The 70,718-nt window shown below is 33.6% G+C and overlaps 7 protein-coding genes across 10 annotated transcripts in view; 4 read left to right on the top strand and 3 right to left on the bottom strand.

The window, feature by feature from the left end:
* Positions 1-4,789, top strand: part of LOC126669600 (RNA-binding protein 208-like) — a 5,683-nt gene extending 894 nt beyond the window's left edge. The window contains exons 2-12 of the mRNA XM_050363102.2: positions 440-501; positions 638-740; positions 862-938; positions 1,458-1,519; positions 1,607-1,694; positions 2,004-2,079; positions 2,220-2,250; positions 2,353-2,472; positions 3,039-3,124; positions 3,791-3,964; positions 4,259-4,789. Of these exons, the coding sequence (XP_050219059.1) occupies positions 440-501; positions 638-740; positions 862-938; positions 1,458-1,519; positions 1,607-1,694; positions 2,004-2,079; positions 2,220-2,250; positions 2,353-2,472; positions 3,039-3,124; positions 3,791-3,964; positions 4,259-4,573 (1,194 nt within the window). The 3' untranslated portion in view covers positions 4,574-4,789. The remainder of the gene's footprint in view (positions 1-439; positions 502-637; positions 741-861; positions 939-1,457; positions 1,520-1,606; positions 1,695-2,003; positions 2,080-2,219; positions 2,251-2,352; positions 2,473-3,038; positions 3,125-3,790; positions 3,965-4,258) is intronic.
* Positions 4,790-13,025: 8,236 nt separating this feature from the next.
* LOC126670777 (U-box domain-containing protein 52) lies at positions 13,026-17,608 on the bottom strand. Its single transcript, XM_050364599.2, has 9 exons — positions 17,324-17,608; positions 17,149-17,255; positions 16,947-17,068; positions 15,542-15,771; positions 15,093-15,472; positions 14,920-15,021; positions 14,411-14,839; positions 13,566-14,324; positions 13,026-13,485 (listed from the first exon to the last, which is right to left on the bottom strand). Exons 1-9 carry the CDS (start codon positions 17,538-17,540, stop codon positions 13,435-13,437), a joined length of 2,397 nt encoding a protein of 798 aa, XP_050220556.1. The 5' UTR covers positions 17,541-17,608; the 3' UTR covers positions 13,026-13,434.
* Positions 17,609-25,132: 7,524 nt separating this feature from the next.
* Positions 25,133-27,476, top strand: LOC126668660 (E3 ubiquitin-protein ligase SINA-like 10). The gene is made up of 3 exons (XM_050361848.1): positions 25,133-25,219; positions 25,294-25,813; positions 27,304-27,476. Exons 1-3 carry the CDS (start codon positions 25,133-25,135, stop codon positions 27,474-27,476), a joined length of 780 nt encoding a protein of 259 aa, XP_050217805.1.
* Positions 27,477-38,621: 11,145 nt separating this feature from the next.
* Positions 38,622-41,511, bottom strand: LOC126666711 (probable nucleoredoxin 3). 2 transcript variants are annotated; one of them, XM_050359560.2, is made up of 4 exons: positions 41,400-41,511; positions 40,238-40,394; positions 39,607-40,086; positions 38,622-39,533 (listed from the first exon to the last, which is right to left on the bottom strand). In XM_050359560.2, the coding sequence occupies exons 2-4, from the start codon at positions 40,325-40,327 to the stop codon at positions 38,949-38,951; spliced, it is 1,155 nt and encodes a 384-aa protein (XP_050215517.1). In that variant the 5' UTR covers positions 40,328-40,394; positions 41,400-41,511; the 3' UTR covers positions 38,622-38,948. The 2 variants fall into 2 exon arrangements, with proteins under 2 accessions (XP_050215517.1, XP_050215519.1); XM_050359562.2 differs by having other exon boundaries at positions 40,238-40,389.
* Positions 41,512-47,891: 6,380 nt separating this feature from the next.
* On the bottom strand, positions 47,892-51,477 carry LOC126667333 (probable LRR receptor-like serine/threonine-protein kinase At4g31250). The gene is made up of 2 exons (XM_050360291.2): positions 50,644-51,477; positions 47,892-49,283 (listed from the first exon to the last, which is right to left on the bottom strand). Exons 1-2 carry the CDS (start codon positions 51,311-51,313, stop codon positions 48,058-48,060), a joined length of 1,896 nt encoding a protein of 631 aa, XP_050216248.1. The 5' UTR covers positions 51,314-51,477; the 3' UTR covers positions 47,892-48,057.
* Positions 51,478-54,963: 3,486 nt separating this feature from the next.
* LOC126667186 (uncharacterized) lies at positions 54,964-59,021 on the top strand. Of its 3 annotated transcripts, none has more exons than XM_050360147.2 (4): positions 54,964-55,927; positions 56,011-56,236; positions 56,319-56,459; positions 58,858-59,021. In XM_050360147.2, the coding sequence occupies exons 1-3, from the start codon at positions 55,061-55,063 to the stop codon at positions 56,453-56,455; spliced, it is 1,230 nt and encodes a 409-aa protein (XP_050216104.1). In that variant the 5' UTR covers positions 54,964-55,060; the 3' UTR covers positions 56,456-56,459; positions 58,858-59,021. The 3 variants fall into 3 exon arrangements, with proteins under 3 accessions (XP_050216104.1, XP_050216103.1, XP_050216102.1); XM_050360146.2 differs by lacking the exon at positions 58,858-59,021 and adding an exon at positions 56,994-57,027; XM_050360145.2 differs by lacking the exon at positions 58,858-59,021 and adding an exon at positions 58,573-58,720 and having other exon boundaries at positions 54,965-55,927.
* Positions 59,022-64,559: 5,538 nt separating this feature from the next.
* Positions 64,560-67,064, top strand: LOC126670460 (gamma-glutamylcyclotransferase 2-1). The gene is made up of 9 exons (XM_050364198.2): positions 64,560-64,746; positions 65,080-65,213; positions 65,297-65,373; positions 65,768-65,824; positions 66,087-66,143; positions 66,276-66,316; positions 66,440-66,511; positions 66,614-66,693; positions 66,809-67,064. The coding sequence occupies exons 2-9, from the start codon at positions 65,105-65,107 to the stop codon at positions 66,985-66,987; spliced, it is 672 nt and encodes a 223-aa protein (XP_050220155.1). The 5' UTR covers positions 64,560-64,746; positions 65,080-65,104; the 3' UTR covers positions 66,988-67,064.
* Positions 67,065-70,718: the final 3,654 nt, after the last annotated feature.

Below are 70,718 nucleotides of genomic sequence, written 5' to 3'. Positions count from 1 at the left end.
ATATCATGTTCATTTCCGACTTGCTACGTCAGTTTTTGCTGATTCTGGTATGGTGCATAATATTACAGCCACTAAAAAGAACATCTATGGCATTGTAAAATTGAAAAGATATAACTAAATCGCAAATTTTGTTGAAGGCCAGATATTTTTCAATAATTAGCCCTTATTTTACTATTTTTTCCCTTGGTTTTTATTAAGCAATGTGCTTATAAATATTTATTTCTGCTTAATGCATTGAATTGTTTATTAAAGTTACCTACAATTTCATTCATATACTGAGTTTTCTCTCTCTCTCTCCTTTTTATCCCTTCAAAATAGATATAACTAATAGTAACTGGATTCAAAAATAAAACTAGCAGTAACTAATTTACTTGCTTCTCTTCTTTCAAAACCCTTCAACTGTGTTGACATTCTCTCTTTCAACTTGTTTTTTCCTCAGATGGATCCAATGCCTAGTGGCAATCTGCCTCCTGGTTTCGATTCTTCTGCATGTCGTAGTGTGTAAGCAACCCCCAGGCCCAGTCTCTTTTCCTAATTTTTCATTCTGCCCAGAAACTTAACATCATCTTCGCTTCCATATTATTAATTTTTGATATTGCACATGCTTTATCTGATTGCTCCACGGCCTTTCTTTTAGTTATGTAGGAAATATTCATGGGAATGTCACTGAGAAACTTCTTGCTGAAGTTTTTCAGACTTCGGGTCCTCTTGCTGGATACAAGCTCATCAGAAAGGATAAGGTTTTATTCTCATCCTATTACTTCTACTAGCTTCCCTCCAATGCCTCTTCATGACACTAAACTAAACTCTTCCCTACTCCTTTTTCTTTCTTATGGCATATTCCTGTGATTGTAATTGCAGTCGTCTTATGGGTTTGTTGAATACCTTGATCGATCATCTGCAGCCCTTGCAATTATGACCCTCCATGGTCGGCAACTGTAAGTTAAGCTTTAATCTTTTTCGTTTAATCTTTTGGGACCTGGAAATTGTTTGACTTCAACTCATGGAAACCACCTCTCTACTGAAAAGTTGGGGGGAAAGCTGCATTCAATTTCCTTACCCACTCTAGGGACACTCTTTCAATTGTTTTTTTTTTGGGACACAGCTAGATTAAAAGTTTAACTGTGAGAAAGAAATGTTTGTAGTAGTTATTGTTTGCTTGATCTGTCTTTACCTTTCTGCAAGCATTCTTCTTTGGCAGACTAATTCACTTCAACTTTGTTAGGAAGTAGTTGCTGAAATGTTCCCACCGTTTAATTTTTAGGTTTCAGGAAAACTATTTCTCCTTTCCTATGTAACTTAATCGTGGGAATTATGAGCTTTTCAACATAACTCGTCTTTATTATTTAGTTCTGTAACATTTTGTATTATTATGATGATGCATGATAATTATCTTGTCAGTTTCCCAGTGCCTTGAGTGTCTGTTCTGTTAGTTATGTGTTTATATATTCTTCCAGTTATGGGCAGCCGCTTAAGGTGAATTGGGCATATGCTAATAGCCAAAGGGAGGATACATCAGGTTACTTGCAGTTTCCCATTTTCTTGATGTGCTTTGATTGGGTTGCTTTATGTTGCATTTAATGAGCTCATCCTTTGGTCTTGTCAGGGCACTTCCATATATTTGTTGGTGATCTGAGCCCAGAGGTTACTGATGCAACTTTATTTGCACATTTTTCAGTCTATAGTAGTTGCTCGTAAGTTCCTTGAATATTTCTTGATTGCTATGTTTCAAATGAATACACATTTTTGTGGATTGATGGGGGAGAGTTGGACAATGTAAATGTTGTTGTTGACATGGTCACCCCTTATACGTGCCAAGGAAAGTAACCAATGAAGTTTTTTTATTACTTGTGCTCTATTTTTGTGTCAAGTTGTTAATTGTTGGTCGCGTTCTTGCTCGTGAATTTGTTGAATCATTTTTACAAAATATAGGGGTTATAATTATGCTCCTTTTATGAAGGTCATGCTGTTTCTTTTTCTAAGTTTTTCTTTCGATCCTCCAGTGATGCTAGGGTTATGTGGGATCACAAAACTGACCGCTCAAAAGGATATGGTTTTGTTTCCTTCCGCAATCAGCAGGTAATTGTTATCTTGTTACTAATGGCAATAAAGTGGAGTTAATCCTTTTGCACAAGTAGAAGCCTGAGCAACCTGTTTCATTTTGAGAATATGCTGTAGTAATAAACTGATTTCAGTGCCTTATGATATTTTTTCTTCAGGAAGCACAGAGTGCTATCAACGATTTGAGTGGTTTGCTTTTAAGAACTTACCTTCTTTGCTTGGTTTCATATTCCACATTTTCTAGAAAGCTTTTTCACAGAATGTTTAATATATATGGCACCTGATTTGTAGGTAAATGGCTTGGTAATAGGCAATTAAGATGCAACTGGGCTACTAAAGGTACCGGATCCAATGAAGACAAGCAGATTTGTGACAACCAAAATGCAGTTATACTTACTAGTGGATCTTCAGGTAGCATGAATCTTCTTTTCGAGATCAGCTTGCATCTTATGTTATGCAAAATCTGCTGTGACAGGATGCCTGCATAGACTTTCATGTAGCCAATCTGGCATTTCCCTCCCTGCTTCTGAAAGAAGAAAAGCACTCTCATTGTTCAGCATAGTGTGCTGACATGATAATTGTGCTATCCATTATAGTTAAATTATTGGGTATCCTTTTCCAATTTTATGGACTAATCAGATGTAAATTTTCTTTTGCTGATTTCAGAAGGTTCGAATGAACACTAATATTTTATTAGCTGTTTTCTGAAAGTATTATGCTGCTTATACCTGGCTAACACGTATATGTATTGAGAAAGGTTCATGCATGCCTAGTTTTCTGGTTATTTGTCTCTTTGGTTGTATGGGCTTGTTTAGTTTTATTTGCTTTACCCTTTTGGCTTCATCTTGTTTGACTTACAGTTAAGTGCAATCCAAAGTTCTGGAATTTATTTCTACCATTGTCTGCTATCTTTTGTGAGAGGCCTGTTGGAAAATGGGATGTTGACAAAATATTCATTATGCATCTTTTTCGTGCAGAAGGAGGTCAGGAAAATATTAATGATGATGCTCCTGAAAATAATCCTGCATACACTACTGTCTATGTTGGTAATCTTTCTCACGAGGTAAATGAAGGATGTAGAATAGAGGCATTAAAATGAATGTTGCTGCAGGTTTTATCTATATGAGATTATTGATTTTCAATTTCACTTCTGAGATGAATGAGAGCTTCTTGATTGGCTGTATTGTTATGATGTCTAGTATTGGATATTTTCACTTTTTCAGATTTTGCCTTAGGAGTGAATAGTAAATATTTTCTCATTTATGGTTGGTTTTTCTCCGAGCACATCTATTTATAAGAGAGAGCGAGAGCGAGAAAAGTATTGTCCTGGTCTTTTTGCCATCGAATTTCACTATTGGTGAGCCACGACTCAGCTTTTATTGGTGTACCTTGCTTAAGAAATTGGGAGTCTGAGCTGCAGACTAGGTCAAGAAATACTCTTGGGAGCTTTGATTGAAGTTTCGTTTTAAAGCATGCTACACTACATGTTACCAATCAATGATTTATGTTAGTTCTATTTACTTAGGAACATATTATATTTATGATAGGCTGATTAGTCATCATCTTAACTTGGGATCTCATATGTTTAATTGAATTTACTATTCTGTTTTCATGCTGTATAGTCATTCATATGATTCACTGTAGCTGTGTTTACCATTTCATTGCTATTGAAACAACTGCATTTTTTTATGTTTTTAATTTCCCTTAAAAATTTGGTTTGTTCAATAAGGCCACTCAAGCTGAGCTCCATTGTCAATTTCACTCTCTTGGGGCTGGGGTAATTGAGGAGGTGCGTGTACAGAGGGATAAAGGTTTTGGATTTGTAAGATATAATACTCATGAAGAAGCAGCCTCTGCCATTCAGATGGCCAATGGGAAGATAATTCTCGGGAAACCCATGAAGGTCAGGGACTACACTTGATAGAGGCCTTAATTTTTTTGTTTCAATTCTTTGGAGGTTATTGATTTTTAGGTCTGAATTATGTTATTCAAAGAAAATGTCATCATGCTGCCTTGAAGAGAGGAGTTTGCAAGGCCATGTATACTACCAGTTTTATTTTCACCCCGTCACCAAACTGCAAATAATTAATGTGCTATAGTAGTAGCTGAAAGATCACTTGATAATGAACATCTTAATTTCCGTCATCACAAACTCACCTGCAGTGAATTGTTTGTCTTTGCGTGTGAACTTATGCAGTGTTCATGGGGTAGCAAGCCAACACCTCCTGGGACAGCTTCAAATCCTTTGCCACCTCCAGTGCAACCATATCATATCCTTCCATCTTCTGGGATGAACCAAGGCTACTCTGCTGCTGATTTATTGGTGTATCAACGACAACTTGCATTGAGCCAAGCTGCTGCATCTGGCTTATCAGGTCAAGCTCTTGTACAGCTGACCGGACAACATGGCCTAGCTGCTGCTTCCATGGGGTTGAATTCTGGGGGGTCTCAAACTCTTTATGATGGATATCCTAACAATTCTGCAGGTCAGCAGCTCATATATTATTGTTGATGCCAGGATCATTTAACTTATTCTGCGCAGGATCATTTAACTTATTCTTTCTTTTATTTTTGTTTGGTTCCCTTTTCTTTTGTTATGTTATTAGAGTTGCAAGTTCGTCTGATGAGTCCAGTGAGATCTGGAAACACTGTAACATGCTACGTGTGATAAATATTTCTCGGTTTCCTTATTATGTAGTTAAATGAGGCTTTTGCTATTCTATTAGAAGTATCTCCACTGTTGGTGTCAGATAATCTTGCTTACATAGTCCTCTCTAAGTCATGGAGGGTTGATGGCATACGAGAAACTAACATCGTGCATAGAGATTAATTAGACGCCAATCCCCTAATTTTGAATATGTGCTTATGTTCCTATAAAATTTCTTGGTTAAAAGAACCATCAGAACGAGAGAATTGGAAGAAATGAAATATGCCAAGTATCTGTTTGGATAGAAATGGAACGAAGGACTCTAATTGCTTATCCGTTTGCGGAGCACTGACGAAAATAAGTCGGTTTTCAGCTGTAGCTTAAGTTGGCAAAAGAAAACATTGAGACGTTCAGACTCTTTTTCACTGCATAGATATAAAAGGAGAATGCTCTAATTCCCTACAGCCCTAATTCCCTTATTTCTCTTCTATAAACGGTAATGTGGGCGAAACATTTTTTAGGGGGCCGCCGCCGCTGCATCCGACGGATAATTAGCCAATTGTTTTGTAATCGTTAACATTTTTTTTTTTAAAACAGACCGACCATGAGGAACAACTTTAGTAAGCTGATGATCCTCCCCTCGAATTTGATGACCGCCCAGCTAGCTGAGCTAATGGCTGCTGCTGGTGGTTTAATTTCATGGTTGGATTTGATGTTTTCCTTACTCATCTGAGTTTGTCCTTTTTTGGCTTTTGTTTATTCTTTGATTTGGTGTGTTAGTGTACATAAATGGGGAGATTGGAAATGATGAATGAAGCAGGTATTTATGATACAAATTTGGCATATCCGTATGCCTCCTGGTGTAGCTTTTTGCTGTGCCGAGCTTCTGTCATGTGTCTGCCACAAAATGACAGACTCACCGCCGGTGGATTTGGGGTCAATTTAAAAAAAATTAAAAAAAATTGTTTATTTAATATTTTAAAATCAAAAGATATATATTTATTATTTGGAATTTTTTTTCCGGCGATGGGAGGTGGTAACCGGAAAAAATTGGCGGCGGTAGATGGCGGTTTCTAGTTGAGTGGTTTGATTTAAGGGCTTTTTATATAAAATACAGGATTTGAGCTAGACTTTATTTTTATACGGCGCAATCCATATTTTTACTTTTCACACCATCAATTTTATGAAACTTAACCTTTTCTTTTGGATTTCTTTCTTTTTTTCCGTTTTTTTATTTTCCTTCTCAATTGGCGGTTTTTTCATTCTTCTCCGCCATTTTCGCTTCTCTTCTCCACGATTTTGCTGTACGTTATCTCCATTACTGCACGACTCCTCTCGCTTCTCTCATTTTCATCTCCATTTCATCATTATCTCAACCGTTCTTACTTATATAACAGTAAATTCTTTTGAGTTGTGAAAAAAAAATTCACGATTTCTACTCCTTCGCTTCTGCCGTTTCCGCCTCCGCCGTTCCGCCTTTGTCTCGCCGCGCCATCTTTCTTTTATCTTTTTAATTTTAGATCTGAAAATTTTTGTTCTTTTTTTTATTTTCAGATCTGTAATTTGTTTATCTTTTACTGTTGATTCACCATTAAACATGTATAAAGAGTATCTTTAAAAAATCTTATACTTATTTCATGTTATATAGAATAATTTTGTGATTTTATATAATAAAATTCTGTTATTTCTGCATTTTTTTGTGTTTTGTTGTATTTCTGCGTTTTTTTTATTCTGCAGAACGATTTGTTGATGATGATTGACTGCTGAATTATTGTAATATTACAGTGTTGTTGATTTTATGTTGACTTTATGTTGATATCAAAAATTAATGCTAATTCAGTCAAAATGTTTGTAAAATGAGAACATCGATTGATTTAAGCCAAAAACAATCAACATATTATCAAAAACATGTCAACAACTCATCAATACAGTAATTTAAGACTAACTTTATTTTTCTTTTAATGATTGAAAAATCAACATGTTATCAACAGTATATCAACAACATGTCAACATAAAATCAAAAATCAAAAAAAGTTGAAATACATATTAACATAAACAATAAATCAACAACGAATCAACAATTAATGCTAATTTAGTCAAAATGTTTGTAAAATGAGAACATTGATTGATTTAAGTAAAAAACAATTAACATATTATTAAAAACATATCAATAGTTCATTAATACATCAATTTAAAACTAACTTTATTTTTCTTTCAATGATTGAAAAATCAACATGTTATCAACAGTATATCAACAACATGTCAACATAAAATTGAAAATCAAAAAAAGTTGAAATACATATCGACATAATGTCAACAATAAATCAACAACGAATCAACATAAGGAATAAAATAAAACATAATTTTTTGAAAATTTGTGATAATCGATAAAATATCAACAAGAAATCAACAACATGTCAACATGATAATGCTAACATATCCTTATCTAATCTCATTTAAATTTTGTTTTTTTAGTTTATTTCACGCACAAAATTATCTAATTTGCTAATGTTTTTTTTAGAATAAATTTTTTCAATGTTAAAATTAAGGAAATACCAACTGATTATCAACACAAAATCAACATAAAATCAACAACACTGTAATATTATAATATTTCAGCAATCAACCATCATCAATAAATCGAACTGCAGAATAAAAAACACAGAAATACAACCAAACACAAAGAAATGCAGAAATAACAAAAATTTATTCCATATAACCATAAATTTATATTACATAACATGAGATTAGCATTATATTCTTAAAATATAATCTCTATACATGTTTAATGGTGAAAAAACAGTAAAAAAATTGTAGATCTGAAAATAAAAAAAAGAAGAACAATTAATAAATTATTGATCTGAAATCAAATAGATGACGACGATGAGCAGAGGAGATGATGGCGTTGACGAAGATGACAACAAAGACGATGATGAGAACGATGACGGAGGAGCGAAAGAACAGAGGACGGCTCAGTGGAAGACGGCGAACGGTAAAAAAAAAAGAGGAAGATGAACTGAGAGGAAAGAGAATTTAATGATGAGTAGAGAGAAAATAAATGAAATTATGATTTGTATGCTGTTAGGGTTTAATATATAGAGTCCGTATAAAAGTTATAATTCAGTCCGCACATGCTAGTTTAGAAAACTCAAACCTGCATCCGTATAAAAGTTAAAAATTTGGCAAAACAGGTTGTTTGTGTAAAAAGCCCTTGATTTAATTGGGTGGATTGGTGATTTAGGTATGATTTGGTTGGATATATGGATTATATTCGATTTGGTTGGGTGACTGACTTTAAATTTGGTTAGATTGGGTTGTTTTGGCCTTTTTATTAACTTTAGGGGTATTTTGAGAATATTTGAGAAAATAAGGGACTTAGGACGGCTTTGGGATAAAATGACTTTAGTCGATTATTAAGTAAAGTTTAGACGGTTTAGCGGAATAAAAATTAGTTCATGAATTTGGTGATTATTAGCCGTTTTTATTACATAGTTTGATGGTGCTGCTTTCATTGTATTCAGACTAGTTCAAATTAGTTTCTCAAAGTAGAACGATAACAACCTAAAGAGCTAGAATAACCTAAAATAAAGAGCAAGAAAATCTGTTTCTACTAGTTTGATCCAATTTTACCTATTTTTTTTATTTTCATATCCAACCGGACCAGACATTTAATTGATTCTCAGTCTGATTTATCAAATATTGGATGTCTTATGATTGATTAAAAATTGAATTTCATTCGTTGCTTTGGATAAAATGATATAATAAAATTGTTAATTAAGACTTATTATTGATTACTATCAATTAAGATATTATTTATAGTTAAATTAGGTAAAGTCAACTACAATTGGATTTATATTAAAAGTTAATTATGATTATTTGAAATTATTAAATGTAATTAAATATTTATATCGAGACTGTGGTCTTTATATTCTCACTTTAAGTAAATATAGAGTTAAATAATTTAAATTTATACAATTTTGACATTTCATCAAAATATTGTAATTTTTTTTTCGATATTTTATGTAAAGTTATGGCGTAAAATGACCATTTATTTTAAGTTCATTAGTTTTGTAATGTGAAATCTAAAGTTGATTTGATAAGACACTTATTTGTCATTTTTAACTTGTCCAAACAATAAATTGATATAAATATTTGTTTAAACATTAAATTGTCATATTTGAACAGTTCCATATAATAGATTTATAATTATCTCAAACAAGGTTACTTTTAAAGGCTATAATAACAAAAATATAGATTGTCTTTTTATAATCACCTATGATCCCAACTTTTGAATCCCTTTACAGCAAATCTTTCAAGTTTCAATTTCAGTTAGTAAACTTTGTGAGTTTTAATTTGAGGCTAGCAAACTGCCTACCATCCATTTTAAACTAACACCGTTAAACTTTAATGTGATGATAATTAAAAAAATAAATAAAAATATTACACACAGACACAACCAACTTCACATAATCAAACCCAAAAATACCCTTACAAACTTGAAAATATAAATTACGAATTAAAAAAAAAATCATAATGTTCTACCCTTCCCTCCACTTAATGCCACTACCCACTCTGTCGCCGCCACCCTCCCACCTATCGCCACCCATTTCCCGGCCCCCTCACATCCGCCGCCACTCTCTCCGGCGACCTGTCGTCCTCAAGAGGACGTACACATCTTAAGGACGACAGGTCACCAAAGAGGGTGGTGGTGTATGTGGGAAGGGGGCGGTTGCGGCAGGTGGAAAGGTAGCGACCAGAGTGGGTGGTAAGATTTTTTAATTTTAATATTTTTATTTTTAAATTTTGAAGGGTATTTTAGAAATTTTTAATGATGTATTAGGTGACGTGGTGCTGATTGTGTGTTATTTTTTTTATTTTTATTAAGTGCCACATCAATAATGTTTAACGGCGTTAGATTTAAATGATTGGAAATCACAGACCTCAAAATCAAAACTCAGAAGGTTTATTGAACGGAATTAAAATTTAGAAGTTTTGTTGCAAGAGAGTTTAAAAGCCAGGACCATATGTGATTATTAGCTATTTGGCTACAACAAATTCATACAAAAAGAAATGAGGAATTTGCACAAAATACTCTGTTTTTAAATTTATTTGTTTGAAATACCTCAATTTTAAAAATTTATATTTTTACTCTCTTTTTATAATGTTTCTATCTTTACTCCAATTATAATTTTAACTTATTAGCATTTTTACTCCACTCATGTAAGACACATGTGCACTATTATTTTTTTTATCTTTTTATCTTTCTTTCTTTTTTCTTTCCCCTTTTTCTCTCTCTTTCTTCTCTTCTCTCTCTCTTTCTTCTTATTGTTCTTTCCTTTCTGCAGAACTCTTTTTTTTTTTACGTTTTTTTTTCATTTTAGTGAAATTTCTTAACAAATTCTATCTAAAAATTCAAGATAAAAAAGAATTCATATGAAAAATTCGACCTAATTCGTCTCAAAAAATAACGAAGTTTTCCGCCATCGGCATCATTGATCTTTTTTTTTCTTCTATGTTGTTTTAATTATAGTATCATTTTTTGATATTTTTTGAAAAAATCGTATTTTTCTTCATTAATGATGTTTTGACATAATTTTCAAACGTTTTTAAATTAATTTTAAAAATTGTTGGAAACTATTTTTTCGAAACTGTTTTATACTGTTTGAAACCTTTGTAAACGGTTTGAAACTGTTTTGCTGAAACTGTTTGAAACTGTTATTTTTTAAACTGTTTGAAAGTGTTTTTTAGAAATTGTTTTAGACTGTTTAAAACCTTTGTAAACGGTTTGAAACTTTTATTTTTGAGACTGTTTTAAAGTGTTTTTAGAAACCGTTCTAAACTGTTTGAAACATTTTTAAATTGTTTGAAACTGTTTTTAGATAAAGGTTGCAAATTGTGTTTTATGAAACTGTTTGAAACCTTTATAAACTGTTTGAAACTTTTGTAAACTGTTTAAAGCTGTTCTTTTAGAAACTGTTTGATACGCTTATAAACTGTTTGAAACCATTGTATAATTTTTTTTAAATGATAATATATATGTCTTTTAAAAATTGTATTAAAACCGTTTGAAACTACATTTGAAACTGCATTTAAAACTGTGTTTGAAACTATTAGAAACCGTTTTTTATAGAACAAATAAATAAAAAAATTACACTTTTTTTTTATTTTTGGAGTAAGTTATGATCGTTGGATTTGAATTCCAAGCGAATTTGAAGCGATTTGATTACAAATCAAAAATTCAAGCAGATCGGAAATAGATTTGAAACTAGCAATAAAACTTTAAGAAATAATAATACAATCACAAAAATTAATTTCTTAAAATGATACGAGTTGAAGATTAGACTTGATTTGTTATTTAAAAAAAAAATAAACTGAAAAAGATGAAGAAAAGAAGAAGAAAAGGAAGAAGATGACATTAAAAATAAGTGGAGTAATTTTTAGGTATAGAAACAAATAGATCAGGAAATAAAAATAATTGGCTGACACGGATAGGTAGGTAAGTCAAGTCTAAAAATTGTGGTAGGTAATTGCTAATTTTTTTTATTCAGGTCTTTCCCTAATTTTCTCAAAAGAAATTACAGCCCTCATGAACTATTCCATTTTCTACTCCACCAACTAAATAACAAAAAATGAAAGCTAATAGGCTGAAAGAACCCTGACCATTGTTTTGACTTTCAATTCCATCCTGACGTTGCAATTTTTTCAATTTTATCATATTTTGAATTTTTAGTTTTCAGTTGCATCCTGAAACATTCAATTGAATTTTTAGCTGTTCCTCGTTGAGGAGCAACATGCTCCTCAACGGAGGAGCAGATCTGCTCCTCCGTTGGAGCAGATCTGCTCTTCCGTTGGAGCAGATATTCTCGTCAGGCGAGGAGCAGATCTGCTTCTCAGGCGGAGGAGCAGATGCTCCTCTTCCGAGGAGCTGTTGCTCCTCGGAAGAGGAGGGGTAGAGGTGGCCATGGGCCGGGTCAGCCCGTGAACCGGCCCGGTCAAACTCGGCCCGGAACCGGTCAAACTCGGCCCGGAACCGGTCAAACCCGGACCAGGACTAAAACCGGCCCGGAACCGTACAAAGGGCGGTTCCGGGCCGGTTCCATATTTGTTGAATCGTGAACCGGCGGTTTCGCGTCGGAACCGGCGGTTCAAGGGTCGAAACTCGTTGATAAAAATATATATTATATATTTAAAATATATATTATATCTTTATCATATAATTTATTTATTTTTGCAATAAAATATATGTTATATTTGTTTTAGTTAAATTTTTGGTTAATATTTTAATTTTTTTTAATAAAAAATCTTTGTTTTCTTATAATACTATCTCCGTGAGTTATTTTATTATTAAATTATATTATTTAGTAATTAAATTTTAATTTTATTTTTAATTTTTTTAAACCGTCCTAAACCGGAACCGTCCGGTTCCGAACAGTCATGAAACCGTTTCTTAGGCGGTTCCGGGCCGGTTCCACTTTTTCTTATACCGTGACCCGGCGGTTCCGAACCGGAATCGCCGGGTTATGAACCGTGGCCACCTATAAGGAGGGGCTTTGACGTCAAAAATAAAAAAAATAATTTTTTTTCCGGTGGTTTTCGAAGGTGATAAGCGGAGTTCGGTCGAATTGTCTGGTGATGGTAGGTCTGATAAAAGCGGAGTGAGGTGTATTAAAAATTAATAATGAATTATAATTAAGATTTTATTATGGATTTATTTGAAACTTTTTTAAGTTTAAAGATTTAGTGAATTTTTTCAATATGAAAAAAAGTATGAAATGATCCTTCAATATAATTGTTTTATATATTTTAATCCTTATGATAATAAAATTATTTAATTTTTTTTTATTTCTGGGTGCAATTGAAAACCAAAAATGCGAAATAGGGTAAAATTAAAAAAATTGCAACGTCAGGATGGAATTGAAAATTAAAAGAAAGGTCAGGATTTTTTCAACCTATTAGCCAAAAATGAAAACATATCCACTTAGACCGCTAATATCCATATCATTCTCTTGGTTATTTTCACAAACATCTTGTGTGCACACCATTTTTATAGACAATTAATTTGATCCACGCCATGTGTTAACAATCAAAACCTTTGTATTTCTTTTGAATATGTGCACCTCAATTGTTTTCATATTTAATTGTTTTTTAGCACTTTCAACAATAATTCTTTCAGATTTCGTCATCTCAAAAAATAGTGTACAACTTTTGACACGAGTAGAAATCACAATTTTCCTTTAAAAGTTGGACTTGATTTATCGAGTTTTATAGTAATAATAAATGTTGCATATAATCACGAACATATATAAAGAGAAGAGAATGGAACCACAAAAATGATTATTATACTTTGGTCTACAATTTCTCTTCAAAAAATTGGGTGTGGAATACCCCTACATTACACAAGGCTTGTATGCATGAATTATACCTTATAAATTTAGATTTCTTGCAAGCGTTTCGCGATCTGGTACCGAAACAGATAGCAGAACCTGTCTGTATGCTCCTCTTATCTGCCAGATTATCTGCGCGTCCTGTGCGGTTGCTACTACCTATTACTTTTAAATAAGTGCAAGAATATGTTTTTGTTAATTTACAAATTTGACTTCATCTACACACTTTATGTTCTTCAGTCTTGGTGGAGACAAGATGAGAGTGGCAAGTCCAAAAAGAGACAACAATTTAACTCTTCAACTCCCATTTAAAACAAGAAAGTTTTTGTATAAATTGTTATTCTAGGACGTTGACGATCTTCTTGAGCTAACGTCGGATATATTGGAATCAGTCTGCCAAGAAAACAGCACTCATTAGTTTGGTTGAACATACTTTCTGATAACATATATCGAAGGACATTACGTCAACTTACTAGTTGTACAGAAACTTGGCTAGGAGTGGGCGAGTGGCTAGGAGTTGGATGGGGAATTGCGCCATGCATGCTTTCTTCAGCAAGTGACCTCAATCTGTTAAGTTCTGGCAAAATTACAGTCCCGAGATCCGGTCTGTCTTTCCGCCTTAGCTCTGAGCACTCGAGTGCAAGCCTTGCAAAGCACTTGGCTTCTTCAACTGGCCAGTCATGGATGGCTGGATCCAGCATCTGCTCAAATGTACCTTTTTCCAGGGAGCGATCAACATGGTGAGTTAATCCCATTGGCGGTTTTGCTGTTAACATCTGTAGGAACATTATGCCAAGTGAATATATGTCTGACTTGATACCCAACATTCCTGTTTGCTGATACTCTGGATCTATATAGCAGAATGTTCCTGCTGTCGACGTCATCCTATACTGCGTCACAGTGTCTGCAACGGATGGTGGGACTAGCCTTGCCAGCCCAACATCACTAATCTTGCTCACGAAGTTGCGATCTAGCAAGATGTTGGCTGGCTTTAGATCACGGTGCACCAGTGGCTCTGGTTTCGTTTGGTGCAGGAACAGCAAACCTGTCCCTATTTCTGCTGCAATTCGAAACCTTAGCTGCCAGGAGAGAATTGGAGTACTTCCCCGTCGGAACAAATTATCTTCTAAGCTTCCATTCGCCATGTACTCGTATACTAAGCAACCATATTCTGGACAAGCTCCCAGGAGAAGAACCATATTAGGATGTCTTATGCAACTTAGCACCTCGACCTGCAAGATAAATTAATCACAATCATCTCACCATATCAGGTTAATCAAAATATCTGTCTTAAGTTATGTTAAGTTAGATAGCAAACCTCTTGCTGAAATTGTGACCTTCCTTGAGCTGCATCTGGACGTAAGACCTTAATTGCGACTGATGTATGGTCTAAATAGCACTTATATACGGGTCCATAACCCCCTTCACCAATCTTGCGAGATTCTGCAAAGAACTCTGTTGCAGATTCAATCTCCTCTATGCTGTACTTTCTGTATCTGATATCTGAGTGTGCCAGAGCATCAAGTGCTTTTTTCTTCTCTTCTGATTCTCTGAGTGCTTTCATTTCTGCATTCACTCTTTTCTGTGCTTCGAGTTCTGCAATTCTCTGAGATGCCTCAGCAGCCTCCATGGCTGCTCTGGACTTGGCCTTCTCCTTTTCTGCAATTGCCAAAGCAGTTTCCTCAGCTGATCGCGCGTCTTCTAATCTCCGTTCTTCTTCCATTTTCCAGAGCTGGAGCTCTCTTGTCTGCAGGAGTGCTTGTCATTGTCTCATAAATTATATGTGCTCTCAAGGCTAAACGGTATGATATTTCTAATAAATTATACCTTTTGTTTTGCAGAAAGAGCTTCTTTGCAGGCTGTACTATACATTTCCATGGTTTGCTTGAGCTCAAGCTTTAGCCTTCTCATTTCAGATTCCACATCATCCTGAATTGTTGAGATGAGCAATTGTAATAAGCTAGAAAAAAATGTTAAAAGCTTAAAGTGTAATATGTTACCATTGACTGGGAAGCAGTGGAGAGCCTGTCGCTGTCGTAAGACATTGAGGAGAATTCAGGTGGAGAGTCAAAGTTGAGGTCAATGGATCTCCTTCCATATTGCATTGTATCAAAGCTCTGGGCGCTGTCTAGCCTGTCCATTTCGGAGATGTTGGAGAGGCGTTGATTACGAGTACCCATTTCTAAGACATCATAAAAGCCTGGAAACATGCGGTCAATGCTGGGTCTGCCTGAACTGACAAAGGATATGTCTGAATCTGGGACAGAGAGGTCCCCGTAGGATTTCGCGTTCATCCCTCTTCTAGAGAAGGGTGACCTGAACGAGTCTGAGAAGTCTTCGTTTGATCTACGCGGCTGCTCCAGTGGTGGCCTTTCCATAACTGAGTCGTATGATCAATCAAAATCAGAATCAAATATATTTATTATTAGCAGCAGAAATGGTTGATTACCTCTTCTGTTAAGTTTCGGAGTAGAACAAAGTGGAGGGGGAACAAAGGGTGGGTCGAGCGTTCTGATACCGGAGGATTGATTAACAAGTTGGCAGTGGGACTGGGAGAGACATGGGGCAGGACGAGAGGCTGATCTGGTGGATTGAATCTTCCCTTTGGAGATGACATACACAGTACAAAAATCAGGGGCTCCCTTCATGATGCTGCCAGGCACATCTGAGGCTTTGAATCTTCAAAGCAGAGAGTTTAGCAAAATTCGAACGAAATGAATCAGAAAGAATCTATTTATATATATATATATATATATATATATATATATATATATATATATATATATATATATATATATATATTATAATCTTGAACTCCAAATGAGTTTGCACACAATTTCGCCAAGTGTTTTCCTATATTTCATCCAAGTGTACAACTATATTCAAATTTATTTTAATTTTTATTCATATAATTTAATTAACTTTTTCTTAAACACACAATAAATTTATAGTTATAAAATTCAAAGAGTTTAATATAAGTTATGGAATTTGAAAAGTTTTGTTTTATTATTTACTTTTATTAATTATGACATAAAATATATTTTAAAAAAGTAATTTTAAATTTAATAAATGAAGGTTTAAATACATTGCATTTAAAAAAATTAATTATGAAATTAAAATTCAAATAGTCTAATTTATTTCTAATATTTAGTATATTGTATATTTGAATATTTCGTTTAATATATTTTATTAATGTTTAAAAGTTATAAATTTAAAGAGTTTTTGCATACATCATTAATGTTATAAATTATAAAATCAATTATTATTTCAAATTAATTATAAATTTTTAAAGTCATGTAATACAAAATCTTAAAAGTCTTTTATATTTTTAATATTTGTAAGTTATGAAATATTAAAAGACTATTCTTCTAATATATAAATGAGAAACATCAACAAGATTTAATATATATAATTTCTTATCTTATATACATATATGCACTTAGACACTAAAAGTAAGGTATGTATTTTTTATCTTTTCAAATGACAAAATATATTTATATTTCACAAAAAATAAAATTACTTAAAGTTGATTTCTGTTCAATTGATATGTTTTTATTGTAAAAAAAAAAATACATGCAAACTATTAATCTATAGTTAGAACTCATGTTCGAATGATATTATTTTTCTTCATTTGTTTGATGGTGATATGCATGAATCATATTATATGTATGTTCTTAATTTTACAACTTTATATGATCATGCTATTATGAAAGAAAATCATTTAACATTCTTACTTTTTAATTTTTTCATGTATTAAATAAGATAATATAAAAAAATTGTTTGTTTTAGATTTTATTATCAAACCCGCGCGGGCATCGGCCTAGTGAGGTAAAAAGACCAAAAAAGAAAAATACCTGAGAAATCCTGTTTTATTGGAGGCACCCACAACTAAAATCTCAACTGCAGTATGAGTACAATATTCAACCAACGCTTTAGCAATGTCTGTGTCCTCAAGCACCACATCCTTGGACTGAATCTGAAGCATAGAAGATGACGGCTATTGAACATAGAATACATATAAAAGAGAATGGAATTGAAGATAGAAGAGATACATACATCTTTACGAGTACAGAAGCAGCGAAAAGGCAGGAACAACTCCTTGGTGAGGGAATCAGGATCTCTGCAAACCAAGGTGCTCTCTCCGTTGCTATCACCCGCGCCCCCTGGCGAAGAATATGGTCAGCAAAAAGAGGAATGTACATGCATAAAAACAGAGACATTGCCAACATACTGGGTGTAACAAGGGGATTATAAGCTGAAGACATAATAGAGGGGGAGGACTTGAGTTTGACATGGATGAGAACCACAGTCTGTCCTCTGTGAAGAATATGATCAATGGCCCATTTTAATGCATTTTGGCTGCCTTTATCTTTATCTATCGCCACCGCCACCACTCCGTTTCCGCCCGAACCGTCCCGTCTCTCTATTTGGCTTCTTGCCATCCACATTCTTCCTCTCTCCCCAACAGGACTAGAGAGAGAAAAGAAAAGAAAAGAGAAGTCAAGATTTGTTTTTCAAATTCTCTTCAGTTTCCCAACAAAATACAGAAAAATATGCATTTCCTATTTTTAGCAAACTCCTAATTTCTCATCCGCAAATTACTCTCTCTTCCCAAATCACAGACCATCCTTCATTTCAGGTGCTTTGACCTCAAATCTTTTTGTCCTGCTCATTACACAATCATCTTTGCTCTATCTTCCCACTTTTTTTTGGACAAAACTTGCCAACCCCGCCACCTTATAATATTACAAATACAATTACTCCCTTGACAGATCTTAGTAGAATAATGCTCGATTTATGCAAATCATGTAGGTAGCTCAAATTTTGGAGATATTAATTTAATAATATTAATATAATTAAATATTATGTATTAATATAATTATATTATATTATATTAATTAAATATAATATATAGTTATTTGAGAAAAAAACATCCTTTACATTTATAGCAATTTAAGTACAACTTCTAAAACCTGACCACTAAAAAATTTAATTTTTTTATTTTTAATAAATTTAAAAATCATACTTAAACTGCCACAAACGTGAAAGGTGAATGATATTTTTAACAAATATATGCTTACATTTTTCATATTAAAAAACATATAAACATTAACAGTTATATCAAATTCTTTAAACTTCATAGTTATAAAGCTTTTAGAATTCAAATGAGTTTATATTTAGATTAAATACATTTAAAGTGTGTTTTAAAGGTATATTTTATGTCAACACAAAATAATATAATGGAAGTCTTTATATTTCATAACCTATATTAAATTAAGTCTTTATATTTCATAATTTATGTTAAACTCTTTAACTTTCATAATCTTTATTAAATTCTTTAAATTTCATATACAATAAAAAAAATTATAATTTAAGAATTTAAACTTTAATTAATTAAATTTAAAATATTTAATTATATCATACTTTATAAAGATAATATAACAAAACTATTAAAATTTTATAATCTATAAATATAAATAAATATTTTTTATTTCTTACCTATAAAACTTTTTAAAAAAATTACAAACTAAGAAAAAAATTGAGTGTGAGACAATCCAATCCAATATGTTATAAATATTCACTGATTCTTGAAGTATGATTTTCTTATGAAGGTGAACGTAATAGTTGAAACTACAAAACCAAATGATTGTGTTTTGTTTCGCAATTCTCTTCATAACTGCTCTAAAATGAACTTTCAAAATGTGAAGAAAAGGGCTAATAATCACCCACAGACCCTGACTTTAGGGGTATCTTACGATAAACCCCCTGATAAAAAAAAACGATCAGTAAACCCCCTATTCTTTGTGACGACTGCACGTAAACCCCCTGAGCCCATTTCTCGCCGATATTTTGGCAAAATGATGACGTGGCACGATATATTCATTGACGGCTCTGCAAGTCACTCTGCATGCATGTCAGACATGTGTAAGAATGTGTAAGGCTGTGTAAGGTTGTGTCGGTTGACCTTTTTCAAAAAAAAAAATAAAAAAAAAATCATTTTTACCGCTCGGTTAAAAATCACTTTCTCTCTCTAACATTTTTAACTTTTCCCTCTTCTTCTCCCTTAGTTTATTTGATTTTATTTCTGTCCCAAAAAACGTCCTTTCTGTTCTTTTCGTGTACCTACTTCGTTTCTTCTTCGCCTTGATCGTTTCTTCGTCGCCTTCTTAGTTTCCTGTTAGGGTTTGGTTTCTTGATCGTCTTCTTGGGTTTTCTTCGTTTCTTAGCAACTGGGTATGTAACATTTTATAATTTCTTGAAAATGGAATTTTTTTTGAATTTTTGAAAATGGGTTTGTGTTTATGTTATTTGGTTCGTGTAATGTATAACTTTAACAGGCTTGTGGTTGGCAGGTGTAAAGGGAAAAAATGGGGAAAAGAAAACGAGAGCGAAGGGAGCGGGAAAGGCAAAGTGAAAGAGACAAGAGATGGGAAAGGGGGTCAAATAGTCGAGATAACCCTTTACATCTCCATGATACTGATAGTGAAAGCAGTCAAGAAGTAGTCGAAGGTACGAAACTTTTGTAAATGTTGACCTCATAACCTCTAGGACCACTTATGTTGAACTGGTGTGCTGAAAATGAAGTATGATTTTTGTGGGTCCATTTGTGATAATATTTCTTTATATGCTTGCTTTTGGTGAAAATTTGGATTTTGTGTTGGCTTTGTGAATACTTTATTGTGGTGTGTTGGCTTTATGAATAGTTTATTGTTGGTCTGTTCCTGTTTAAAATTAAATATTGTTGTTGTGTTGGTTGTTTAGGATATAGAGAATTTATTGTCGTTGTTATGTTGGTGGGTGTATCCAATTGTGCGGTTTGTTGGTTTGCTTTAGAAATGAATGCATTGGTTATTTTCTCTTTTTGCAGTTTCACCAGGAGGGGGTAAATTATTCCAGATTAATTTACATCACCATGGGGATCTTGGTGACTTGGCCTATTATGGTGGGGAAGTTCAAAGTAGGATATACCATATTGGTGAGATTGAAATGTCCGACCTTGACAAATGGTGTAGGAGGCTATACGGCGGAAAAGCCATTGTTGATTACCATTGGTGTCCGAAGGGAATCGAATACCGGGATGGGATAAAGGCGATAAACCATGAACAAGATTTCAGGGAAATGGCTGTGACAGGATTGAAGGCAGGGTCTGTTGAGGTATACGTAAGGGAGTATTCTGTCAAGGACATTAAAGAGTTACATGAAAAGATTAAGCTTGACTTGGAGCCTCCTCCTCTTCCCCCTAGTACTGTTGTTATCGAGGAGCTTGTGGACCCGGAGGCTGGGCCAGGGGAAGAGGTGAATATACCAGTTCAAGTTCAGGGGCCACCTGTGATTTTACCAGAAATTGAGGGGGTTTTGTTGATCGAGTGGCACGGCAACAATGTGCAGGCACCAGTTATAGATGCATTGGAGCCGGAGGATGCAGTAGCGGGGCTGGAAGAGGGTGTGCAGGCTGCAGTTGTAGATGCTTGGGAGCCTGACCCGTTTGTTGATGTGGTGCAGGAGGGGCTGGATGAGGTTCAGGAGGGGCTGGATGAGGCGCAGGAGGGGGTGGCAGAGGGTTTAAATTTAAATGAACATGAAGAAGTGGTTGGGACAGAGAAAGAGTCTGAGGGGGCAGAGGTTACTGAAGAGGGGGAGGTGCCAGAAGGGGGGCCAGATTGTCCCCCTTCAACTCTAGAGAGGATGGCACAGGGTCTATTTGATCATATGGCTGAGGAGCTAGAGGGCATGGAGGGGCTGTTTGATGACGATGACCAAAATGAGGTTCAAGCAGAGGAGCAATCCGGTCAAAGGGGGAAGAATGAGGGTGAGAAGCCAACTCTTGACGACGTCGAGCTAAATGTCGATGATTACATCGTCGACCCAGACTACGACATATGGGACGACGATGACGATTTGATAACGGAGCTTAGATCGACGGGCCAATATTTTGAAGAGGGACCAGATGCCCAACATGAGGATGATGTAGATGTTGGATCTTCACAGAGATCTGGTGGGAGACCAAGGGGAGAGAGTCAGGCAGAATTTCGCCCGGGGGGCGTTGAAAGAACTATACATCCAGAAGTTGACGAGCAGGAGGAGGAGGTAGACTCAGACTACATTGCTTCAGATGATAACAACACGGCTTCCGAGTCTGACGGTGACGGTCGGGTGAAGTTCAGGATGTTCAACGAGGAGAAAGAGATGGAAAATCCAACCTTCAAGAATGGATTGCAATTTGTGAACAGAGAGCGATTCAAGAAAGCATGTAGGCAGTGGGGCATCAAACACAGGTATCAACTGCATTTTCCTGTCAACGAGAAGACCCGTGTTAGGGCTAAGTGCTTTGAAAAGAGTGACAATGTACCTAAGTGTCGGTTTGAAATATTTGCATCCAAGCAAAACATGTCAGATCCGGATGATGAAACATTCCTAGTGAAGACCCTGAACTTGGTACACACTTGCCCGAAGAGAAGATCGAATTTCCACATGACCAGTGCCTATCTGGCTGAGAGTTTCTTGGAGGAGTTTAGGGCCAATCCGGATTATAACCCTGAGCAGTTTGTTGCTAAGATTGCACGGGAGCTGAAGCAGAAGATCAGTGTGCAGACGGCACGAAGAGCACGACTCAGGGCTGTAAGAAAATTGGAGGGGGATGAGGATGGGCAGTATGCTAAGTTGTATGACTACCGAAGGGAGGTCCTTCGAACCAATCCGGGGAGCACAGTGGATTTTAAAGAGCCTCGAGGAAAGTTTGCGGGTATGTACATGTGCTTGGCTGGAATGAAGAATGCCTTCCGGAATGGGCTGAGGCAGATCGTTTGTCTGGACGGTTGCTGGTTGAAGGGGAAGTATGGGGGTCAGTTGCTATCTGCAACTGGGATTGACCCCAATGATTGCATGTATCCTCTGGCTATGGCATGGGTGAAGGTTGAGAATACTGAAAACTGGACGTGGTTTTTGGAGCTATTGAAGGCTGATTTGCATCTGGGCAACAGGACAACCTTCATGTCAGACAAACAGAAGGTAATTGCTTTCCATAACAGAACATTGATTATATAAGCTGGTAATTGCTTTCCATAGTTGTGCATTTTTATCAGTAAGGTCCATAGTTGATCATTTAGTAAACGTTAGGGTCCACAGTTGATCATCTGTTAAACGTTAGGGTCCACAGTTGATCATTTGTTAATGTCTTTAACTTGTGCTTCTACAGGGCCTCATACATGCACTGGACGCGCTTTTTCCACATTCAGAGCACAGGTATTGCTGGAGGCATCTGTGGGCAAATTTCAGAACCACCTTCCACTTGCAACATTTAAAGTCGCTTATATGGAACATTGGGATTGCAACCTACACATCCAAATTGAATGCTGCCATGAAAGTTTTGGAGATTACTCATACGGCGGGCTACAACTGGATTGAGGAGAGATCTAGGGAGCATTGGTCCAGGGCACATTTCAGGCCGCAAGTCAAGTGTGACATATTGCTGAACAATTTAGCGGAGGCCTTCAATAAATATGTACTGACTTCGAGGACGAGACCTATCTTGACGATGTTTGAAATGATTAGGACTCAGCTGATGAAGCGGATCCATGACAAACAGATTTTTGGGAGCAAGATTAATTCGCGGTTGTGCCCTAAAATTAGGAAAAAACTGGACAAGATAATTGAAGAGGGTTGGAATTACACCGCACACCCTGCCGGCAGTCCTCAAGTGCAAGTTATAGGTCCCGGAGGTCAGTTCGTGGTAAATTTGGATGAAAGGACTTGCACATGTAGGCGTTGGGACCTCACTGGGATTCCATGCGTTCACGCATGCCCCTGTATTTATGAGAACAATGAGGTCCCAGAGAACTATGTGGACGACTGCTACACAAAAGCCACCTACCAAAAAGTGTACAGCTATGTTATCAACCCTTTGAATGGGGCTGATATGTGGGAAACCGATCCAAATCCATTCCATATCATAGTTCCTCCCTCGCCTGTGCAAACAAAGAAGCGGGGTAGAAAATCGACGGTAAGACGAAAGAAAGCGGAAGAGCTAGAGCAGCAACATGAACAGACTGTACAGGAGGCCCATGCAAAGAGGGCAAAGTTAGGACGTAAGGGGCTTCAGAAGGTTAAATGCAGTAAATGTAACCGATTTGGCCACAACAAACGCACGTGCAAAAAGGACAATGAGCAGGCTGCATGTGGGGGTGACACTCAGCCAGAAGCAAGAGCTGCAGGGGATGAAACAGGGGGAGAAGCACCAGATGCAGGGGAGGTTCCAGGTGGGGAGTTTGGAACTGGAGAGCAGGCCCCAACAGGAGAGTCTGGCGTACACCTAAGTGGAGCCTATTCTGCAACAGAACAAGCCTCGGTTGAACAGCAAGGTGTAGGGGAACCCAGTCATGACACTTCTACACAAGCTGCTCGAGCTGCTAAGAGAAAAGGAAAGAGGCCTGCTGGTCGAGAAGTCCCTTCGCGATACAGGGACTGTTTGAGGAAACGAACAACGAACAAGTAGTGCAACAAAACAGATGGATGTATATTTTGTACCATGTGCTTTTTGTTAAGGAACGTTTTTTGTTTTGGGCAACACATGGATATATTTTACTAGATGCCCCAACTTTGTTGTGTTTAGAAGCGTACGGTGGTGTATGTGCAAATGTAAATGGTTGGAAATGTTATTCTGAATGGTTTTTATTTGTAAATGAAGTTGGTTTATGATTGTCTTTAATTGTGCCAGATTATGGTTGTCTTTTATTGTCATACGCTTGAGTGAAAGTATAATATCCTACGGCCCTCCATGTATTAGCAATAATCAATCATGGACCCTTTTGTTTTCTTATATGATCAAGCATGGACCCTAATATTTCATTATTTTAACAGACCTAGCCCCTATGAAAAACAACCCAATCATCCTTGGCCCACAGTGTGGCCCATAAATATCCGCCTACAACTCATCCAGCCCCACTCATCCAGTGTTAACGCTTACAACTCAACTCAAAAGTTACAACCAAAAATGGAAGGAGTAGCTGCACAAGTGGTTTGCGATTGCGGAATCCCATGTCGCCTACAGATTTCTTCAACGGATAGGAACCCTGGTCGAAGATTTTACACTTGTTCAAAGCGAACTGTAAGTAATTCATGTGCTTTACAAAAAAATTCAAACTGTAAGTAATTTACATTAATTTTTTGACCTTACTTCGCCTTTTATTTTTTCGAACTAAATTTGCCAGAATCAGTGTGATTTTTTTGCCTGGCTAGAGAATGACATGCCTTACCAAATGTCGGTGGTCCGAAACTTGAAACTTGACCTCCATGTCATGACTGTTGAACTGGAGGAGGCCAAAAGTTTGCTTGCTGCTAAAAAGGACGAGTTCCAGGGATTGAAGGAGTCCCATGAAATGTACATAGACGAAAATCAGGGATTGAAGGAGTCCATTGAGATGTATCGCGATGAAAATGGAATCTTGTTTGAGGAAAGCGGTCTACTTTTTATGGAGATAGACATACTGAAGGGCCAGATCAAGGACATGGAGGTCAAGTGTGCAGACTTGAAGAGGTCAACCAGGATCATGAAGTTTGGTTTTTGTGCTGCTTGTGCAGTTGCAGGATGCAGTGTAGGCTTGCATTGCATGAGGAAAAATTGAATAATTATTAAATGATGTTGCTTCATTATTATTATGGGTTGTAATGCTACATATATTAATTAAATAATTTTTAATTTCAGACAGTGTTTTTTTAATTATGATAGAGCAATTAATTAAATATGCTAGAGTAATTATTAATGATGTTTTACAGCCCAATATCGCTAATTATACATACTGACTTGTCTTATCAGCATTAATGTTGTTTAAGAAACCAATATACCCTTTCATTAACCAAAATCGTCATTAATGACATCCACTCACTTGGGAAACAACACACCGCTTAAGTGAAGAATATGAAAAGACATCTATCCAACTTCTTTAAATATGTAATCATGCTTACTTACTAACACACACAAAGACACTTATCATTCATACTTAAAGTGATCCACTTTCGCCTTCATCTTCAAAACAACGCAGCAATGCCTGATAATACAGTCCGTTCGTTTGATCTTGAACTCATGGACTGTGCCGTATGCTGTGAACCTCTACGCCCTCCCATTATTCAGGTTTGACCCCACATCATTTATATATTTATTCACTTTAGGTTATTCTTAATTTTCTAACTTTTCCTTTTCTTCAGTGTCAGAATGGACATGCAACATGCAACTCCTGCTCTGTGAAGATGGGTAAATGTCATGCTTGCACTTTGCCAATCGGACCGATGCGCTGTCGGATAATGGAAGCAGTCGTGGAGTCTTTAACGGTTTACTGCCAGAACAGAGTATATGGTTGCCAAGAAAGCTTCAATTACGACGAGAAGACAGATCACGAGAAATACTGCTCTTTTATAGAGTGTTCATGCCCGATTCCAGAGTGCAATGTGAAGGGCTCGTCCGAAACCATTTATGCTCACTGCAAAGAGTTGCATAAAGATATTCTCACACTATTTAACTTTGGACGTAAATTTGCAGTTTCTGTGGACATGCATGATAGGGGTTTGCTTCTCCAAGAAGAACAATCAGACGTTGTGTTTGTTCTGAACAACACGAAGTGCTCTTATGGGAATATTATAACAGTGTTTTGTCTCGGGCCATTGTCAAACGGAAGCTGCCCTTATGACATCGAAGTGAAGTTTGATGAATCGTCAGTGCATGATAAGAGTATTTTTACTCCTATCTTTAGCGTCGTTTCCGCATGCTTTATTAACGTTTTATCACGGTTTTATGGTATTTCGTATGCCTTATTACGTGTTTTAGTATTTCAGGTACTTAGGAGCATTGCGGAAGCATTTTGGTGCAAAAGTTGGAAAAGACGACAAAAGCGATGCGGAAGCTCATTTGCAAATCTGAAAAGCTGACCCCGGGGCACTAATTGACCAATTTGGACTAGCTAGAAGCCTCAAATGAACTCGTGATCTTCATCAAAGTTAAAGTAGACGTCCTGAGCTTTCCAACGGTTCAAGAATCGACTTAATCGGACATTTCTACACCGAGTTACGAAGGTTTGAAGATCGAGATTTGGAGCAGAAAATGGCAGCTCGAATCGGGCTTCTCATTTAGCCCAAGGAGCTCTATTCGAGCTTGGGCTTGCTGGAATGGGGAAATCTTAATTCAAGATGCATTAAGGCTTTATTAATTTGCTATTTTGGGCCCAACACATGTGTAAATGAATGTTTGTCTTTTTCCTTCTTTTGTTAGTACTATATAAGGGGCCTTATCTCTATTTTAGGTATAGAAGATTTACCTAGACTTTATTCTAATATTGTACTTTTGAATCTTCTCCTAATTTTAGTCTTCTTCTTCAATAGAATTTCCAGATTTTTATTTCCTCCATTGTTGAGATCTTTGAAGCTTCATTGAATGAACAAGTTTTATTTTCTATTACAATTATTATTTGTGGGTTTTTCATCTTATTGTAAGTACTCTTTACCCATGTCTTCCATTTATCATTTTGTTGATTTAGCTCTTGAAATGTGTAACTAATCCCCCATGTTTGGGGGTTGAGATGATTTCCTTCTTGTTATGTTAAATGGTATGGTGATTGGTTAAATGCTTGTTCTAATTCTAGTTCCTAATGCTTGTGTTAGCCTAGCTATCTAATGCATGATTTAGTGTTTGCTTGACTCATTGAGAAATGGTTAGGTGAATAGACTTTGGAATTAGAAGCCTAGATTGTAATACCACGAGAGTGGATTAGGATTTAGGTGACCTTGAGTTTGTTGATTAATTGATGTTGGGTAATTGGTTTTGTTTAGTATCACGAGAGTGAGTTAGGCATTAATTGATTACTTGATGATTGATTTTGTCGTTCTTAGAGGCTCGAGAGAGCGGGAACGGTGCGCTAGGCACAACTCGGCCCTTGCTATATACCAATTTATCCATTACCATGTATGCATGACCTAGGAATGATTTCAACCCCTAGACATCTTTTACTTATTGATTAAACTTGTTCTTATTTTAGTTGTTCGAATTGTTAGTTTAATTGTTTAGTGCCTATTTAGTGTTAATCTTACTTGAACTTCACCATTCGAGTTTCGCTAAACGAATTGAATCGCAACTAAAATTCATTCTCATCAATCGCTCTAGATTCACTCCTCGTGGGATCGATTCCGACTTCCGGATTATTACAAGTTGTGCTTTTTGCTCAACAGTGCACAGGTTTCATTCTTCTACCAAGAATTTTCAAGACACTAACAAGTATTACCGTTCATTGACAGGATTCCTTCTTGATAGTAGCGACCAAGAGTTTTTTGCTGACGGGTTGATCAAGATGGAAATTTCGGTATATCGATCGTTGGAGCTTGGTTCTGCAGATGATGTTTAACGCTGCCCTTAGTCAACATGTTTTCTGGTTTTCTGTTGTAATTTGGAATATTCTAGTATAGGTTTTATTTTTTTGCTTGATGAATATTGTAGTATCGTTGATGAATATTATAGTTGTAATTCGTAGTTGTTTTATTTTGGAAATTTTTTTATATAATGGTTGATTGATATATGTTGTATCTTTATGGTTGACTAATTTTCATTATTGATGTACATGATGTTTTAATAAATTTCAAAAGTGCGTATTTATTGAAGGGTCCAAAGATGATCAGTAAGAATACATGAGGGTCCATGGCGGATTATAAAATAAAAGTATAGGGTCCATATGTAATTATCAGTTTCAAGGAACATGTAGGTCGTTTCAAACGAACCGAACGACGATAACTACAAACTTTACTCAATTTCAATAACAATAACAACCAATATTAAAAACAAAACAGCAATAACATAAGCAAACAATACATTCCAAGTTTGTAATCAACATTCATTTTGATCTAAAATCCAAATTGTCACTAATAATATAAAATGCAACATACATATTAACCTAAAAGGTTACAAATGTTGTTTCATATGGCCCAAAAATAGGTCAATCTAGTGTCTCGGCCTTCAGTCTGACCCACCAATCTGCTGCTGCTCCTCCGAGGGTTCTTCAACTGCTTCAATTTGCAGCAAATCCAGTGGTTCACCTTCTTCTTGACCTTCAATATGCAGGACCTCCACTGGTTCACCGGGACCTTCAATCTGCAGCACCTCCACTGCTTCCACAGGACCTTCAATCTGCAGCACCCCCACCGGTTCAGCCTCACCAACACCCTGTTGCTCCAATGCATCATCCCCATCTTCAAGTTCTTTCAACTCAAATAATGTGTGTCCAAATACAGGCCTTAGGTTGCACACGTCAACACAGCTTAACTTCCTAACATACACATCAACACTACCATCTTGTGTTCCAGCCAGTGCCATGTCCATGACATGGTCATCATTTTCCATGGGAATTAATTCTTCAGTATACATGCCAGCCCGCCTCCAATAATACATTAACAATCCCTCGACCTTCAATTCAAGTAACCACTTATCTAGACTATTTAATCCTATATCCTCAATATGAAATTTTCTAACAGCCAAATCCTCATTAAAATAACCAAAGTCTTCAAACTGTCCATTGTAGTTCAGAATAATTTCGAAGACCTCAAAAAGACAATCTTCAGTAGAAGCTGCTCAAACCAACAAATAAACAAAGACCAATTTTTAATTAATGAACCAGTGAAAACCAAACCAAAACAACAGGCAATGACGAACAAGAAATAAAATACCAATAAAATTCAAAAAAAATCACCAACGAACCAAACACAACTCAAAAAAAATTTCTTCCGGCGAAAAAACACACACATACCTTTTCGTTTCTTCCCTTTTCTGTCTTCTTTTCCCATTTTTTTCATTTCTGTGGATCCCATTTTCTATTAAAGAACAGAGACCTCGAAAAATATTTAGACAAGAAAGGGCCACAAGCAAACGAAGAAAAACGAAGAACTGAATAGGGGCGAAATAACACACAAGATGGAAGAGAAGAAGATGAAGACGATGGACGGCGATAAGAGTGCAGGAGTAGTAGACCTAGGGCAAGGAACGAAAAAAAAAGGAACAAGACGAAGACAGGATGAAATATTTGAAAATATGACAATTAAAGAGAATGAGGGGGAATAGAGGGAAAAGTTAAAAATGTTAGAGAGAGAAAGTGATTTTTAACCGAGCGGTAAAAATGATTTTTTTTTTTTTTGAAAAAAGTCAACCGACACAACCTTACACAGCCTTACACATTCTTACACATGTCTGACATGCATGCAGAGTGACTTGCAGAGCCGTCAGTGAATATATCGTGCCACGTCATCATTTTGCCAAAATATCGGCGAGAAATGGGCTCAGGGGGTTTACGTGCAGCCGTCACAAAGAATAGGGGGTTTACTGATCGTTTTTTTTTATCAGGGGGTTTATCGTAAGGTACCCCTAAAGTCAGGGTCCGTGGGTGATTATTAGCCGAAGAAAAGCTTAACATTTTGTTCGGTAACTAATCTTTTTTAAGACTGGCTAACTTGGATGAAGTACATTCTTTTGACAAGAAAATAAGAGTGACCAACGCCCAAGATACCAGGTCAAAATTTATGTTTAACACTTTTAGAAAGATCATTTTTTTTCATGTATTAGGTTCAACATAAAATCATAGGTAAGCTCAGTGTTTTAAAAACCGAACCGGTGAGGCCACCGGTTTCCGGTTCAATGACCGGTTCAACCGGTTTAATAAATTTAAAAAAATTTGAAAAAAATTCTGCTTGACCGGATTTTTACCGGTTCAATCCGGTTCAACACCCGGTTTTTTACCGGTTCATACAGGTCCAATCCGGTTCAACCCGGTCCAATCCGGTTCAATTAAAAGATCCGGTTTTTTGCCTTTTCAGACCGGACCACTGACCGGTTCGCGGTTCAACCGGTCCGACCGGCTGGTCCGGTCCGGTTTTTAAAACACTGGGTAAGCTCTACCAGCAGGGATGTCTATTGACCAGAAAAGAAAAAAACATGCTAAAAAATCTAGTATAATGAAAAATAAAATTGACAATTTGAATATAAAGCAAAATCAAGATTTTAAGGGCAATTAATCTTGAAATACTTTCTACTTTTGAAATCTGATAAAAGACATTGATTAACATCAGTTTTAGTTAGTCTACTAAAACCACGAGCATCGTCAACATTATTAGAGTGCTTTGATGGTCCATCACCAATAACAGCTAATGTGCGAAAGAGTTAGGGTACTGTCGATAACTTACTTGCAATTGAAAGGCTTTTATTTTGACTAGTTTCGCATTACGTGCTATGCACGTGGCTCGTAACGTAATTCGTCAATGAACATATTAATAAATTTATTATAGTTAAATTAATTTTTTTATTTATAATTAATATTAAATTAGTTAAGAATTTTTGTAAAAGTAAATATAATATATTCGGTTATCAATTTTTTTTTCATATTAAATTTATTCTTCTTTTGGTTTTATAATAACCATAATTAAATAATTAATTTAATTTAATTAATAATATCTTTAAAATAATAAGATAGAAATGTGTAGTTCAATCAAACTAAAAGATAGATATTCCTACTAATTTGTAAACAATTTAGTTATTGTTTACATACTAAAAAACTAAATTGGAGATAATTTAGCTACCTATTTTAATTAGGACTTTAATTATAATAGTAATTAATTAAATAACTAATTAGTTAATGACTATAAAACCTTTATTTAGTAGTAAACTGAAAAGGATTATTCAGTAAATTTGACTGTCCCCCCCATCCGTGCTTTTATATATAGTATAGATAGATATACTTTTTCTCATCTTTCATACCATTGTAACAAGCCTCTAGCAGCATTAAGCAAACAAAACATATGATAGGAAACAAAGTAATATCAAACATCAATATGAAAAGATGGTGTTAAATAAGCGATATCGTCTTCGTCTTTTGGCTTACTGCTCAGGCTCAGGCTATACCCAACTGAAACGGCAAAGATAGGTCTATTTACTCGTTAGAATCATGCTTCAATGCTGACCAGAGACCTCCGTCAAATTGAGAATAAACTGCTGTTCTAGAATGAAAGCTGCTTTTACCCATCTTTCATATGAAATTTGGTGTGAGCGGCATGAGTAGGGGTGAGCATCGGTCGGTTCGGTTTAAATTTTTTCCGTTTTTCGGTTTGAAAAATTCCCAGACCGAACCGAACCAAATCGAAAATTTTGGTTCGGTACGGTTCGGTTAAAACCGAATTTCACTATTTTTTATTTTTTTATATTAAAATTAATTGAAATATTAAATAATTAGAGTCTAATAAACTTCCATATATGTTTAAATAACAATTATTAACTCATATATCAACAATAATTAAGATATAAAAACAAAAAAACATATATTGAGCAGTGCTCCATTAAAGAGAGTGTATCTTTGCATAGATCTGCCGTCAAATTTCCCCATACTCCATCTTTACTTATATGTTACTCCTTTTATTTATTTGCAGATAATCTTTTTATCTGGCTCATATTCATGGCTGCTTCTTCCCCCTATATCTCAAAAAATCCCTTCTCTCCTCTCCTAAATACTGAAAATCCCTCTGTTAACGATCTTATTGAGAAAACTCGAAGGATGTCTGTTTCAGATCCTGTTCTGGAGTTAGAACCGGCTGTTGACTCTCTTCCTTCTATGTACAACTGGGTTTTACTTGGTAAAATTTTTACCAAAAAACCTATATCTGATGAAGAAGTGCACAGCTGGGTGCATGCAGAGTGGAAGTTAGCTGGAAATGTTCAAATTGAATGTACTTCTCTGGGAGTTTACTCTTTTGCTCTTGAGCAAAAAAATGATTACGAGAAAGTACTACGTGAACGAGCTTGGGTCATTCAAAACCAACATATTGCTTTGAAGGAATGGCCAGCAAATCAAACTCTCAGGAGTATTGGATTCAGGACAACTACATTCTGGGTACAAGTCCATGGTCTCCCAAGGAATCAACTCACTGCAGCAAATGCTAGAAATATTGGTAAACTTTTTCCTCGCCTGCATGAAGTAGATTTTGATTCTTCCAACCCTATCTGGAGGCAACAGTTTCTTCGGTTAAGGGTGGATGTATTCACAGACAGACCATTTCTAAGGGGTTTCCTTAATAAACCTCGCACCACCCAGGAATTTTGGGGAGATTTCAGGTATGAAAACTTTCCTGATTGTTGTTTTTACTGTGGTATGATGAATCATATGATCAGGCAATGCAAGTATCGCATCCAGAATGAGTTTAATGGCTATCGTTTACCACAAGGAAAACCTCTTCCGTTTGGTCTATGGCTTAGTGCAGCTCCTCTCATTCATTCTTCGAAGGTTACTAACAAAGCTGATCATTTAGCCCATTTCAAATTTGGACCTAATCCTCGGAAACCTAGTGTTGGTCAGAATCATCATAGGGTTCAAGGTCTCAAATTGAAAGAGAAGCTGAAGGAGAAGGTGAACAGTGAACATCAAGTGGAGTGCATGCAAAAAACTGTTCCATTATCTGTGACACCTCATCCCCTAGAGGTAGTGGAAGATAATATCAGTAGTTTAAAGTTCCAAGGTGTAATTGTTGAGCCGCCAATGTCAGAAACTCTGGAGTTTGCCTTGGGTCCGAAGGAAAGAAATCTGGTGTCAGTAAATGTTCCTTTGGTCTGTCCTAATTCACAGACACCTGTCCAAAATCATCAAACACTTTTACAATCAGGTACTTTTCACTTTTCTGCGGATAAGGTGGTTAACCCAACTTTTGTCATTCACACGTCCTCATCCAACCAACCTCCACCTGGGTTTCCTCCTATAACACAAAGGCTTTTTCCTAAGCCAGGCCCAATACATTTACCTCCCTACTTGATCAAAATCCTAAGCCCACGTCTTAGGGCTAAGTACCAATCTGAAGTAACTGCTCCTATTCTATCTGAAATGGAACAAATAGAAGTTTGTCTGGATCTTCTGTATCGCAATGATCCTAAGAATCCCAATGCCTCGGAGGAAAGGAATGCTTCTTACCAAGCTGAAATTGGTTACCTGTTTCAAGAAGTATGCAAATCTGATTACACCTTACCTTTGCCTCCCCATGTTACTTCAACTGTGGGTATTCTCCCAACGAAAGTGTCCAAATCATTGGCTACAACCACTTACTGGAAGAGATTTCAAACCATGGAGGATCATCTGGGAAAACAAGTCCATGACATTGAGAGTGATATTGCAATGGGGAAACGCAGAATGGAGTTCATTCCACCTGAAGATCAACGTCAATCTAAGCAGCTGAAGCTTGGATCACCTATTCCTGTCGAATTTGTTTGTGATGACTTTGATCCTTTAACTTTTCTGAGGGACATGGAGACCAACCCTTCAAGGTCTCCTGATGAGCCATGAGAATCCTGTCTTGGAATTGTCAGGGTTTAGGGAACGCCCTGACAATTCAACAGCTTCTTAAGCTGCATAAGGATCATGTTCCTGAGGTTATTTTTTTGATGGAAACTAAACATATAGTTTCTAATAGAACTCCATGGGTTAAGAAATTGGGGTTTGTAAATATATTTTGTGTTGATCCGGTGGGTTCAGCAGGAGGGCTTTGCTTGCTGTGGAGTTCAGAGGTGAATTTGACAATTCAGATGTTTGATACCTTCTTCATTTACTGCTCTTTTGGTTCCAGTTCTGGGTTTCATTATGATGCTTTTTTCTGTCATTTGAACACTAGGCAGTCTATTAGGGAGGGTCAATTTCAGATTTTGAAATCCATTCAGCTTCAGCATAGGCTTGCTTCTCTTTTTGTTGGAGACTTTAATGACTATGTAAACCAAGAAGAAAAACTTGGTGGTCTCCCTTTTGATTATAATCAGCATGTAATCTTTCAAGCTTTTATTAATGATATGCTTCTCTATGATTTGGGTTATTTGGGTCCTGCGTTTACTTGGTGTAATAGGCGCTCATTCCCTTTTATGATTCAAGAACGTATTGATAGGTGTTTAGCAAATGCTGAGTGGTTATCTGAGTATAAATTTGCTACTGTTTCCCATCTGGATGATATAGGGTCTGACCATCGTGCATTGCTTCTCAACTTTGATTCCCGGTTCAAGAGGCCACCAAAGCATTTTTATTTTGATCAAAATTGGGTTGGTAATGAGAATATCACGAACATTATCACTGAAAATTGGTCCAAGCCAGTTATAGGATCGTATATGTTTAGAGTGTTTTCAAAGTTAAAGATGTGTAGGCATGGTATTGTTAATTGGCAAGTTAATAACAAACATGTTACCAATGCAGCGAAGAACATAGTCCGTTTTTCTTCATCTTTAGCTTCAGCTAAATCAAAGCCAGTGCACTTAATAGATTGGACTGAAATTAGAAGGCTAGAATTACAACTTTGCTTAGCTAGATCCCAAGAGGAAACCTTTTGGAAGCAAAAGTCTAGGCAACTCTGGCTAAAGCTAGGGGATAATAACACAAGATTTTTCCATGCATCTACAAAGCACAGGCATAAGAAAAATACAATCAAAGGGATAATGGATTATAATAGTATCTGGCATTATGATCCGGCCTCCATCAATAATATCATTATTCAACATTTTCAGGAACAATATTCAACTTCGTCCCCATCTCCTCTGTCAGAGGTATTTTCCACTTTTCCTGCTCAAATCACTCCCCTTATGAATGCTTCTCTATGCCAGCATGTTACTGTTGATGAAATTCGTAATGCAGTTTTTTCCATTAATCCCACAAAAGCACCAGGGAGTGATGGCTTCACTGCTTTATTTTTTCAGCAATATTGGCATATTATACAGTGTGATGTTATAGCTTCTATTAAACATTTTTTTAGGGGAGGGCATATGCTCAAAAACTTTAATCATACTGTAATCTCTTTAATTCCTAAGATCCCTCATCCTCAAGTAGTAGCTGATTATAGACCTATTAGCCTGTGTTCTGTTTATTATAAAATCATATCAAAAATCTTAACTTCAAGACTCCAATCAGTTATCCCTAGTGTTTTGTCCAAAGCTCAAAATGCTTTTACTAAAGGTAGGTCTATCTCTGACAACATTCTTCTTGTTCATGAAGTTATGCATTTTCTTAAAACTAAGGCTGCTAGCAATAACAAATTCATGGCTCTAAAATTGGATGTTAGCAAGGCTTATGACAGGCTAGAATGGAACTATATTAGGGATATATTAGCTAGGTGGGGTTTCAATCAGCAGATTATTAATTGGATTATGCAGTGTATTACTTCTGTTTCCTATTCCATCTGTATCAATGGGGGATATCATGGTTTTATTGTTCCATCTCGTGGATTAAGACAAGGAGACCCCCTATCTCCTCTCCTTTATGTGCTCTGCTCAGAGGGTCTTACTCATATTTTACAAGCTGCGGCTCAATCCAATAGTCTTTCTGGTATTAGGATTAATTCTCACTGTCCAATGTTAACTCATTTACTTTTTGCTGATGACACAATAATCTTTTCAAAAGCCACTATGCCAGCTATTCAGTCCATTAAAGATTTACTGTCTTCGTATGGGCGTATGAGTGGTCAGCATATTAACTTTAGTAAGTCAGCAGTCTTTTTCAGTTCTGATGTTGACATGTTTCAAAGGCAGTTGTTCAGTAATTTTCTGGGTATTTTGCAACATTCCCCGCATGGCAAGTATCTAGGGCTTCCTTTTCAGTTTTTGAGGTCGAAGAATAATACATTTGCAGGAATTGTTTCTCATGTTGCTAAGAAGCTTCATGGTTGGAAACAGTCCTTCCTGTCTTCTGCAGGAAAAGAAATTCTGATCAAATCTGTTGCCACTGCCATTCCTATTTATGCTATGATGAGTTTCATCATTCCTAAATCTCTTTGTCATCGTTTAAACCAATTAATTCGGCAATTTTGGTGGGGCCAACTAAAAGAAGAACATAAAATGTGCTGGATTTCTTGGAGGAAAATGTGTCGTAGTAAATGGGAGGGAGGATTAGGGTTTAAGGATCTCGAAGCTTTTAATCATGCGCTTCTTGCGAAACAAGTTTGGCGGATTCTTCAAAATCCAGATTCCTTGTTATTTCAGGTTTATAAAGGCAAATATTTTCATTCTTCTTCCTTTCATGAAGCTCCTTTGGGTGCTCGGCCTTCTTGGGGATGGCGTAGTTTGAGATGGGGTTATCAATTGCTAGTAAAAGGTCTACGGTGGAAAATTTCTGATGGAAAATCTGTTAGATGTTTAGACCCGTGGATTCCAGGATCTTACCCTTTCCTACCTTCCAATCCCTTGTTACTTCGGAATTCCAATTGTTTTGTTGAAGAGTTTATTGACCAGGGTTCTAGATCATGGAATCATTCTTTACTGTCTTTACATTTTTCTCCAGAGGATGTTCATAAAATTCTTTCCATCCCTTTGTCCTATTGGCCTTGTCCTGATAAGCTAGCTTGGAATTTTACTCCTTCAGGTCAATATACAGTAAAGTCGGGTTATTATGTGGCGTTTCATAGCCAATTCAGGGAATATGATTCCTTAATCCCTACTTTGTCAAAAAAGGACTGGCAGTTTTTATGGAATTTAAAGATTCCTCGGAAAATCATCATATTTTTGTGGAGATGTCTACACAATGGAATTCCATCGGCCCAAAATCTTAACTATCGTCTCCACAAAAACTTGCGCTGTATTGTTTGTGATCAAGATGAATCTATTTCTCATATTCTTTTTCATTGCCCTAGAGCTCAAGCAATCTGGTTTGCCTCCTCTTTCAGTTTTCGTCCTTTTGGGGAGGCAAGCCATTCTTTTGCTGATTACTGGGTTCGTATAGTTCAGGATTTGTATCATCTAGGAGGAATGGCTTCAGTTCAACTATTCAGTTTCCACCTCTGGTTTATTTGGAAAGCTAGAAATAATATGCTGTTTCGTTCTCAGACTTGGTCAGTCTCAGAGGTTATTCTTCTAAGTTCTGAAGCTTCTAAGGAATTTCAAGATTCTCAGTATGTACTTCCGTCAGTTTCCTCTGCTTTGCGCAATCATCATCGTCCTTCTGCTTCAATTGCATCCAATAATTGTATTACAATTTCTTATGATGCGGCTGTTGCAACCACGCAAAAATTTGGCGCTATAGGAGTTATTGCTAAAAACTCTCGGGGTTCTGTAATCTCCAGATTTTCTGCTGTGTTTCGTCATATATGGGATCCGGGAATTTTAGAACTGTTAGCCTTAAGAGAAGCTTTGAATTGGGCCAGAAGTCAATCTTGGAATTACGTTCGGTTTGAAGGTGACGCTCTCCAAGTGTCTAATACTATTAATGCTAGAATATGTGATAATATTTTCTGGCAAGACATTTGTGACGATATTTGGCGTCTTTCAGATTCCTTTGTATCAACGGAATTTCAGTATATCCCTCGCTCAGCTAATAAGGAAGCACATAAGTGGGCGCAGAGAGCTAAATTTTCTTTTATTGCTTCCTTAGCTTATTCTTAGCTCATTTTTGTTTGTTCTATTTGGCTAGCCATTTTTTAATGGCTTTTTTGTATCTTTATATCTTTGGATAAAAAAAAAAAAAAAAATTTGGTTAATTCGGTTTTTCGGTCGGTTTGGTTTTCAAAACACCCAAACCAAACCGAACACCGAACACCAAACTTTACCTAAAGTAGAAACCGAACCAAACTGTTTTTGCCGAAAAACCGAACCAAACAACGAAGTTCGGTTCGGTTCGGTTTCGGTTTGGTTCTATTCTTGCTCACCCCTAGGCATGAGTGGATAGTTCTTGATGGGACTCTCCTACTAAAAATATACTGAATTTCATGAAAACTGATTATTGCAAATAAAACTTTATTACTATATTAAATAGAATATTGAGGATTAGCTGGAGTAATTATGACGCGATTGTAATTTATGATTGCATGTATTAACTCTTTTGAAGAAAAAAATAAAAGTTGTTTGAATGGAAGATGAGAAGTTCATGATGTTTTGGAAATGAAAAGCTTTAGAGGAGTTGCTCCACGTCTAAAATAGATTAATTCAGCTAAGTAAATTGGAGTTTAATGGACTTGAGATGGAATAGTAAATGTCGTTTAAGAGTTGTGTGAATTAAATAGAGTTACACATGTAAACGAAGAGTTCTTTAACGTTTTAGAGTTTTAGAATTTTACAAGTCCACATGTCAACATAATAGAATTAGGGGTGTGCAAAACCGAACCGAAACCGAAAAACTGAACCGAACCGACAAATTCGGTTCGGTTCGGTTCGGTTTGAGATTTCAAAGAAATTTCGGTTGGTCGGTTCGGTTTTGAGTTAAAAAAATTTCAAACAGATTTCTATATAAACCGAACCGAAATAACCGAACCAAACCAAAATAACCGACCGAACCGAATGGTTTGGTTCAGTTCGGTTTGAAATTTTTTCTTTTCCTAAAATTTCGGTTCGGTTCGGTTTTTAAAAAAGGCCAAAATCCGGTTCGGTTCAGTTCGGTTTGAACCGAATGCACACCCCTAAATAGAATGCCACTTGTTATAATTGTGTGAAAAGTTTTTTGGGAGCTCAGAATTATAGTATAGTATAGATATAGATTATTAAAATATCACAAACTCGTAAGTCTAATTAATTTATAAAAGAATTAATCAATGTAACTATATATTTAATATGACAGTAAACATAAATCTCCATTTGAGAAAAAAAAGACAAATATATTCAACTTATACTGTATAATAACCGGTTTAACAGTACTCAGCAGTACAGCAACCTTTACTCCAATTTTCTTGGAACTATGTTGTTCTTTCTCATCACTTTTGGCTTTATGCAGCAGTCAATAATTGTATTCTTGATTCAACTCTTTTTCTAAGACTAAGATTAGACCTTTATATATGTATGCACTTGAACGAAGTAAAACTACAGTCATGCAAGTCAAACACAACTGCTGTACTACAGTTATACATGTATTCTATAAATTTCCTTGTTGCACACATGCAGGATGAAGGTCGTAATCACACACGTCGCACGAGAAGGCCCAGAACCTCCCCTGTCTCTTACAGCAGTCGCATACGTATGCTCTTGCCATGTCCAGTTTCAGCGCGTGTTCGTGCTTTCTATCTTTCACTTGTTGCGGCAATGCCTCTCCTTCTTCTTTCAACTCCGCTTCTATCTCTATAATCCTCCTTTCTGTAAATGGATAGCCCTTGGCCCCATACAAAGATATCATCCCTTTCCCGTCCGTGCTCATAGTCTTCCCGTCCTCTCCGATCATCACTAAAGCTGGAATCCCTTTGATGTGGAAGATCCTACTTAAGTCCTGTCGCGTCCTGTCCTCGTATGGAATAGCAAGCCATGGCATGTTACTTAGGTTGATATTGAATTCCATAATGTCTCGATCTGTGGAGACCAAAATAATTTCCAAGCATCCCTCTCTCATGTTTGTCAGCTCTTTGTAAACTTCTATGAGTTGGGCAGTGAAGGCACGGCTAGGAGGGCACCAGTATGCTCCGAAATATAGGCCTATCGTCTTGCCAACAAGCTCGGATACTAATATCTGCACAAAAGAAAAGATCATGTTCCTTCTTCTGAATCCACATACAATAACAATTAGGATATAAGTGAACCACCTTTCTAGCATCTCTAGATATAACATAGTTTCGTCCTTCATGTGCCAAGAGATGTTCTATTTTCCCACCTTTGCGCTTTGCATCATCAATAGCCCTCAATTCCTCTCGTCTCGCCTTATTGAAAGGAAATGCTTCCGAGCCATAGTCTTCTATCAACCCAATAGGGTCTTCGTCAATCAATGTTCCGTCGGAAGCCAATGAAACAAATGAGGGAATTCGATCGATGCTGTAGACACTGCTCAATTGGCCATGCAGTTCTACATCAAATGGAACTGCAAGCCACGGCATGCACTTGAAGTGTTCCTTGAATCCATCCTCTTCACGGTCAAAGGATACAAGGACAATCTCCAGGTTTTTATCCTCAGCTTTTAATATATGATAGAGCTGCACAAGCTGAGGGGTAAAGGCTTGACACGGCCTGCACCAGTTTGCTGAGAAGAAGAGGCAAATTACCTTCCCATCACAAGATGATAATGGCACCTGATATCAGCACGAGATCAAAATACGACTCTTAGTTTTGGTCTTTTAATCATAGAATTGATCAATTGAAGACTCACTTCACTAAGCTAAAGAACAGAATCAAAAAGGAGATAATGGAGAAAATTTGTTTGAGAGTTCCACAAGGACTTACCTTTCCTTCACGAGAGAGAAGAAAATCAACCCCTTTCGACGCTAAGATAGACATAAAGTCTCTGCCGATAACAGGGTTGGGTTCGGACATTATGAATACAAATAAAAGCCAGCATCCACCCTCCCTCTTTTATATGCTTCTCTTGAGACAAGCTGATCTACAATGACCACAGAAGAGTGTTAAACACAACAAGAATCTCCGGCGGTTCACAGAATACTAATCGATTTCTTTATCTATAATTCAAGGATTTGGGGACTACAACTTGCATCAAGCATCTAATGCCAATTCTGTCAGCATCCTTAGTATTATTTTGTTGAGCCACAGAATAAACTTAGGACAGCCTGAGCCTATAATGGTGATTCCTGACCCTAATCCTAATGCTGAATCTACCATCCTTGGAAACAGATAACATATTACTAATGTTGGGGTTATTGATTCTGGAAGTCATTGTACTTTTCCAAAATTGCAAAATGGTCACCGAACAATTTTTTGTTCCAAAATGGTCACTGTATTTTGTGATTGATCACTTCCGGCGATCACCAAATGAAATCCGGTGACTTGTGTCCTATGTGTCTTGCCGGAAGCTTACTCACACCTTCCTCTTTGCCATGTCATTATCGATATCACTCTTATTTTTCTACATCATCATCTTCTTTCCTAATTTTTTAAACATTTTCCGGCAAAAAGAAAGGTGTGAGTCAGCTTCCGGCAAACCACATAGGACAAAAGTCACCGGATTTCATTTAGTGATCGCCCGAAGTTACTAATCACAAAGTACAGTGACCATTTTGGGACAAAATATTGTTCGCTGACCATTTTGCAACTTTGGGAAAGTACATTGACTCCCAGAATCAATAACCTCTAATGTTGTATTAATAATCATATAGTGATGAAGCTGTGCTTGTGTGATCAGACAGCTAAGAAACAGAGAACAAACAGTTTTATCAACTCGGAAACTGCGGCCGTTGATGGTAATAAAAGTTTGGGGTTAACATCATATGTTAAAATGCTTAAACAAAGCAGGTTGGTCGGAGAAAAAAATATTCGCATCAAATAGAAGGAAAAGGCAGCAAGTTGAGATATATGCATGAGCAAGTAGACATGTGAGTTACCAAAATGTGAAAATAGTGATAGAAAGTTGAATATGGGAAGATTAAGTTACCTGGATAATGGAGTGAGGGGGAGTTGAGTTGGGGAAGGAAGAACAAAAATAAATTTACAAGAAATGGAAAAAGAATTAGAAGAGCATAAAAGGAGGTGGGATAAGGAGGAATCTAATTCCCGACTCCTTATTCATACCTCATGCTACTACTCCCACCATTTTTCTTACATCACCTTATTTTACCATAATGCATTTTTTTTTAAAATGTTAATTGATTTTATAAAATCTCAATTGTTAGATGTTAGTTACGGAGACGTTGTTCAAACTCACAACTTTTCAATATTTAGAGATGTCTTATCCATTCAAATTAGGTCCATATTGGCAGCATAATGCATAATTTGATGAGAAATTTACGTATTTATCTTAAAAATAATAATATTTGTATTTTTTTACCTCAACACGGAAAAATTAAAGAAAATAGCTCAAAATTTTGCCAGATTTATGTTTTTAGTCTGGGTATTTAAAAAATTATGAATTTATTCCGTTATTATTTAATTATCATAACATTGTCATACTATTATCATGAATCTTTCTGTAATTGTTTTTACATACGTTATCATACAATAATTATTATAACCTTATCATACTCTATTATTATCTAGTTATCACAACATCATCATACTGCAGTGTTATGATAACGACATAATAATATAGTGATATTAACATAATAATCAGAAATTGTCTTATCATAATATTATCATAAATATTATCATCTAGTTATCATAACATTATCATATGATTTAGGTACCATAAAATATTATCATGTTGGTATTATATGATAATGTCATGATAACGACATGATAAACAAATATTATTTTTTGCAATCTTTTTTTTCTATAGCGTTATGATAACAACATGATAATGCAGTGATAACGACATGATAATCAGACATTGTTTTCTGTATAAAATTATTTTTTCGGCGGAATTTTTTTTTCAATTGAAAATCGTTTTTATGCAGATTTTTGGATCTAAAAACTGAAAAAAAAAATTAAGATCAATTTTTTCAAGTTTTGAAGTTAAAATAAATCATAAAAATTACCACCACCGAAAAATATTGATAAAATTAAATATGAAAAAACGGCGGAGCGACGACAGAGCGATGGAGGAACGACAGCAGAGTAAGGGCAGAGAAATAAAGAAGAAGAAGAGAACAAAAATAGAGATAAAAATAAGAAACAGAAAAAAAAATTGTAGAAAAAAGAGAGACACACGAAAGTAACAATTAGTGGTTGAGAGTAAAAAAAATAATTAAAGTGAAATTATAACAATTATATTGTCACTTAGTTCAACGTATTATCAAAACTGAAAGATGAGAAATCAAATAGGTATAGTTAGAAGATTAAAAATAAAAAGGGGTGAAAAGAGTATAATTTTTTAAAAAAAAATTAAAACTTAAAATAAAAAACTCATAATTACATAAAATCAAATTTAAAAACAAATTGAAGCATATTTTTACTTATAGTTAACAATTACAGATTAAGTGTTTCTAATTTTAGCACGCCTCGTAGAAAAATATATTCAAACTTTTGTGAATTATTGTAATTTATACTAAATTTTTTATTTTTTTAATAATATTCTAATTTCAATATTTTGTTAATTTTAGTTTTTTTTTTCAATTAATTTAATTTTTTCAATCTTTCACCTCAATATATACTTATTAGTTTTTTTTGATTTTTCTGGTCATTTTTAACTTTAAATCCATTTTTTATACTTCAATCACCGAAAAGTAAAAGAATTTAAAATTACATTTTAACGTTATTTTTTATTTTTTAATATTAAAAGTTAAATTTTGAAAATCTGAAAAACAATTTTTGCTAATTACGGAGTTAAATTTATAAATGCAACTAAATATTAAAACAATTAAATTGATCATAAAAAAAAGTTAGCTAAAATTGCAGCGAAATGCTAACATCGGGATACTATTATAAGAATTAAAGTTTTGGTTATAATTGCAACAATTCACAAATGTTTGGGTTTATACATTTTTAAAGTAAATCTTATTTCTAGAGTTTATTTTATTTGTATATACAAAAATAAAAATAAAAAATAAAAAATAAAAGTGAAAATGAAATTTAAATTTAAATTTAATTAATTTTTTATTTTAATATATATCTTTTGCATTTTTTTAGATTTTTTTTTTCTTTCTTTTCTTTGAAAAAGATAAAAAAAACTAAAAACTAAAAGTTCATAAAATAAATATAAAGTTAATATTTTATTTTTTTATAATATATAATATAAAAATTTAGAATTTGAAATGTCTAAAATGTTAAATTGAAAGATGAGGGCTAGATAAGTGAAATAGTACAAATTCTAAGATTAAAATTTAGGGTTTTTTATATAAACAACCAACATTTATCATATTATTACTTTTATACGGAGACATGTTTCATATGGCGAAACATACTGTATACGTGCTTATTATTTTCTTTTTACGAACTTTTTTATTTAACCTTATTTTCTTTATTTACTTTTCTGGTTTCAATTTTCATCTTCTCTTTTTTTTTTTCTTACCCTCGCCGTTCTTGTCATCGTTATGCCTCTGTCGTTCCGCCTTCGTCTCGCCGTCATCTTTTCCTTATCGTTTCGATTTCAGATCTGAAGTTTTCTTCTTCTTCTTCTTCTTTTTTTCAATCTATAATTTCTTCATTATTTACTGTTTTTTTTTCATCATCAAACATGTATAAATATTATCTTTAAAAAATATAATGATAATTTCATATTATATAAAATAATTTTATGGTTTTATGGAGTAAATTTTTGTTATATCTGCATTTCTACTGTATTTTATTGTATTTTTGCATATTTTTATTTAGCAACACGATTGGTTATTGATCGTTGTTGATATTGTGTTGACATTATATTGATTTTATCATTGGTAAAAAAATATAAATAATGATGTTGGATTATTACAATATTATATAGTTGATTTTATATTAATTTTGTGTTGATTTTACCATTGGTGAAAAATATAAACAATGATGTTAAATTATTATAATATTACATAGTTGATTTTATGTTGATATTAAGTTGATTTTATGTTGATTTTAACATTGCCGAAAATGATTCATTAATTTTTGGTTGATTTTATGTTAATTTTCCAAAAAAAAAACACTTTATAAAAAATAAAATAAAATCAAATATATGGTAAATAACAAATATTGATTGATTATAATTAAAAAATAAAGATAAAAAGATAAAAATTAGTATAAAAAGCCTTAAAAATTAATATTACCCAATTTATTAAGTATTGTTGATATTGTGTTGATATTGTGTTGATAATATGTTGAGATTTAAACTGACGAAAAACATCACCAGTTAAAAAAATTAAAATAAAAATAGAGTCAAAAAAATTAAAAATTAAATATATAATAAATATTAAGTGCAGAAATATAATAGTGAAGAAAAAATTGAAAATAATAAAAAAAATTAAAAAAACCGTATAAAAAATATATTTTTAATAAATAAAGTTAGTTTTGTAAATTTTTAAGGTGCTCAATGTAAAGATTACAATTTAACAGTATAAAAATAAATGGGCTGCCAAATTCCGTATTTTACATAAAAAGCCTTAAAATTTACATTACTCCTATTACATGTTAGTTTAAAAGAGTTGTTCATGCGGCGATTTTAATTTATAACTAAATATCCATACCAACTGGATAAGAAAAAATTAAAAAATTATAGAAATGATAATTTCAAATCTTCAAAGATGGAATATCAATATATTAAATTAAAAAATAAAAAGTTAAATGAATAAAATAATATAAAATTAGGAATCAAAGGATGCATTAAGTCTTTTATTTTTATTGAAAAATAAGCTAATATCATCTGAACCAAAAATTAACGTAATTTTATTAGCCAAAAATATTCAATAAATATATAATTTTTAGATAGAAGGTATAAAAAAACTCTCGACTTTTTTTTTCAAAAGTACATATCAACGCTTTTATTTTTTGGGCACAATTAAGCCCTCATGTTTTTAAATTAAATTGAACAATTAAACCCTCGTTGTATTAAAATCGAATAAATAAACCCTTTTAGTTTACTTTTGGAACAATTACCCCCTCAAATTTTTGGTAAATATATTAAATATTAAAATTATTTTTGAACTTTTTTTCTATATAATTGTGAGAGACATGTCAGCCATTAACGAGTGTTTCTAATGGTGTTGGACGAAAGAGGTTACTTATTCTATTCGAAAACAAAGAGGGTTTAATTATACCTTAATAAAATTATACCTTTTGCCTAATTTTTTACTAAGGCAAAAAATACATATTGGTTCTTGTGGTCAGAACCCATGAATTTTTAGGCCTCTGAGATAGATTGAGGCTCGCTTACACTCATAAAAAATGGTACAAAAAGACCATATTCTTAACTCCGTTAAAAATTCTATTTTTTAAAGTAAAAAATCCAAATAAGCTCTTATGGTTAAAGATTAGAACATTTAACTATTTATAGTCTAAAACGACTGTAACTTTCTTTATTAAAAATAAAATATTTATTTAGGTTATCATAAAAATTATTCTAAATTAATGACTATTATTGTTATTCTTTTGAATTATTTTAAATTTATTTTATTATTAAAAATTTATTTATAGTTAGTTTGTTAGTCTTTTGTAACAGAGTTCATGGTATGGTCCTTTTTGTACCATTATTTAAAATTTCATTAATTTTCTAAATATGTAGTGAATCAATAATCAACTAATATTATATTTTATATCAATTAATTATTTTGAAATTTTGAATAATTTAAATTTCATTCGATTAACTCAAACTTTCAATCAAATAGTTCATTACGATTGTTTTTAAAATTAATACTCACTATGTCCCATAAAAATAGGCCAAATTGCTATTTTAGGCTTCGCAAAATATTGACCAAATTTTTATTTGAATTTTGTTATTTAAGTTGAGATGTCAACTTTACCCTTCATCAATTTAATCACTCAAATTATATTCTTCTAATTGTCATTAAAAATCACTTAATATAATACAAAATTACTCCCTCCGTCTCAAAACAATAGTCCACTTTTTTTATTTTTTTATCCCAAAACAATAGTCCACTTTTCTTGTAAATCACAATTTAAAGTGTTTATTTTCCCTATTGTCCTTATTTAAAGTGTATCATTTATTACTATTAGCCTATAATCATAACATTTAATGAGGGTATGATAGGAAAAATGAAGATAAATTTGGAAGAAGTTAGAGCATTAATTATGTTTTTTAAACTGTGTGCAAAGAAGAAAGTGTACTATTGTTTTGGGACGGAGGGAATAATAGATTTAATTTTCAAAATTTATTTGTAATCTCAATAAACAATTGGTGTTTTTCAAACATATATTATTAAGATTATTTAAAATATCTAGATAATTAATTAAAGAGTATAATAGGAAGTTAATTAAAACTAATTAGTTTAACTACTATTCCTTAATTATGTACAAATCCAATTTGGTCTATTTTTTTGATGAATAGATGTTTTTAATTTGGTCTATTTTTATGGGACAAATGGAGTATATTTAAACTAATCTATAAAATCAAGTGCCATTGCTATTTAAAGTAGGCTTAATGTCATCATATAGCAAAACCTTTCACATTTTTTTTCAATTTAAGCACAAATTACAAACATCTCACTTAATAGCACAACCTTATATTATGTGGCATGTATAATATAAATATTTAAAATGACGTCGTTTTAATCATCCACACTGTCAAAAACGACGTCATTTTTACAAAAAGTAAAGCATAAAATATATATCGGGTTATAGAATAAAAAAATTGAAAAGATTATTCTAAAGGCCTAATGTCTTAAAAAACCCCCGACCTTTTAACCCCTTTTCAATGATACCCTGACGTTGCAAATTTGTCAATTTTACCCTATTTTGCATTTTTGTGTTTCAATTGTACCCTGAAAAATTAAATTAACGTCTTTTGCGTTTGGAAATTTGTTTAAAACATTTTACATGTCTCGCATATATTAATTGTATATTTTTAAAATTTATTTAAATTTAGTTAAATTAATTAAGAATTTAAATTAGTGTTAATTTGATTATGGTTTTTAGTTAGTTTTTAAAAATAAAGGACTTATTTGTACTTTTTTGAATAAAAAAGAATTTAATTTCATGTTTAGACTTAATTAATTGAACGATTTAATCATTTAAGTAAAAAAATTAACAAAAATTAAAATATTGGGGTACAATTGAAAACGGAAAATTCAAAAGTGGGTAAAATTGACAAATTTTCAACGTCGGGGTAGAATTGAAAACAAGTTTAAAGGTGAGGGGGTTTTGAGTGATTAGGCCTATTCTAAAAGATTAGACAAATTGAGTTTATGCTTAAAATAAAAATAAAAAAGCAAAAACTTATTTTATACGGGACATTAACCTTTTAAAGTACTAAGTGATATTTTTTAGTTTAGACATGCATAGAAAATAATTACTTTGTAATATATATATATAAGCAAAACAAAATAGTGCAATCTGATGTTTGTAAACAAGCAGCTGATCAAAACCTGTATGCATTTGATATTCAAGAATGTGTATAGCTCAAATGATTATCTTAATGTAACAAAGGTGGTTTGCACAAATTGAAAAAGAAAACAAAGACCAGCAGGCTGGTAGTATAGAGTCAACTACAAATTTATTTAAAAATGTGGCGGATTGATGAATCAGCCCGTGATTGAAAAAGAGAAATCATCATCGGTGATAGCTCGAGAGGAGTAAATATCGGCATCACTTGCATTGGAACTAAACTCATCAAAGTCGGAGTCTCGCTCATTGAGTTGCTCGATCTTGTCGACAGCCTCCGTCAAATCCCATCGTCTCTCGACCTTCCATTCGCAGCAGCACATGCCTATTTTCAACAGCTTCAGCATCTCCCCTTCCCCATTCTTAGTCCCTCTCATCTTCATATCGAACACCTCTCCCGTCCACTCCTCTCTTACGACAGAGTTCACCCACGTTGCCAAGTCCCCATTCCCGCCCCTTCCGCGATAATTGGCTGGGACCTTGCCCGTAAGCATTTCAAGAATGAGAATGCCAAGGCTCCACACATCAGTCTTTCTTGAGGCGCGGTCAGAGTCGGGGGAGGTATAGGCGATCATGTGGCGGAGAGCATGGGGTTTGTTGACGAGGGGAAGCAACGCATAGTCAGTCAAGAGGGGCTCCAAGGTATGGTCTAAGAGGACGTTGGAGGACTTGAGGTGACCATGCGGCAGCGTGAGGCTCGGCAACTCTCTGTGTAGGTACGCCAATCCCCTGGCGACTCCCTTTATTATCTTCAGTCTGATTCCCCACTCGAGCCCTATCCCCCCAGTCGTATGAAGATGACTAGCCAAGCTTCCATTTTCAATAAAATCCGAAATTAAAAGCTTTTCATCTTTTCTGTAGTAGAATGCAACAAGCGGCAATAAGTTGCGATGTGACAGAGCTCCCAGCCTAGTCATGTGCTCCTCAAACTCATCTCTTCGGACATTGCTCATTTCCCTAAACCTCTTGGCAACCATCGCACGTCCATCCGTTACCACTGCCTTGTAAGACGGCCCGAATTCACTGCTGCCCAGCACCTCTGCAGAGGCCCTCAGCAGCTCTTGCAGCTCAAACCTTTCCTGATCATTCCTCACGAAATGAAGCTTCCCGTTATTATCATTATTTTCGATTGTCTTCCCGTCGTCAATATTTGCAAATTTTGTCTGGGGCTGGCTTCTTTGAACTTGGAGCTGGTTTATTTGGGTGGTTTTGGTTCCTTGGCGGCGGCGACGGCTGCGCAAATAAGCAAATGCGAGTATGGCAGCTAATGCAAGCACAGAGGCTGCTACCACCACTATAATTATGAGCATCTTATGCTTTGAGGACTTGCATGCCAGCAGCGGCTTTCCACACAGCCCATCATTCCCTGCACATTATGGAGTTACTACCATTAACTTATTAAATAAATAAAGGATATTAAACTCCATGGGTCACTAGGGTTACCTCGAATTACATAATGATCACTAAACTTCATTTTGTTACAAAATGGTCACTGAACTATACCTTTTATTACAAAGGGGTGTCACCCATATAAAAAACATCGTTTTCATGCTTAAGTTGTTACAAAAAGAATACTAAACTTTTCATGAATTACAAAAAAGTCATTGAGTTATACTTTTTATTGCAAAAAGGTCACTGAACTATGTATCGTTTTGTAATTAAAGCTTGCCATGTAAGCAAAAACGTTGCGTTTTATATGAGTGACACCTCTTTATAACAAAAGGTATAGTTTAGTGACCATTTTGTAACAAACTCAATTTTAATGACCATTATGTAATTCTAGGTAACCCTAGTGACCGAGGGAGTTTAATATTCAATAAATAAACTATCTTAAACATACAACACCACAATCATATAGATAGCTATCCAACTAAAGGTTATATTACATGTGTAGAGATTTTGCGTGTAAATTGGTAATAGCAGAACCTAAGTTTTGGAAATGCGTCGGAAATTTAACATTTATAACGTATAACTTTATTTTTAATATAGAAAATCTTACATTGACACCATTTTATTATTATTCGCGTTCAAATGTACTATTTTCTGCATTTGTGTTCGTGCTATGTAGGCAGCAACTATCAAAAAATGTTACCTGTCTATTTTTTTTGTTGGCTTTATAATTTTTTTATTTTTTTATAATAATACATATAATTATAAATTAAATATATACTACTTATAAAGTATGATTAATTTCATTTTTGTACGCGTCAAACTGTAAATGAACTTCTTGCAAGATCAGGCAATATACATTTGGAATAATAAAATTATTATAGAAATAAACCTTTAAAAATTGTCCAAATTTATTAATTATATATAGAGATAAAGAAAATATAATAAGTTCATAGTTTAATTTAATCATCTAAAAATACTCCACCTTTTTGACTTTTTTCGTTTATGATCTCATCTTTAAAAATCCTCAATTTTAGTTTATTTTTTAATTTTTAATTTTAATTATAGTCATTTGTTTAAATTGAAGTGGAAAAAAGTTCAAATATACTATTCATTTTGCCTCATATTTAATTTTTTATCATAAAAATGTAAATATGACCAATATGAAGCTATATAACAACATAGTTAAACTTTTCTCAGTTCCAATTTGAACAAAAAAATTGAAAATAAATATAAAATTAAATTTTCTTAAAAGGTGATGTCATAAATAAAAAAATTGAAAAAGTTGGATACTCTATAATGATTAAGCCTAAATTTAATTGGTAAAAATGAATTACCTGTGAAAGAGGTGATATCGAGGGCAGAGAGGGCAGAAGGAATATGACCCTTCAAATGGTTACCGGAGACGTTAAAGTAAGTGAACTGTTGTTGAAATTCCGGTATCTGACCTTCAAACCGGTTATCCTCCAAACCGAGTCTAACAAGCCTGGACAACGGTACGAGTGAAGAAGGAATCGGCCCACTCAGATCATTATATCCCAAAAAGAGCTGAGTCAATGAACTCATCCCAAGAAAAGCATTGTCCGGAAGCACACCGGAGAATTGATTAAACGACAAGTAGAGAGTCTTCAAGAATGTGAGTTTAGTGAGTCCGGCAGGCAACCCGCCCTCGAAGCTGTTGTTCTTGAAACTCAAGGCTCTCATCTTGAGCAGCTGTGCTAGCGAGTCGAGTTCAATCTGGCCCGACAGCCCCATACTCTCCAGTGTCAGTTTATCTACGTCCCCGTCATTGTTGCAGTGCACGCCCACCCAGTTTGAAGTATTGCCGCTGCATGGAGGAGTGGTCTTCGTCCAATCGGAGAGCAAGGAGGGGTTCGAGAGGGAATTCTTGAAGGCGATGAGGGCGTCGGCATCATCAGCCGACCCGGGAACTGCATGGAGTAATATTACTACTGTAAATAAGATTAGGGTGGCGAGAGGAAAACATAGTGCCCTGCGATGAGGCATAATGAAAATGGATGGTAGATGAATTGCATATGATTAGTGGAATGAATTACTTGGTTTGAGAAGGAGATGAAGAATTAATGAAGAAATGGACTCATTAATTAATTACTAGGTGACAAATAGCGTGGGGTTTTGACGATGTGAGTGAGCTGTTTATGCTAATCAGGAAAAGGCCGGCTTTAATTTGTCTAGCAATTAGCCAACTATATATACTTTTGAATCTCTTCATTAAATTTTTGGTACCTTTTCATAATTATCCAGAAAAAAATGATGTAAAAAATAATTTTTCAAAATACTGAATTTTATTTATAAAAATACCAGTTTAAGAAAAAGACTGAAAAAACATTGAAATACACCACATAAATAGTGAAAAATACAAAAAAAAACTCGTAATATATACGCCCTAAAATTAACAGTACTTCATTAATTAACAAAGAACATACCACTCGTTGACCAACGCTAGTTAGACAATTTTTTTTAGTGGTGTATTTTAATGTTTTTATTGTTGTTTTTAAATATATTAATATTTTTACAAATGAAAATTGAAATTAAGTTAAAAATGTGTAAATGGTCAAATGGAAAATGTAATTTAAAAGTTTATAGTATTTTTATAAATCAATTTTAAAAATGATGAATCATGTACTTTCTTCTAACTTTTTATACTTAATTCACTGTCTTTTGTTTATTAATCTATTTATTTTCAGGATGCTTAAATTACCATATCTATATACTCCCTCTATTTATTTTAGTTGTCCATTTAGCAAAAATTGTACTCCCTCCGTCCCGTTTAAGAAGTCCCATATTCTATTTTGGGATGTCCCATTTAAAAAGTCCCATTACTATTTTTAGAATACTTTTCCATTGAATACCCCATTTTACCCTTATTTTAGTTATCTTAAAAGAGTTTTATGAAAAATTTCACTATCATTAATAGGGGCAAAACATGAAAAGACAAGAATAATTAATGTTTTCTTAATCTGTGTGTAAAGTCAAATGGGACTTCTAAAGTGGGACGGAGGGAGTATATATTATGAAAATTGAATTTTTGTCTTATATTATGGGAGTAAATACTCATATAACCCTACTATGTAATAAATGTTTTGTAAATTGAGTAATAGAGTTATTTATTAGGGGAGGGATAAATTTGGAAGATAATAGCTAATATTATGTTAAATTCCTAAAAAGACAACTATTGATGGAAAAATACATTTGTCTAAAGTGACAAATAAAAAAAATGGAGAGAGTATCATATATTTGCAGATCCAATCACTGGCCTAGCCAAAAAATTAAATAAAGAGGAGCAAAAATATGAAATTATATTAAGTAAAGAAAAAATAATATTAAAGGAGTCAACAATTTTGAACATTATAAATTAGTTTAATTTAAAATATATTAATACTTAGCAATTTATTTTTGAATTAGATGGAGCAATCATCCATCTTATTGTTAAGGAAGCTATGCCACTGGTTTCAATTTATAGTTTTTATATTTATAATTATATATTCACCCGCCTCCATTCTAAGTTAATTACAGTATAGAATATATAACTTTAATTTGAACAAAAACTAAAAACATAGTACTATATCATAATGATTAATTTAATTGATTAATGAGTATTATATGAGTATATGTTGATCCCTTATTGTAGTCTCAGTCGTGTGTGATATTAACAATGACAACATGATAGGGACTCGTAATTATATAGTTGGTGATTAGTTGTTGATTGTGGATCTGCTTTTGCATGGAAAACATATACATTTGATTTGAGATATTGGCCTTGTTGTTCCACAATGATTTATGTTAGCCTATCTATCGCCTTGAGGATAACTTACAAAGTTATATAGAAAATAGGCTTAATCCATTAGAAAACCCTTATGTTCTCAATTTTTTATTTATTTGATTTCTATTCAAAATTTATTATTCAATAGTATTGGATGAGTCTTTTATGAACAGAAGTTGGGAGCATCTAGCTTAGTCGCCATTAAATAATCGATTTCCACGTCTAAAATAAAATAAAACTCCTTTCTAATTTTTTATTTGTCCATTTTTGTCAATTTTTTTTATTATATAGGTCTTTATACTTATAAATTTTTACTTATCTGATCCATCTTCAAGTTTAATGATGTGACTCATTTTATTCACATGTCGAGTTAGAAAGACATTTATTTTTGATCTCGCGCACGTTTCACGACGTGTGTGAAACATGCTCCTTCTCTGTCCAAAAAGAGACCTAAAAATTCAAAATAAACTAAAGGATTCATTCCAATAAAATATCAAACATTTGCGGGTGTTTTGAGTTATAAACTTATATTCAAACCTTTTAAAATCGGCTAGTTTAACCCGTTTTGGGATATTTAAAACCTTTTCTAGCCATTTGTGAATCAAACTAAAAATATTATCATTCGTAAATGAGGTAAACTAGTCGATTTTGAAAGGCTTGATTAGAAAAGGTTTCAAACCCAAATGAGTTAAATTAGCCGATTTTGAAAGGTTTGTATAGAAAAAGTTCCAAATATCTCATATGAGTTAAACTAGCCGATTTTGAAAGTTTGACTATAACTGATAAAATCCGCAAATATTTGATATTTTATTGAAATTGACTCTAAATTGAATAGAACTAAAATTAAAATTAAAATTTGAAAAAGGATCAAATGAATAGAATTTTGAAAATACAAAAGTCTAAGGATAGATTTGTACAGTCAAATCAACCACAAATCACCTACACCCCATCCAAAAATTAAACACATGCAGCACCATATACAGATTTTACAAAAAAAAATTATTTGTTGTTGATTTTGCTGTGATCTTTATGTAACTAAATTATTATGTTTGTTTAAAATTAAATGTTCGATCCACTTTAAATCATACGGAAATAGACATTAAAATAATAAAATGGAATTTAAATAGGATAAGAAAAAAACAACCAAACAAATTTTAAACAGACTAAACTATAAATCTGTATAAAAAGAAAACAATAAACTGCAACACTTCTATGTTAACTGCGTTCTTGACAACATAAGAAACTTAATAAAACTTAATAAGTAGGTATTGACTGTACGCCTTGCCCATTTTGCTTGCTGGAAAATCTCTGGCCAAGCAAATTGTATGAACTACTTGCAGTGCTATTTAGTTTTACTCAGAGTATCAATAAAATGGTAGGCTAGCTTCTTGAATTAATAATGATAAAAATTTTAAAAAAAACAATAAATATATAGCTCGATTAAACTATGATTTTTGAATTCAAGTTTTTATACCAACTAATATTGTTTTACGTGCTTCGCACTTAACTCTCGTAGCATGGTCATAATTTTATATAATGTACTCAGTAACAAATATTGGAATTGAGGTATGTTGATGTGTAAAATAGTTGAAATTGGGTCTCAATTAAATGTTAATCATATGAATAGTATCAATCATATTTGCCTTTGCGCCCTTCTGGCTGGGTTCCCATGAACTTCATCCACCTAACAAAGTTGGACCCGTGAGACTCAAACCATGTATGAGTAGAAAAAGTACAAAATCAGACACTTGAAAATGCTACATAACCATATTCTAATCTAATTAATGGAGTCTTGCACTTGGGACAGTGACAATTGATTCATCTGTTTTTCCTCTCGATGACCATATACAAGTCTTAAACTAATCTGTAACTATTAAAAGTTGCCCAGTATCACAGACTGCTTGCCACTACTCCATCCCTACATATATAACTTGTCTCCCAAGCAACCATGAACGGATTCCTCGTAAACCATGAATCATGACAACCAAGAAGAGCAAGCCTTACTGCTACGCCCATCATATGCAACATCGAAATTCTTGCTCTGCCATGAACTCGGCAACTTTCGAGTAAGCCTTAAATGGTGCGCCCTCGATCACTCCTCTTGCCTTGGAAAATCCATTTCCTATTCCATTTTCATTTTCTTCACCCTTATAGTCCCCATCATAACCTCCGTATTTGTGCAACTCCCGTCCTCAGCTTCCCTCGATGATCCTATATCTTTCAAACTGCTTGTGCAGTTTCCGGAATCAGGCTTAGCTCTAATAGCTTTCTGCACTCTGTCCCGCTTCTTTAGAAGGTATGGACTCCGCCAGCTCTTGTTCCTTGACGGCTTACAGGACGACTCTCTATTCGTTACACGCAGATACTCCAGGGAGCTTGATAAGGCTTTTCGGTACCTGGCCTGCATATTACTTCCATCTTTTTTCCTTCAACTTGCACATAAAATCATTTACTTCTCCACCGTCAAGGTAAAATTGCCTGGCATTAGCAGCTCAGGTGTTCCAATGAATTCTATAATGTTTGTACTGGTGTTGGGTTCCTGGGCTTACAGGACCGGTGTGTTGCTGTTGGTGTGCGTTCTGTTCCGCCTCACTTGTGAGCTGCAGATACTTCGGTTTGAAGGGCTCCATAAGTTGCTGGAGGGATGCGAGTCGGATGTTGGCATCATTTTCAGGGAGCATATTAGGATTAGGAAACAGTTGTCTGCTACCAGCCACAGATATCGAATCTTCATCATCTCTTGTTTGGTTACAATAACCATTAGTCAACTTGGAGCTCTGCTGCTAGTTCTGGCTTTCAAATCCGACAAAAATTTCTTCAATTCCGGGGACCTTGTGGTAAGTTAAAGAGCTAGCTAGCGTACAGCTAACAATTAATTCACAAGTCTATGGAAATTAGAGCTTAAATTCATGGAATGCAGATTTGTTCAGTGGTTCAGATAAGTGGCTTTTTCTTATGCTTACTTGGAGCAGCAAGAATCACGCATAGAGCTCAAGGCATTGTATCCATTGCAACTAGATGGCATATGATGGTCACATCAGCATCGCACCAAGGGAAATGCGTTGTTCCGGAGACTCATGATGCTGATTCGTCCGACATTTTCATCTCACAGGATCCTTCTTCCTTCCAAACCAGGCAGGCTTTCGGTAAGTTGCAGTTGGTTAACTAAGTAGTGTGCGTGTGAAGAATAATAAGTCTAATAGACCACTCCTTCAAATGTCTGTGCAGTGGCATATTTGCAGCACAACCATGGTGGAATTACACTGTTTGGATTCCCACTCGATCGCGGATTGTTGCACACACTCTTTGCATTTGAGTTCTCTTTGGTGTTGTGGATTCTGAGCAAAGTTATAGTTCTGTCTTGACTCAGTAAGTACCCTCGCTGGTGTTGTGGATTCTGAGCAAAGTTATAGTTCTGTCTTGACTCAGTAAGTACCCTCGCGTACAACTACTGAACTGCAGAATCGTCAAGTCCAGTACAGTCACCAGAATGCAAATTAGAATGTATCACATACTCCCTCCGTCCTAATAAAGTTGTCCACTTTAACTTTATGACACAGTTTAATAAAAACAATTATTATTTATAAATTTTATAAAATTTTCCTTACTTTTTTTTATCATATCCCTATTTAATATAGGATCCACTTACAATTTATTTTCAATTTACTCATTAGTGGATTTTAAATAGGGGTATTATAGAAAAATTAAGTGTAAAAGTTAGTTACTTTTGAAAATGGACAAAAAATTTAGAACAAAATTTTTTTTCAAAGTGGACAACTATATTAGAACGGAGGGAGTATTTCTTTTGGCATATATGACCAATTTTAAATTTTAAAATGCAACAAATCAATCTCACTACAACAGATAACTCTATTGATCTCTTCAGACTGTCGATTTATGCAGCAATCCTCAAACTTCTCTTCTGGCTGGAATTTATTATGAGTTAACAACTATTTTTCCAGCTGCCGCAGTTGATTTTTTCTTCTCATGAACAAACAAATAAATTACAGTTAATTTGTGCGAAAACTTCCAGGTTTCTAAAGACCGACGTTTCCGTTTCTTCCAGCCCCGTGACTTTACTATTTCACCAGTTAATTAAAATAATTAAATTAAATTTATTTTTAAAATTACTAAAAGAAAATTAGTTTTTTATATGGTAGACAAGTTAAACTATATAGTAAAATTTTGAACAAAGGGTCAACGCGCCCCCTGAACTTGTGACACGAGATCATCTAACCCAATTTATACTTTTTTGAGCAACTAACCCCAAAACTCTTCATTTTTGGGTCAAATAGCCCCATAATTTATATTTTTATTTTTAAAAACAGATTTATGATAATTTTATCGCAACAATTAGGGAAGTATCTAATTACTTTTTTGCATTCCTCAGCTCCGATTTGTATTTTACGCATTTTAAAAATACAATTATGGGGTTACTTGACCCGAAAATGAAGAGTTTGAAGGTTATTTGCTCCAAAAAGTATAAATTGGGTTAGATGACCCCGTTACACAAGTTTAGGGGGCGCGTTGACCCTTTGTTCGTAAAATTTTGTACAAAACAGACATTAATCTTTCAGAAATAAGTAGAATAAACCCTTCACTCTAAGAGTGTCAAATAAGCCAAAAAAAGGACCAATTTAATTCTTAAACTTCTAAAAATAGACTAAACAATTATAAAGTTTATTATTTTTGAACTGATCCATTTATTTAAAATTTAAATAGTATTTTTTCTATTACATAATGTCCCAAAAAATGAAAATTATTTTATTCATATAATAAAAAATTTGAAAATAAAATTATATTTTTATTATTTTAATTTGAAAATAAAATTAAATACACAAGCCTAATTTATATTTATCCTATACTTAAAATGAGTCGATAAATATGTGCATATTATTGTTATATAATAATAATAAAATTATTTTTGGAAATTTAGAGTACATGAAATCAGTAAAAATAATGATAAAAATTTAAATAAATATTAAATTTATGCGTAAATTTTTAAATCAGGGACCAAATTAAAAATAGACTCATCGTTTGTTCTCTCATTTAAGAATAGACGAGCATCGTCCGAGCTTGTCTATTCTCAGACGAGAGAACAAACGCTTCTTTTGTCTGTTATCTCGTCTAGGAACAGATAAAGCTCGTCTGTTCTCAAACGAGAGAGCAAATGCTTCATCTGTCTGTTATCTCGTTTCTTTTATGTTTTTTTCCTTTAATTGTCTATCTTTTGATTCTGAAAGGAGTGTGATACTCTAAAAAAAATGACTTATTTACATAAAACATGGTAATAACCAACTTTAATCTCACAAATGCGGGAGTAGTTTTGATTTTTAAAATACATACTTTGTTCTTTTCTTTTTTGATATTCATATTTTTACTTTTCATAAATATCATTTAATTATCTGACACTTTTAATAGCTTGATTTTGCTGCAACAAAATCTAATTCCATTCAACTAAACACCTACTTTCTCTAGCCAGCGGCCGACGATCTATTTCCTCCACCAGCCGCCGATCATTTTCCTTCTTCTAGTTATCATCCTCATCCCACTAATTTCTTCATCATCTCAAACCCTAACCTTTTCATCTCAAACCCTAATCTTGAAAATACAATTTTGCTGGATTTTTGAGAAAATTTGTCGCCAATTTTGAAAACCCAACTATTGCCGCCGGTGATGAAATAGAGGGACAAACTGTTACCGCCTATCTTGAAAAAACAGCAGCAAATGTGGTCGAACTTAAGTGATATGTTGTTTCCATGACCAGAAGATGAAGAACGGTCGTTCCTTTTGAATAAAAAGAAGAAGTCGTCGTTTTTCTAAATAGGGGCTTCTGGCTTTGCCAGAGCTGGAGACCGCCGATTTTGAAGAAAGAGCAACTGTTGTGGCCGGACTTGAGAGATCCGATGTTTCCATGGCAGAAAGATGACGGACAGACGTTCCTTTTAAAGAAAAAGAAGAGTATATTGTTTTTGAAGAGGGGCGTCTGGCTTCGCCGGAGATGGAGAGGTTGATGCCGCCGTGATGGCAGCCAGTGGTCACCTTCTTCAATGATTTTTTTTCACTTTGTGTATCTGTAATGGTTTTGGTGTTGGTTAACCGATAGTTTACTAATTTTATTTTTAGTATACTTCCATAGATGGATTTGTATATTTTTATTGATTTTGTTGTTGGTTAACCAATGATTTACTAATGGTACACCAATAATTTTTTTTAGTGCACTGTTAGTAAACGTTGGGTTAACTGTTGGTAAATTTATAATAAATTTTATTTTGAATATATCGTTATTAAATCGTTAGTAAACTGTTGGTAAACTTAAATTATATATTTTAAACAAATTGAACTTTTTAAAAAGTTTAATAAATTTATTTTTAGTAAACCGTTAATAAATTTATAGTGAATTTATTTTAGTATATCGTTAATAAATTTTAATAAATTTATATTGTGTATTTAAAACATAAATTAGTAGCATTTTAATAACCTGTTAATATGTCGTTGGTTAACTAAAATCGTGTTTTTAAGATGAAAAATAGTTTTTTTAAAAGATATTTTTAGAAAAAAAGATATGAACATTTTTTTTTTAAATGACTTAATATTTTTTAAAATATTTTACTTTTTTAATGATATTTATCAAAAAAAATCCAGAAAACAAAATTGCATGTGTGTGGTGTGCAGTGCTCTGTCTAGATTCATCGAACCTCAGGATAGTTGTCAGGCTTAGAAAATATTTAGTTATTACTGTCTAGATTCATCAAATTATCTCATTGCATTTGCTTATCTGTCACCGCTCCCGGCCATTTCCATCTTAGAATTCTCCATTTATTATCTTCTCATAGATTATTGTGCAATTTCACATTTACTTTAAATCAAAATTATAAATTCTTACAGTAAAACAATATAAATATTAGTACTTCCTCCATCCGAAAACAATAATTATTTTTTTCCTTTTTACACAATTTAAAAAATATAATTAATGCTCTAATTTTTCACAAATTTATCTTCATTTTTCCTATCAATATCCGTATTAAATGTTATGACTATAAGCTAATAGCAATAAACAGTGTTTATCCCATACAACGAATGTGACACGTCATTTTTACAACAAGCCAATAATAATTTACGTTAGGAAATCTTTATTTATTGCTTATTTTTTTATCATTAAATATTTGTACATAGCTAACGCCTCATTAGTTTATTGTACGAATGACGTGGCACAACTGTTGCGTTGTATAATTATTCAGCAATAAATGATACACTTTAAATAAAGATAATATGAAAAATAAACACTTCAAATTGTGATTTATAAGGAAATTGAATTATTGTTTTGAGACAAAAAAAAGAAAAAAGTGGACTATTGTTTTGGGACGGAGGGAGTACAATTTTTTCACGTTTTCTTTTCTAAAAACTTGAATAACAATAAAATTTAAATAATAATCAATTTTAATTAATTTAATGAAATACTCTACAATTATTTTTAAAATGAATCAATAGAGAACCACTATATTTAAATAATTATTTAATAATAGTAGTTTGTTGTGTATATGCTTAGCACATGATTTTTTTCTTAATTTATTTATTATAATTTATTTATAAAATTATAGAATTAATATGATCTGATAATTATATATGTAATATGATTTATATTTAAAATTGTTATATGTAATTTTTTTTATATTTGTTAATATTTATATTTGATTTTAGTTAAATATAGAATTGAAAAATTAAAAATTAAACTTTAATAGAAACAAGCTAATGCGTATGACCATATAAAGAAAACAAAATATAAAATACTTAGTTGCATATAATTTTTTTAGATTTATTTCTTACAATCTTAAAATTAAATTGTATATATTTGTGAACTTATTTTTTAGACATGGTTAATTATAGTGATTGATATTATAATCCGTTAATATATAATAATAAATATAAAAAAATTAAATATATGTTTTATATAATAAATCATATATATAAATTTTCATTAGTGTTTATCATGGTTTAAATTTGAATTTGTTTTTATTATTTATTATGGTTTATATTTGATATTATTTAAATATAAAAATAAAAATTAAATCAATAATATAAATAACGTAATACATTTTAAAGACTCCTTATATTGAGAGATTATAATAGTGTATAATTAATTAGAATTAGAAAAGATTTTTAAGTGTTTGATTATGATTAGAAAAGATTTCTTTAAAACTAAGAAAATGTATAGTGGATATATATATATATATATATATATATATAGATTAAAGATTGTTAAATAACATTAAATGGGGAAATTTTTTTATTTTTTTATGTGACAATAAAAGCATTTGCTTTTTTTATTAGTATAGAACGGAGACTGCACATTGAAATAGATTGATTGAACTGATAGGCGACAATGGCATTATGCTTGTTCATGTTACTGTTAGCATATAAAAAGTAATAATAACAAATGATCCACGCATTAATTCTCTTCCTCAATTTAGCACAAAAAAATAAAAATAAAAACGTAATTTTCAGTAAAATACGACCAATTTAATCCACAACTATATCAAACCGGATTGGTTTTATCTTTTTGACAAAGTAGAGAGTGATTTAATTAATTAAAAAAAGTAACTTTAATGAACTCTAATCAAAATCCTGGTTAAATTTAATTAACACAAATTTAAAATTAATTAAAATCCTATTTTTAAACTATTGTCGCGACCTCCCTTAACAGAAGCCACTGCTGTTCTTCCACCAGTGCAAAGATCTTTAAGTTTTACTACCGCTATCGTAACTCTTCCACTAGCACCATCATCGTTCGTGGACCAGCAGCTTGGAATTGTTCATTATCCATCGATGTTCGTGGAGTAGCAGCGAAAAATGTTCCATCTTTGGTTCTTCATTTTGCCACAACAGCTACTACTGCTGCTTCGTCCACCGTTGTTCGTTGTTGCCGCTGAAGTTAAAGACCGTTGTTGTCGCTTGTTCGTCCACTGTTCATCTACCGATCTCCTTTAGTTGCCGCTAAAAACAACACAATACATGTAAAGAAGTTACACTAGATTAAATGGAGTAACACGAACGTAAGAAATTTTTAAACTAGAAGAACTCATAAGTTGCAGATTTGGAGAAAAAAAAGTTAGAAAGAGAAAGTTTAAAAGATATACAATAAAGAAATGAAGTGAAGAAGATGAAGTCCACATAATACCCACACACGAATCATAAAGGGCAATGATTGCGGTTAATAAACCAAAGGGTTAAAACCTTATAGTGAAGAACACGTGGTAAGTACGTTGACACATACCAAAAATCGATAAGCCCTTGCTAACACGTCGAAATAAGAAAATGATGAAGAATTTGAAGATATTCGCCAGAATCTGAAGAGACTCGCTAAAATCTGAAGAGATTCATCCCGAATTTGTTTTGAAAAATACAAAAAAAAAGCTAAATATCAAAATAAACATAAATACTCAAATATTAGCTTACTTGCGGGGGAGCTAATGATGGAAAAGCCATTTTCACATACACTAAAAGATAAGTCAAGTTCTAAGAGGATTCGCCCACCAAAATCCACATTAGAACTCGCCAAAAAACAACAAGTCACAAAAGAAATTAACGCCAACAATAAAAAGGAGATTAACTTTAAATAAAAAATATAATTAATTTTTTTATTATATTAAACAATAAAAGTTAATTTGATTTTTAATTTTAAAAAATAAACATGAACTCGGATAAATAAAACTAATTTTAATATTTATATTAAATTATTATAATGATATTTTATACCGATGATTCTTCATTTTTTTAAAATAATATAACAACATCGCACTTAAAAGTGTAAACAGACGTCGATCTTGATATATGGCAACTTCGAACTTAAGAGTACTGATGGAGTCTATCATCTCAACATGTGATCTACAAAACATAGGTTAGACTGCTGGTTGGACGGTGATTGTCTGATGAGCACTCTCATGCTTAAGTTAGTATTGAATTTAAAAGAGTATTTAATTCATAGATTGTAATTGGTCTATGTATAGACATATCTAAAATTTTTTATAGTGAATAGGGAGAAGTACTTTACAAAGTTTAAATAGAAGGAATACCTTATAGAGTTCAAATAGAAGGAACAATTTTTATATAAAATGAGTCCTGTTTAGGAATAAAACATAAATAAAAATATTCTCTTAACTAGGAACACATCATAAATAGAAAAATATTTCTTGTTATCCTAAGAGATTTTAGTCTTCTATAACCTCCTTAATTATATATATGATAATTACTTGTATTCAGATTTTATATTTTAGAGCATCCGTATTAAATCTATTTATTTCGTAGGATTCGATCGTTGCTCTTAAGGTGAATCTGTACGAATTCTATTCTAAACGAGCGAGTTCTATAGGACTCGGTCTCATTTAACATCAAGATCACTGATTTATCAATTTTCAGTAAATTCCGAGATCTATCCGACTGGGCGAATTCCACAGAATTCGATTCATATTATCATGTGAAATTGAATTTTTAGTAGAGTCGTTAACTTTTAAATATCCTCTTTAAAAAAATTATCTTCTCTCTTCTCTCTAGAAAAATAGTTTTTTTTTCTTCATCTTTTTGAGGGTGGGAGGAGATGATTTTTCCGGTTAACCAGAGAATCATATTCTCTCCGCCCATAATAATAATTATTGTACATATATTTTTTTGTTTGAATAAGTTTTTATCTTTTCAATTTGAATTTTTATGTGGTTGAATAAATTTTTGTGGTTTTCCTCACCTTTTTGATATGATGATCGTTCAAGCATTTTTAGTGTTTGTTCATCTTTAAAGCCAAGTTCTTATAGATCTAAGAATTGGGGAAGGTATAAATTTATCTTTATAGAATATTATTGAAGATGAACCGAAAATGTTAAGTTTCGTCGGATAGAACGGATTTCTTGTCAAAATCGAAAGAAGAATTATCTAAATATCCTGCTCAACGGGCACATAGTTCTACATTGTGTTAAGTTTACAGGATTGATGTCATGAATTTTTTATTTTTTTAGATTTTTTTTGCTTATTTTGAATTGTTGTTTATTATTTGATTATTTTAAATTTAAAAGATCATATTGAGCTCTTTGTAATATGTTTTTTTTATTTGTATTTGTTTATTAATTTATTCTAACTTTGAATTTTTTTTTATCAGTAATACAAGCTTGCAAGATAAAGCTTGCTGCTTCCAGGGGAGTCTACTTAGTGAACTGGCAGGACGCGGAAATCGATTGATCAATATGAATCTCGAGAGTGGATGGTTGACTGCCGCTCCGCACCTCATTAAGATCATATTGGCATACTCTCCCAAAAAAAAGAGCAGATGGACGGCGACGTAATAGTCCTTTTTTAAAAAAAAAAATTGTATTTTCTTATATACTTAATTATATTTTTATAAAAATTTATAAATTTTTTATGATGGTAAATTGGATAATGAGAGAGAAGGTGGGGGCGCACACCGCCTTTGTGTTGAGTTTGGGTTTCCTTCCATCTTCCGCTGTAATATAGGAGGGTGTGCACCTACTACCTCTCCCCCTACCCCCGGAGAGAACCCGCAAATTGAAAAACTAAACTCAGACCTCCATCCTCTACCTTCTCTCTTTCCTTCTCCGGTCATCACCTCCGCGATTTCCAATTTTCAGATCGCCATTTCTCAGCTTTTCTCGTAAGATTTCTTCTCTCCGCTCCCTATTTCAACTGTTTTAATTTTCCCGCATTTGCATTCTGATATCCAACAAATTATTTATATCTCGATTCAGTTTTACCGGTAACACTGCACCACGCCTGGTACAACACAATGACATTTCTATTCGTTTTATAATTATCAATCACGACTTTTTATTTTATTTTATTATTTGAGTGGATAGCGCTTGTGGGAGAAATTGAACCCACGGACTCGCGGAATGAGCTATAGCTCATGTCTTCATTCTTCTTTTGTTTGAATTTATTTTATTATTTTCTTCCGATGACGAAATAACGACAAATTTGTGTTCCTCAGGAGTATACACGACAAAGGGGAAAAAATGGTGTTCTGGATATTTGGGTATGGTTCATTGGTGTGGAACCCAGGGTTTGAATATGACGACAAACTCATAGGCTGTATCAAGGATTACAGGCGTGTCTTTGACCTTGGTATATCTACTCACTCAAATGGCTTTATATGCTTATTTTTATTACCTGTTATTCACATCTTATTATCTCCGTTGTCCTACCAGCTTGCATTGACCACAGAGGTACACCTGAAAATCCTGCAAGAACTTGCACATTGGAAAGCCTTGAAGGAGCCGTTTGCGTATGTAATTCACCTTCTTAACTGTCTTTCCTATGGAGTTAGAACGTGCTCACATCTCTACTATTTCGTCTTAAATTTCATAGTCTTATTGTCATCAAATATTTCCGCCATTCGCAATTTTTTCAATTTTAAGCACATTTTATCAGATGTGGCACCACACATCTTAACATTTTATTTTTTAGCATAAAAAAACCCGACCTTTCATTTTGTTTGCATTTATAGCCTAAATGTATGTCGTTTCGGTCATGGCTATAGGATAAAAGGTTTGAAAATGTTGAGATGCGAGGTGAAATTTTTGTCGATTGTGACGCGAAAGTTGGATATTTTGTGACAATAAATGTTGCTTTTAAATTCCTTAACTTTTATGTAATTCCACCCCTCTTCTTTTTTGTAGTGGGGAGCTGCTTTTTGTGTTCGTGGAGGTCCTGTAAGGGAAAGGCTGGCTATGGAAGTATGGTTATGTTGACTTTTATAATTTAATCATTCTTTAGGTAGCTACTTAATTAAAGATGTTATGTTTATGTAAAAATAAATTGGGTCAGGTTATGTATGTTTGCTAATTAAAAATGTGCTTTGGTAGCAATTTAGTAATTTCTTTTCTTTCTAAATCTGCTGAATAGACGGGCATTTAACATCTTGTGCCCAATCTGTTGTGTATGGTGGTTTAAACTTTACTTGAATGCAGACCAATGTTTTATTTTCCTTTCTTGTAGTATTTGGAGAAGAGAGAATGCGAATATGATAAAAAGTCGCTTGTAGACTTTTACAAGGTGAGCTTTGCTCTTTTTAATGTCCTGTGGTTATCTTGTTTCCGGTTGGGGGATGCGTTTACTTGGATAATTCATACTTCATAGTTAGATGTTCTGTTATCTTGTTTATAATCATCATTTTGTTTAATCTAGGAAGGGGATACTTCACAGCCTGCTTTAACAAGAGTAATTGTGTAAGTGTGGCATCTAATATTAGTTGAATTGAAACCATTATACAATTGTGATAGATAATGTAATGGCGGTAAAACGTGGCATTTTTATGCTTGATTTTCTTATGAGTATGTACTCACATGTAGTTTCACTTCTACTCCGGATAAAATATCAAACAAGTATTACTTGGGGCCTGCCCCCTTGGAGGAAATGGCTAGGTATGTTATATAGTCTATTACTTCTTTATCAACTCTAATTGTTTATTGCTTTGAAGAATTGTCATCAAACAATCACTCATATATTCTTGTTTACCATTTCAGGCAAATTGCAACGGCATATGGACCTTGTGGGAACAATAGGGATTACCTCTTTCTACTAGAAAAAGCCCTGTTTGATATTGGTAAGATTCATTTGAACAGAAAGTACAATCATGAAGTGAAGTGATAGTAATTGCATCTCAGAATTTTGGTTTGGTATTGATGCATGTTTTCTGAAATTTGGGAGTATGTAAACAGGTCATGAAGAAGACATGGTGATTGAGCTGGCAAATGAAGTAAGAAAGGTACTTGGAATTGTAGGAAATGAGATTTCCAAAGAGACGAAGCTGGCTGGTTCATCGCATTTTGCTCTCAAATCACTTATCACCCCTCTTCAACTGCGTCCATTTCCAGAAGCTGTTGTGCTGGATTCCTAGTTGAGCTCCGCTAACTTGTTAACATTCCCGAAATCTTCTATTTTCCCTTTAGCTCGTATCAGAAAATAGTTTCTTTAGTTTCTATTCTTTCTTAATCCATTTTAGCATTTTTTTTTCTTCTTTATAAATGAGGATTAAAGGATTTCTCTCCTCGAACCCAAAATCGGTCTTAGGTGGGGCGCTCTTACCACTTGAGCTAACCCATCTCGTCTATTCAGCATATTGAAATGGTATTCCTCTAACCTTGTTTACGCATAGGTTTGAGAGTTGCTAAAACACGGCATCTGCATTCAACATTTTTATCCAAACAGCAAGAGTAGATTGAAATGGCTAAGAAAGGTAGATGCTAGAGGGTAATAGCCCCTGCAATTATAATTTCAGTAGTCACAACTCGTTTAAGGTCGGTTTGGTATTGGTTAACTTATGGTAAGTGATTGCATATGGTGACTGCGTTTTGTTTCTTGAATTGTTGGGAAATCTGACCTTAAGGAATTATTTTGTCCTGATTTATACTGGCATTATTTCCAAATAATTTTAAGGCCAAATGTTGTAAAAAGGCCAAACCTTTTACAAAAGTTTCACAAAAGTCCTGACCTTTCAATTTTATCGATTTTAGCCGAAAATTGATTATTTGGTTTCACAAAAGTCTCTACCTTTCAATTTTGTCGATTTTGGCCAAAAATGGATTATTTGGTTTCACAAAAGTCCTGACCTTTCAATATTTGGCATTGCCACATAGGCGTCACATAGGCTCCACAAAGGCAAATTGAAATCAAATTGAGAGTTGGCCACAATTGAAACTAAATAATTTGTTTTTGGCCAAAATCGACAAAATTGAAAGGTCAGGACTTTTGTGAAACTTTTATGAAAGGTTTGGCCTTTTTAAGACATTTGGCCTAATTTTAATGAGGGTGGTAAGTTGATGTTAGAAAGGAATGCCCAATGGTATTTAATATAAGGTTTAATCATAAATGCCAAATGTACGTGCGAGGGGTTAGTTATAGCCAAACAATTAAAAATTGGCACAAATAGTCCATTTTTGACTATTTTAGACTTTTTTATAGCCATTGATGAATCAAACCGAATTTTGTTGCCACCATGGTAGTCACGTCACTGCCTACATCAAAAATTGGTGACATGGCAGCATCCCTAAGCAAAACACATAATAACTTGACCAAAGTAAACTTTTAAATCAAATTAATATTATATTTATTATACAATTATAAAAAAGTTTAAAATATAAATAAGTAATTGCCAAACGACTAGAATAGACCAAATGTTATTATGAAAGTTTTATAAAAGTTTAAATTTTTCAATTTTACCCTTTTTGTCCTGGAACATATGATTTTGGTTCAATTATATTCAGTTATATAATTTTTGTTCATGTGGTGTTTACGTGACATTGATGTGATAAGGAAAGATCAAATTGGCGGAGAAGAACCTGCTGGTCTTTTCCTTATTGGAGACCCAACTGAGTCTTGTGTATTGATGGAAAAGACCATATTTGGGTGGGTCTTCTCTTTCAATGGAAACGACACAGATCTATTTCTCCATTGAAGGAGAAGACAACGATGGCCGAAAGCGGCAGTGACTGAGTGTGTACGAGTGACGGGATTAAAATTTTCAAGCAAATTTTATTTTAAAATAAAAAAATATCAATTATTTTAATATATGTAAATTTTATAATAATATAATAAATTAAATTAATTTAAAAATTAGATTGATTTGGTTATTACATGGTTTGATTTTTTTTTTTAGGAAATTAGACATACCATTTATTTTTGAAAAATAATCCCAAAAATACGTGGCCTTCTATTTGTTTGCATCTAAAACTTATGGTGCACTATTACACGTAATGGACTAGAGTTTGTTTCATCTATCACGTGCCCTTTTGTTTTTTTTTTTTTTTTTGCCAAAGACGTGCCCTTTTGTTGCTTTCAACACTTTTCTTCTTCTTTCTTATTTTTTCCTCCTTTCTTTTTCTTTTTCTTTTTCTTATAATCTATCTGTACTTCGAAGCTCGCCGGAGTCATCGTCTTCTCCGATAATTGATTGTTCTCTACTGCCAAGAAATGGATAGAAATTCTTCATTCTAGTTTTCAATTAATTTATGTAATGTAAATTTCTTTTTTAGGGTACACTAACATGTCGTTACCGGAGGATTAATTTGGGTTGATTTTGGTTTTTGATTGAAAAATTGTATCTAAATGGAATTAAATTTTTATGGGTTGCTCCTTCTAGCCATTGTTCTTCATCCTTTTGATATTCTACCGCTAGAATTAGAAATGTTTTGTGTTTATTTTTGCCTTTAACTTGCATTTGATGATCAACAGTTGACGGTAAAATTCTTTAAGTTGTTCTTGGTGGTGGTGGAGGAAGAAGAGATATAATTACTGATAAACATGCTCCTTAAAATGAGACTATCATGATTTAATCCTTTCAACTGAAATTGGAATTCAGTGTTTTTGGCTGTTTTAAATTCTTTAATTTATGGGGATTTCTTATTACTTACAATCTTCTTTTGTAGTTTTGTTAGATGAATTCTTAGAGATGGTCATAAGAATTCAATTGATAAGATTTTTTTTTTTTTTTTTTTTACCAAAGGCTAATATTCATTAATAGAATAATCAAATGTACAAAAATAAGTGACTCCTCAACAAATCTGAGTGAGCCAGTCTAAATGTAAATGATGATACCGCATAAAGCAGTCATCCAAAAGGGCTTTTTCGACCACCAGTGGGCCACCCAAATATGTTAACAATGTAAATAAAATTATTGTTACAAACAATTCTGTCATCACTAGGAGAATGATTTTCTGCATTGTGAAATGATGATAGTCTTGTGAGTAACAACTCTTCCATCATCGCTAACGCCATAGTACAATAATCACATTTAAAAGAACGCCAAATTTTAACCATTTAATATATATGCTGCCATCACATGTGTATATTTTCTATAGTTACTTTATTAATTTTAACAAAATATATTTATTTTATCCATTACTCACCATTAGATGAAATAAATTCATCTAATGGTAAAAATAGATAAAATAATTTAACAATAAAGTAACTATAAAAAAAATTAATTATAGCCAAATTAATAAATAAAAATTTATATTAGAAAAACATAATAACTACTTTTAGCGGTTAACATAATTATACTACAAAATAATAATAATAGATGTACTATTTTTTTGAGAAGATAATAATAGATGTACTAATTTGCATAGAATTTGCAAGACAATTAATATTGGCACATATTACTTAGTCCTATCTTATTATCTCAATAATTTACGTTCAACTATTTAATAACACATTCCATTATTACAAACGGATCATTATCTCTATTAATAAGACATCAACCAACATTTCCACTGTTATAATTAATAAAGATATTGATTTTTATTTAAACATCTTAACAATATTAAAAATGCCATTTGAGAAAGATAATTTAAATTATCCATACAGATTAAACATGGTAATCTATATATTGTAAGACAAAAATACTCGAACTAGTTATTTTAATTAAAGTTCAAATTTATTATCATTAGTTCAAAAGTTTTAGCATTTATAAAGAAATATAAAATATAATACTTAAATATATCATATTGATAAGAAACGCCAAAATTTGTGAGTTAAGATCACGCCAAGATTTGTGATACAAGATCACGCCAAAATTTGTGATATAAAATCACGCCAACAGTTATGATATAACATCACGCCAATAATTGT

This window comes from Mercurialis annua, linkage group LG2 (assembly GCF_937616625.2).
Source record: "Mercurialis annua linkage group LG2, ddMerAnnu1.2, whole genome shotgun sequence".
Taxonomy (NCBI): domain Eukaryota; kingdom Viridiplantae; phylum Streptophyta; class Magnoliopsida; order Malpighiales; family Euphorbiaceae; genus Mercurialis; species Mercurialis annua.
Note: the sequence above shows the minus strand (reverse complement) of the source record. Positions and strands in the feature narration are given on the sequence as shown.

Bases quoted from the DNA above. Each gene is read 5' to 3' on its own strand.
- LOC126670777 (XM_050364599.2), bottom strand. From the start codon at position 17,540: ATGTGGATGGCAAGAAGCCAAATAGAGAGACGGGACGGTTCGGGCGGA. The intron at 15,022-15,092 runs GTAACATATTAC...TCAACAATTCAG, and splicing joins CCACTGCTTCCCAGTCAATG to GATGATGTGGAATCTGAAAT. The intron at 14,325-14,410 runs GTTTGCTATCTA...TTTATCTTGCAG, and splicing joins GGTCACAATTTCAGCAAGAG to GTCGAGGTGCTAAGTTGCAT.
- LOC126668660 (XM_050361848.1), top strand. From the start codon at position 25,133: ATGCCTGATAATACAGTCCGTTCGTTTGATCTTGAACTCATGGACTGT. The intron at 25,220-25,293 runs GTTTGACCCCAC...CCTTTTCTTCAG, and splicing joins TACGCCCTCCCATTATTCAG to TGTCAGAATGGACATGCAAC. The intron at 25,814-27,303 runs GTATTTTTACTC...TTTGCTCAACAG, and splicing joins ATCGTCAGTGCATGATAAGA to TGCACAGGTTTCATTCTTCT.
- LOC126666711 (XM_050359560.2), bottom strand. From the start codon at position 40,327: ATGTCCGAACCCAACCCTGTTATCGGCAGAGACTTTATGTCTATCTTA. The intron at 40,087-40,237 runs GTAAGTCCTTGT...TGCTGATATCAG, and splicing joins TTCTCTCTCGTGAAGGAAAG to GTGCCATTATCATCTTGTGA. The intron at 39,534-39,606 runs GTGGTTCACTTA...TCTTTTGTGCAG, and splicing joins TATCTAGAGATGCTAGAAAG to ATATTAGTATCCGAGCTTGT.
- LOC126667333 (XM_050360291.2), bottom strand. From the start codon at position 51,313: ATGCCTCATCGCAGGGCACTATGTTTTCCTCTCGCCACCCTAATCTTA. The intron at 49,284-50,643 runs GTAATTCATTTT...CATAATGTGCAG, and splicing joins CGATATCACCTCTTTCACAG to GGAATGATGGGCTGTGTGGA.
- LOC126667186 (XM_050360147.2), top strand. From the start codon at position 55,061: ATGAATCATGACAACCAAGAAGAGCAAGCCTTACTGCTACGCCCATCA. The intron at 55,928-56,010 runs GTAAGTTAAAGA...CATGGAATGCAG, and splicing joins TCAATTCCGGGGACCTTGTG to ATTTGTTCAGTGGTTCAGAT. The intron at 56,237-56,318 runs GTAAGTTGCAGT...ATGTCTGTGCAG, and splicing joins CCAAACCAGGCAGGCTTTCG to TGGCATATTTGCAGCACAAC.
- LOC126670460 (XM_050364198.2), top strand. From the start codon at position 65,105: ATGGTGTTCTGGATATTTGGGTATGGTTCATTGGTGTGGAACCCAGGG. The intron at 66,144-66,275 runs GTGAGCTTTGCT...TGTTTAATCTAG, and splicing joins CGCTTGTAGACTTTTACAAG to GAAGGGGATACTTCACAGCC. The intron at 66,694-66,808 runs GTAAGATTCATT...GTATGTAAACAG, and splicing joins AAAAGCCCTGTTTGATATTG to GTCATGAAGAAGACATGGTG.